This window comes from Aethalodelphis obliquidens, unplaced genomic scaffold, assembly GCF_003676395.1.
Source record: "Aethalodelphis obliquidens isolate GAN/ISIS:26980383/991018 unplaced genomic scaffold, ASM367639v1 scaffold26, whole genome shotgun sequence".
Classification (NCBI taxonomy): Eukaryota; Metazoa; Chordata; class Mammalia; order Artiodactyla; family Delphinidae; genus Aethalodelphis; species Aethalodelphis obliquidens.
Window position 1 is genome coordinate 12722541 of NW_020837970.1, and position 60948 is coordinate 12783488.

Sequence of the window (60948 nt, forward strand, 5' to 3'; positions counted from 1 at the left end):
ACATAAACTCCCGTTGCCCTTCCCCTCTGACTTGAGTTAGCAACATCCATCTTTATTCCATTGCTGCGGACACTTTTGGAAGTTCATAGTGTTTAAATCGGGTTTAAACAATCCATGACCCAAGTGAGGCCTCAGTGGGATACCTTCTCAGAGGATTTTCCATGTTAGATTAACTGGTATTTATGCCAAAAACTCTTATGCCGAAAACTCAGCCTCTGTGCACCAGTGGCAAGTTGAATCTTGGAGACAAAGTTTTGGGTGAAGTAGAGAAGAATAGCTTTATTCCTTTGCCAGACAAAGGGGGACACAGTGGGCTCGTGCCTCAAAAACTGTGTGTCCCAACCTGTGGGGATTTCGTGAGGAGTTTTATAGCAATGGTTCAAGGGCGGGGTTGTTAAGGATCAGAGTGTGTGCAGGGCCTGCACTCCTTTAATGTGACCTCAGGTAGTCTCCTGATGAGCTTCTCTGGTTCCTTCTCCCCCCCCCCCCCCCTCACCACACAGCTTGCGAGATCTCAGTTCCCCAATCAGGGATTGAACCTGGACCATGCTAGTGAAAGCTCAGAATCCTAACCACTAGACCACCAGGGAACTCCCCTTTGGTTCACTTAATCTGGCCTCAGGTGGTCTCCTGATGAGCTTCTCTGGTTCTCGAGGTTATCAAACTGTGACCTTCTCTGGAATTAAGAGTGCTCCATCAGGACTTTCCTGGTGGTCCAGTGGTTAAGACTCCACGCTTCCACTGCAGGGGGCACAGGTTCAATCCCTGGTTGGGGAACTAAGAGCCCGTATGCTGTGCAGCACAGCCAAAGAAAAATGCTTCATCAAGTCGTTAACATCTTCCATTTGTTGAGGGTTTTAGTTCTGTAGAAGAGCTCAAAGATATTGTTATGTGTATCCCTTGAGGTGGAACCAGGACCCTGCTCCAAGTCTGTACTATTGTTTCTTGACTGCTCCTCCCATGTCCCTTGCATCCCCTTTCTTCCCTGATTAGCAGCTGTTTGAATCTGCCCTTTGCAACTTAGGGAAGATCAAGGAGGCTGGAATCTATTCCCTACAAACAAGAAATGGGGGACACAGAAAGGCTTCTGTGCCCAGGAGCCCTACAGGGTCCTGCTTGGTTTCACTATCAAATTCCTTCTTCATCTTATGGGGTTTATGCATTTCCAGCTTCGTAGATCACATGTTTAATCAATTACCTGGAGTGTAGCTAGAGTAATTTGCTTATGTTACCAAGACTTAGCCAAGGGACTTGTAAATTCTCAAGTGTCCCTGACCAGACTTTGTCTTTGGAAAGCAACTTACTGAAAATTCTGATCGCATAGCATGTAAAAGGGTAAAAAGTCCTGGAAGGTTATCTGGGCCAATGTTTCTCAAACCTGGGTTCATGGACCCTTGGGAGTTCCACTGATGAGTTCTTGGAGTCTAGAAGTTATCTATGAATATTTAAAATTTTAGATATCCTTCTATCACATTCCAAAGTTAACATAAATGCCTTCCAGATCACCTGGCTAGCCACCTTATAAGTGAGCCTGGAAACAAGGATTTACTGTTCCACACAAAGTACTTATCTTGGCACCCAGTTATCAACTAAAATAATATCATGTAACTTAAAAAAAATGTAGATATAATTCGCATACCATAAAATCCATCCTTTTAAAGTGTACAATTCAGTGGTTTTTAGTATGTTCACAAGGTTAATGATTCACAACTATTACTACTATATAATTCCAGAACGTTTTCATTACCCCTAAAAAAATCCCTATGCCCACTGGCAGTCATGACCTATTCCTCTTTTAGGGGAGCAGAATTTGCCACCCTGAACTATGTCTCTTTGGCATATTGATTGTTTTAAGCTGGTTCTTTTCTGGTAAACAGCAGACAGGGAAGGGCTCTGAAAACCAAGTAGGAGTTGCCTTTTCATAAGAAACGTTTACATTTGTAAGGGAAATCTCCCCCTTCTACCTGGAAGAAGATGACCAAATCTCTATAAACATCAGTGGGAAGGCAACTTAAATCTGCATCACCATCACCTTTGTTTACTGTGCTTTTCCAGGTAACCTCCCAAAACTGACTCTCCCCACTCTAAACACCTTTTGTCTTTAGCTGACGATGGTATTTAAGGTGAGGCCATTTTGGTGAGTTACTCAATTTTCCTGGGTCTCTCCCGCATATGCATGTAATTAAACTTTGATTTTCTCCTGTTAATCTGTCTCATGTCAATTTAATTCTTAGACCAGCCAGAAGAACCTGGAAGGGTAGAGGAAAATTTCTCCGTCCCTGCTCCCTCTCCTCCCCAACCCCTGACAACCACTAATCTACTTTCTCTCTCTTTGGATTTGCCTATTCTGGACATTTTATATAAATGAAATCATACAATATGTGGCTTTTGAGTCTGGCTTCTTTCATGTAGGATGTTTCCAAGGTTCATCCATGTTGTAGCATGTATCAGCACTTTATTTCTTTTTTAACGGCTGAATATTTTCCCATCGTATCCCATTTTGTTACGGAATGCAAGGTCATGTGCCTGACACACAGTGAGGCCAAACAAACCAAAACTTCGGAGTTTAGAGCAGGGAAAGATTTATTGCAGGGCCAAGCGAGAGAATGCGTGGCTTGTGTTCAAAAAAACCTGAACTCCCACATGGGCAAAATTTGGGATGAGGGCTACAGGGTGTGTGGCTTTCTTCCAGTTGATTGGTGGTGAGTTAACAGGGTGGTGTTTCAGGAATCTTGTGCTCAACCTTAAGTTACCATCCTCTGCTTGGGTTCCTGCAGAAGAACTCAAAGATTTTGTTAGGCATATTCCTTCAGAAGGAACCAGGATCTGGTCCCTGCACTATTGTTTATTGACTGCTCCTCCCCTGTTTCTGCATTCCCTCCCTTTCCTGATTAACAACTGTTTGAATCTGCCCTTTGGAACTCATGCAAGGTCTAGGAGGCTGAAAGAAGCCTATTTCCTACAAACAAAAAACAGGGGATATGGAAAGGCTTTGTACATGGGATGGCCCCACAGGGTCCTGCTCGCTTTCTGTTTGTTTCCACTTTCTGGCCACTGTGAGTAATGCTGCTGCTGAAACTATGTAACTCTGATTGGGACTTGAACCCATGCGCTGGGACTCGAACCCAGCCAAAACCCAGATTGGGACTTGAACCCACAGTCTTTTAACTGAGATCACACACCTGGTCTTAGGGCTTAATGAAGCTCAGGTTCTTGATGTCTCATCGCAGAAAGAATTCAGTGAAAGCCAGTGATAAGTAAGTAGTGGATTTATTTAGAGACAACACATTCACTAGACAGAGTTTGGGCCATATCAGAAGGCCAAACAGTACCAGGGTATGAAGTTGTCAGTTTTTATAGGGGTGGGTAATTTCATAGGCTAATGAGGAGGAGGATTATTCTAAGTATTTGGGGAAAGGGGTGGAGATTTCCAGGAATTGGGCCACCGCCCACGTTTTGATCTTTGATGGTTGGCCTCAGAACTGTCATGGCACTGGTGGGTGTGTCACTTAGCTTATGCTAATGTATTACAATGAGGGTGTAATGAGGCTCAAGGTCCACTGGAAGTCAAATCTTCTGCCATCTTGGATCTAGTTTGTTCTAACCAGTTTTTGTCATGCCCTATGTCTATGTCATTCTTTTAAAGTTCGTGCCCTGCCCCCTTCCCTCCTGTTTCACTATGAGAAACTTTTAATTCTAAATTATAAAAATTTGGGTCTGTACGTCTTCAGATATGTTCTTGGGGTCTGTGATTTCTCAAATTTGAGAAATACTGCTGCAGGATGACTCCATTGCTTAATAAATAAAGAAATTGATCAGGTCACACAGAGTTAATGGAAGCTTCTATGATTCATAGCACAAGCTTGCTGTCTTTCTTATCTATGAGAAGTGGACATCTTGATTTAGGGCCTTCCCAAGTTATCTGTTTTGTTCTTGAATGGCAAGAGCCACCACTAGCAGTATGGTTAACCCTTAACCAATAACTCTGGTGTATGTTGATCCAGCCCAGATGCTTGGCAGCTTTTAATTCTCCAAACTCTTGGCCTGAATACTGGTAATATTTCCTCAGGCTAAAAGCCAGCAAAAAGAATCACCTGGCCAAACATCCCCATTCAGCCTGCTTTTCTTCTAGTGTCCTCCCAGGGGAGCTTTTTGGACAAACAAATCTTGTTGACCCAGTTTGAAGGCCTGGAAAATTATCATGTGAGTCACTGGGACAGCAGAGCTAAGTGCCAGGCCCTTGAGAAACTTTAAGCACAGGCCTCCAGTGTCATTTGTGTCCCAGTAGGGTGGGACCTGGAATCCCAGGGAAGCCTGCCTCTTTTCACCCAGCTGCTCCTCCAGGTGGTTTCCAAGCTCCTTGGCTCTGTGTATGCTGCTGCATAGGCCTATTCCTGTTTTCCTCCACAACGGGCTTTGACTCTAGCTGTTCAGAGTGACAGCTCGGTTGCAGGAAACGAAAACAAACCCAAATACTTAGAGGAAGACATGTAGTATTGTTTGGAGCAAGGCCACAGGCTCTCTCTGGGAAGGAAGTGCTGAAGCAGCTATAAAAGTTTCAAATTAAAGACCAAGAATCCAGAGGCAGTATTTTAAAATAATAGTCACACGAGTGAGGCAGGGTCTTGCAAAAGAGTACCTCCAGATTACTTAAGGGGTGTTTTATAATGTTCTGAAGATGCTACTTCCTAAATTACACAAAGAGCTGGAGAAACATAGCCAGAAAAGCAATGAGGGTAAAACTTGTTACATTTAGATGGGTGGACAATTTATAGCTTAGATGGTATGATGTCAGAAAGTGCCAAAAGCTTTACTGGTCCTCAAATAACTCTCCCATGGGTATATAGAACTGCTGGGGAAGGGTGAGTACCAAAGTGGGGGCTTCTGAAGATCTAGTATAGCCTGAGGACCAAAGAGTAGGGGTTGATAGGAACAGGTGTGGAGAAAGGTCACTCATGGCCTTTATCTGTTTCTTTTCTTTTCTTTTTTTTTTTTTTTAAAGTAACACCTTATTTCAAGACTTATTCTAGAGTCTTAATCATCAGGAGGATATAGTTTTAACACATAAGTCGATCCAGGATTGTATAATTGTATAAATTCATGTTTGGTGGGTGTTTTAAGAGAGTGACTATTAAATTCCTCCCACTATAGGAATGGCACATGAAGTCTCTCTCCTTCACGGTTTTGGAGGATCAACTTCTGTGCCTGGAAGAACTAGAAGAAGACCATTTGATTACCAAGTTTTTGGTATCTTCAGCCCCACTATTGTCTTTCCCCTCACTTCACTTCTGACTTTCTCCCTTTATCCTTTCTGCTTCTGTCTACTTCTGACAGATCTGGCAAAAATACAGAAGATTTGCAGAAACAGGCTGTTCACTTCCCACCCTGGTGCTGTCACTGCAGATTGCTTCAGAGCTGCTGTCTCCTGTGCTTGGACAAAGTGTCGGGCATCCTTCTTTGTCATCACAATCCTGGCGTCTGCCCTGTGTGCTGAGTGCCTTGCAGAGCCAGCAGGCCAGCCCCAGGTATGCCCTCTGTGTGCTTAGGCAGAAGACTGAAGGGGGCCTAGAGAGACTATTCAGAATTAGACAATAAAGATAAAAGAGGGGCGGAATCAGGTAAAGGTAGGCATTTCATGTGTCTAACTGTATCTTTCTGATGCATGACAGTAATGTGCTAACAGCACTGTCCATTAGAACTTTCTGTGATAATGGAAACCTTCTACATCTGTGCTGTCCAATATGGCAACGACACATGGCTATTGAGCACTTGATGTATGGCTAGTGAGGAATTGAAGTTTTTATTGAGTTTAATTTTAATTAATTTAAATAGTCATATATAACTAATGACTATTGACCTAGAGATACTGGTGTTTTAAAAGATAGCAGAGAGGGCTTCCTTGGTGGCGCAGTGGTTGAGAGTCTGCCTGCCGATGCAGGGGACACGGGTTCGTGCCCCGGTCCGGGAAGATCCCATAGGCTGTGCAGCGGCTGGGCCAGTGAGCCATGGCCGCTGAGCCTGTGTGTCCGGAGCCTGTGCTCCGCGACGGGAGAGGCCACAACAGTGAGAGGCCTGCGTACCGAAAAAAAAAAAAAAAAAAAAAGATAGCAGAGAAAAAGTAGGAGGCCAGACATTGGTGTTTGAGTCCTGGGTTCAAAACCCAGCTCTCCTATGTCATTAGCTTTGTAACCCAAGGAAAGACACTTAACCTCTCTGTACCTCTTTTATTTTTTATTTTTTTCAGTTAAGATATAGTTGATTTACAATGTTGTGTTAATTTCTGCTGTGTATATATACATCTTTTTTGTATTCTTTTCCATTATGGTTTATCACAAGATATTGAATATAGTTCCCTGTGCTATACAGTACGACCTTGTTATTTATCCTCTCTGTACCTCTTTTTACACAGCTGTAAGGTGGGGCTAATAATGTCCACTTTATGGTGTTGTGATAGGTAAGATGGATGGGGCCTTGGGTGGGAAGAAAGAGTCATTTACCAGTGTACTCAATCAACAAAACTTGCCACAAGTTATCTGGGAGAGGCAGAGGAGGCCCAGGGGATGTGTACCCTTTTCACAAACCAGGGTGTGGATTAACACCTGTGTTGCCAAATTGTTGCAGTTGCATTAAGATCTCACATTCACAGCTCCTTTTACTTTTTCAGTGTTTTCACTGGAGTCTTATACTTTTATTCTGAGTTCTGTTCCCATCACCTCTCCAGTGAGCCAATAGTGTGATATTTGTGCTGGCATTGACCTATTCACAAAAACAGGTAACAAAATTCTGTTCTCTGGAAGGCAACAACTGTAATCTCTGCCACCTGAGAATCCCATACACGGCTTCCACATGACTGAGAAGAAATGTTTTGTCCTGCTATCTCATCCTTTCTCTGGCTGAGCCTGTAAATACCTGCTACTCAGGCACTCAAGAGCAACTCCAGGTTTTAATCTAACCTTTGCACAAACATTTGCCTATATCTTCATGCCTGTAATTGTTTACTTGTTTTCTTTTAATGCCTATAAATAGGAGCTCTGTCATCTAAGAAAAGATCAGGAAAAACAGAACCATAGAACTAAAACTCAGAAAACCTCTTCCCATCTTGTTGTGCACAACCACGCCCCCTGTTGACCGAGGCATGCCACTTTAAAACTACAAAAAAATTTCTCTGCAGCTTGATTGAGGGAAAATTGATATCCATAAATTGCACTATTTAAACTGCACACTTCGATGAGTTTTAACATGTGTACATGCCTGTGAAACCACCACAGTCAAGATAATGAACAGTTACATCCTAGCTTTTCCATTTTAGGGTCAAACAGGGTGAGTGCTCTCAGCTCAGAACTAACTGGTAAAAGCAAGACCTTCCTCTTCAAAATAGTGGTGCTGGCCCTGAAGGGCCATCTTCATTTCACTCTCTGTTATCGTTGGAGAGGCAGCTCTCCATTTGACCTCTCTGTGGCTTTTCCTCCTTCCCCACAGTTACAACATTCCTCATGCTGTTTAAGGCCCCTTTCTCTGCTGAATCATCCACTTCTTATCAATAGGCTCCTTTTCAATCTTAAAAACAAACAAACAAAAAAATTAAACACCTCTTCCTAACTCCTCCCCATTCCTTCCTTCAGTCACTCATTGCTCTCTCTCCTGCTTTCTTGTTCGTGGCCAGACTTCCAGAAATAGTTGTCCAAATTCACTCTCTCCACTTCCTCACTCCCTCCTCTCTCTCAAAGCCACCCCTCCCCACGACCACACAGACACTGTTCTTGGCCAGGTCACTCACTAACCTCCCTGTTGCTACATCCTGTGAACCCGTCTCAGTCCTTGTCATACTCTGACACCACTGACCACTCTGTCCTTTGTTTGGTTGCTTTTAAAAAGTAACTGATGCTCCTTTTTAAAAAACAATCAAACAATGAATAAAAGCATTAGGAGGCTCCTCCTAGGCTTGCCCTGTCTCACTGCTGCAGCCAGAGCTGCAAGAATCCCTGTTCAGCTGCTCAGTGCACAGAGTAGCCTCAGGAAGTCCCAGAAATTAGCCACTGTAGACTTCTAACTTGGGGAAAGTCCCTTACTTGCTCTATTATAGACACCAGAGAAGCTAAGAAATGTTTATAAACAAGCACACAAACAAATAAACAAAAAGAGAAGGGAGTGCATTTAGTGACTCTTGAACTTTGGTCTTAAGAGTTGCTTTCAATACTGCCTTAGAGGTGACATGGTGGCTGGGTCTGCATGACTAGCCCCCGTTGGTCTCTCCAGGTAAGAAGCCCTTCTGTGCCTGGCTTTCCTAATAGCCACCTGTTGTTTTCCTCTTTCTAAAGCTTATCATTAGGAAAATGTTAGGAATGAAGAATATAGGCATCTGGAATCTTGTGAAGCTGATTTAGCAGCTATTAAGGCCTATAGGTTTGGAGACACATACAAAAAAATGGGGTTTTCATGACCAGTGTTTTTACCCAAGACAAAGTACAAAGCAGGAAATAAAAATCACCCCCCAAATCTCACCACCCAGAGCAATAGCCATAGCAATTTTGGTGAGTATCCTTTACACATCTCTATACTGTATATACACAAAGAAGTGTATATACAGTTTCACATACATGGGATCATAATTTACATGTTATTTTGTTGTTGCTATTTTCAGTCAGAATATGCAATGGGTAGATTTCCAAATCAATAACTATAGACTAACACCGTGATTGTTAATGCTCGCCAACCATTCAGGATATTTATAAACCATGATTTACTCACCCAGTGTCCTATTGTTGGGCCGTTAGGTTGTTTGCATTTTCGGATACCATATATTACACAGTGATAATCATCTTGTGTTCAGCTTTGGGTTTTTGTTCAATTTTCTCCTCAGGCTAATTTCTAGAAGTGGACTAGTTTAATACAGTGGTGTGTACATTTTACATTTTGATACAATTAGGCTAACTTTCTACCAGAAACTTTATACCAATTTATTTTCCCACAGACACTGAATTTAAAACATCTTTGCCCCACTGTCACCAACATAGGGTTTTATCCATTTCTGGTGTTAAATGTGGCTTTTGTAGACTGATTCCGTTTGTTTGATCGATTTGAGTATTTTTCTTTTGATAAGTTAATCTCATTCACATTTATTATTGTAATTATTATATATAGTTTTAGTTCTGTAATCTTATTTTGTTTTCTGTTTTTATGCTTCTTTGGCATATCTTTATTTTTCTACTTTTCAGTAGATTCTCTGTTGTCTTTCTGGTAAGTTTTTTCTTTTTAATTTATTTTATTTATTTATTTATTTTTGGCTACGTTGGGTCTTCGTTGCTGCACACTGGCTTTCTCTAGTTGTGGCGAGCGGGGGTTACTCTTTGTTGCGGTGCTTGGGCTTCTCATTGCGGTGGCTTCTCTTGTGGCAGACCACCGGCTCTAGGAGTGCGGGCTTCAGTAGTTGTGGCACGTGGGCTTAGTTGCTCCGCGGCATGTGGGATCTTCCCGGACCAGGGCTCGAACCCATGTCCCCTGCACTGGCAGGTGGATTGTTAACCACTAAGCCACCAGGGAAGCCCTTTCTGGTAATTTTGAGGGTAATTTTGCTTGCTTTTAATTCTGTAAATGGACGTTTGTGCCTTTCATTACATACCTAGATACACATTTCTCAAACAGTACGGTATTTACTGCTCTCTAAAAATAGCTAACATTTATTGTGTGTTTACTGTGCCTACATAACAACCCTATGAGGTAGGTGATGGTGTGTGTTCTTTCCTTCCTCCAACTTGCCTATATCTCCAGGCCTGGGTCATCTAATCTGTGGGGTTTGTATACTCTTAAAATTCCCTTGGAAAGAAAAATCACCCGCTGGTTGGGCCTGAGCTCAAATAGCTCTTCCTGCCCAATTGGACAGCGATGATTATTTCTGTTTAGAACCATTAAATGTCCCTCCCTCCTCCCACCCTGACAGTCGACAGTATCCCAAAAGCATTAATTTTTAACCAATCCAAGTTGTGCTGGTATAGACTGTACTTTCACGTGGGTAATCTCATTGGGTCCTCACAGCAAGCCTGTAGAAAAGCCTCTAATCTCCCACATTAGCGACAAGAAAACAGGTTTAAAGAAAGCATGTGTGATTTGTCTTTGTGATTGGTACTCTGTGGATGCACTCAGCTAATGTGCCTTGATAGTCACATTAAAAAAATAAAAGAATAAAACAATCAAAACCAAGATAATTCAGAACACCAAATTAAAATTATTTTAGGTCCTTGCCAAAGAATATAATTTTAATTGGATGCTATTTAGCTCTGATCTCTCTGTTGAAAGAAGTTATATTTGTGAAAAATTGCTTGAAGTGTGTAAAAAGTCCATCCGTCTCTCTAAATAAGCATTTTCTAAAAGGGGTTGATTGGATGTTGTGCAGGATGTTACTTAGGTGTTACACAAAAAAATGAATATGGTCAACTAATGATGGAAAACACTGAGTTACAGTTGTTCATGGAAACTGCTTGGAGAGTTGCTTTTAATAGGCTAGTGTGAACAATGAATCTACAAGATGAAGATATCATATGCAAACTGATTTGACCTCTATTAATGTCTAATAGGATACTAGTGTTCTGTGGAACACAATTTGAGAAACGCTGCTGGGTGGGCAATGGTTTCCCATCAAATCACCCACTAATTATTAATGGAAGTAAGTAAGACCAGGTCTGCTAAGCATAAAGCAATTTTTGGAGAGAAATAGAACACATTTCATTTATTTGCTTTCAGAATTAAGAACAAAGATCATAAAACTCGATTTGAGTGAGAAGATGAACCAGTATTTCTTGGATATTTGCTCTGTGTTGGCTCTTTCACATACTTTATCTCCAGTAATTCTGACAACAACTCTGGGGTAGACATCATTTCCCCACTTCACAGTTAAGGAAAGTAAAGTTTAGAGGGGATGATAATTTGCTTAAGATCCACAGTCCTTGGAATTGAGGAACTAGGATTTGAATCCCTGTCTATCTGATCTGAAGCCTGTGCTCTATCCTCTATATTACTTCTCAAATTATTTTAAAATGTTCTTCCATATTGGAAAGCTAAGGGAAAGAAATAGAGGGAAAATAAGATAAGGAAAGAAAATGAGAGAAGAAAGAGACAGAAATAGAGCAAGAAAGGGAAAGGCAGACAGAAGAACCAAGAGAGAAAGCCTGGGTTGGTTTGTTTTAAGATAGCGACATGGAGCTGTACAAAGAAAGAAAGGCATAGAGATAGATATGTATTTTTTAAAAAGTCAAACACAATTCCTAGAGTTTTGCACACAGAGACAGATACACAGAAGCTAACTGATGTTTGCACGAACATATCCCTCATTTTAAAATGCAGACTTTTTTTTAAAAAACATCTTTATTAGAGTATAATTGCTTTACAATGGTGTGTCAATTTCTGCTTTATAACAAAGTGAATCAGTTATACATATACATATGTCCCCATATCTCTTCCCTCTTGCATCTCCCTCCCTCCCACCCTCCCTATCCCACCCCTCTAGGTGGTCACAAAGCACCAAGCTGTTCTCCCTGTGCTATGCGGCTGCTTCCCACTAGCTATCTATTTTACATTTGGTAGTGTATATATGTCCACGCCACTCTCTCACTTTGTCCCAGCTTACCCTTCCCCCTCCCCTTATCCTCAAGTCCATTCTCTAGTAGGTCTGCATCTTTATTCCCGTCTTGCCCCAAGGTTCTTCTGACCATTTTCTTTCTTTTTTTTTTTTTAGATTCCATATATATGTGTTAGCATTTGTTTTTCTCCTTCTGACTTACTTCACTCTGTATGACAGACTCTAGGTCCATCCACCTCATTACAAATAACTCAGTTTCGTTCCTTTTTATGGCTGAGTAATATTCCATTGTATATATGTGCCACATCTTCTCTATCCATTCATCTGTCGCTGGACACTTAGGTTGCTTCCATGTCCTGGCTATTGTAAATAGAGCTGCAATGAACAAAAAATGCAGCCCTTTGAGTTAGTAATCCCAAAGGTAAACATAACTAAAATCATCAGTTAAAATATTTTTATTTCTATGTCAAGTTGGGAAGTACAGATGTTTTTGAAATCATATCTTCATGAATTTTGGTTAGAAAATCTTTACTGTCCTTGGAAAATAGAGAATGCCACAAGTCATAGGAGAAAATGGTCCCAGAAAATCATTCCTAACTTGAGGGCCCTTAGAATATCGCTAATAAAAACTTTCAAAACCAGATGCTATTATTAAGCTTTTTAGTCAGGATATCTGGTCTGATATTTGTGCTGTGTGTTAGACGGAATTAAGATAAGAGCCAAATCTGGCATGAGAGTGGAAAGGAATTCTTCTTCCCTTTCCTAAAATGTTGGGATTGTAGCTAGATAATGTGCTTTATGCAATACCTAGCATGATGTTTAAAATTTAGGCTTTTGAAATGAGACTGTTGATTTCTTTTGTTCCTTTATAACTAAAGATCTTTGGAGATAGGGATGGAGATAGGGAATACCTAGTGGTTTGGCTAAAGACATGCTAAAAACCAATTTGGTAGGAAATAATTTTGTTAAAATGAGGAATTAATGAAAATTATATCTTCTCATTTGTTTATGTCTTTGTAACTTTTTGCACCATGGGGTGATTTTTATAACTGTGTGCATCTGTCAGAATATTTGCTTCTTTTCATTTTAATTCATCCTATGTGATCAGCTAGTTATTTTTATTTTCTTTAAGCTCTTTGCAGGTTTACCAATATGTTTACCAGTTTCTTTGCTCACAATTGCTTCTGGCACCCATTCCTTCCCTCATAGTTCAGTTTCTTTCTTCCTGAGTATATCCTTTAATAGCTTTTTCGGCAAGAGCCTATGAAAAAGTAAACTCCCAGTATTTGTATGTCTGGAAATGTCTTGAGTGAGGATATAGAAGTCTGATATTGTCCCTCAGCACTTTGGAAATGATATTCCAATATTTGGACACCTATTTTTGCTCATGAGAAGTCTGCTGTAAGTCTAATAAATAGTCATGACTTTGAAGATAAGCTTTATCGTCTCTGTGGTAGTTTTAAGATTTTTCTCTTTGACTTCGATGTTCCATAGTTTCACTGCAATGTGTCTAGGTAAGGGTGTGTTATTTTTCCTGCTTGGCTAGTGGGCTTCTTCAATTAAAAAAAAATCCTTAGGGAGACTTTCAAGATGGTGGAAGAGTAAGACGTGGTGATCTCCTTCCTCCCCACAAATACATCAGAAATACATCTACATGTGGAACAACTCCTACAGAACACCTACTGAACACTGGAAGAAGACCTCAGACTTCCCAAAAGGCAAGAAATTCCCCATGTACCTGGGTAGGGCAAAAGAAAAAAGTAAAAACAGAGACAAAAGAATAGGGACAGGACCTGCACCTCTGGGAGGGAGCTGTGAAGGAGGAAAAGTTTCCACACACTAGGAAGCCCCTTCACTGGCAGAGACAGGGGGTGGCAGAGGGGGACCTTTGGAGCTAAGGAGGAGAGTGCAGCAACAGGGGTGCAGAGGGCAAAGCGGAGAGATTCCTGCACAGAGGATTGGTGTTGACCAGCATTCACCAGCCCGAGAAGCTTGTCTGCTCACCCACCGGGGTGGGTGGGGATGGGAGCTGAGGCTCGGGCTTCGGAGGTCATATCCCAGGGAGAGGACTGGGGTTGGCTGCGTGAACACAGCCTGAAGGGGCTAGTGCACCAGAGCTACCCTGGAGGGAGTCCGGGAAAAAGCCTGGAGCTGCGGAAGAGGCAAGAGACCATTGTTTCGGGGTGCACGAGGAGAGAGGATTTAGAACACTGCCTAAACGAGCTCCAGAGACGGGAGTGAACCGCGGCTACCAGCGCGGATACCAGAGACAGGCATGAAATGCTAATGCTGCTGCTGGTCACTATCCACAGGTCACTATCCACACCTCCCCTCCCGGGAGGCTGTGCAGCCCGCCACTGCCAGGGTCCCGTGATCCAGGGACAACTTCCCCAGGAGAACACACAGCGTGCCTCAGGCTGTTGCAACGTCATGTCAGCCTCTGCCGCCGCAGTCTCGCCCCGCACTCCGTACCCCTCCCTCTCCCTGGCCTGAGTGAGCCAGAGTCCCCGAATCAGCTGCTCCTTTAACCCCGTCCTCTCTGGGCAGGGAACGGAGGCCCTCAGGCGACCTACATGCAGAGGCGGGGCCAAATTCAAAGCTGAACCCCAGGAACTGTGCGAACAAAGAAGAGAAAGGGAAATCTCGCCCAGCAGCCTCAGGAGCAGCGGATTAAATCTCCACAATCAACTTGATGTACCCTGCATCTGTGGAATACCTGAATAGACAATGAATCATCCCAAATTGAGGCGGTGGACTTTAGGAGCAACGGTATATATATATATTTTTTCCTTTTTCTCTTTTTGTGAGTGTGTATGTGTATGCTTCTGTGTGTGATTTTGTCTGTATAGCTTTGCTTTTACCATTTTCCCTAGGGTTCTATCTGTCCATTGTTGTTTGTTTGGTTTTTTTTTTAGTATAGTTTTTAATGCTTGTTATCACTGGCGGATTTCTTTTTTGGTTTGGTTGCTCTCTTCTTTCTATCTTTCTTTTTTTTCTTTTTTAATAACTTAAATTAAAAAAAATCAATAATTATTTTTTATTTTAAAAACTTTATTTTATTTTTCTTTCTTTCTTTTTTTTCTCCCTTTTCTTCTGAGCCGTGTGGCTGACAGGGTCTTGGTGCTCCGGCCAGGTGTCAGGCCTGTGCCTCTGAGGTGGGAGAGCCAAGTTCAGAACATTGGTCCACCAGAGACCTCCTGGCTCCACGTAATATCAAACGGTGAAAGCTCTTGCAGAGATCTCCATCTCAACACTAAGACCCAGCTCCACTCAATGACCAGCAAGCTACAGTGCTGGACACCCTATGCCAAACAACTAGCAAGACAGGAACACAACCCCATCCATTAGCAGAGAGGCTGCCTAAAATCATAATAAGGTCACAGACACCCCCAAAAACACCACCGGATGCGGTCCTGCCCACCAGAAAGACAAGATCCAGCCTCATCCACCAGAACACAGGCAAGAGTCCCCTCCACCAAGAAGCCTACACAACCCACTGAGCAAACCTTAGCCACTGGGGACAGACACCAAAAACAATGGGAGCTATGAACCTGCAGCCTGCGAAAAGGAAACCCCAAACACAGTAAGTTAAGCAAAATGAGAAGACAGAGAAACACACAGCAGATGAAAGAGCAAGGTAAAAACCCACCAGACCTAACAAATGAAGAGGAAATAGGCAGCCTATCTGAAAAAGAACTCAGAGTAATGATATAAAGATGATCCAAAATCTTGGAAATAGAATGAAGAAAACACAAGAAACGTTTAACAAGGATGTAGAAGAACTAAAGAGCAAACAAACAGTGATGAACAACACAATAAATGAAATTAAAAATTCTCTAGAAGAGATCAATAGCAGAATAACTGAGGCAGAAGAACGGATAAGTGATCTGGAAGATAGACTAGTGGAAATAACTACTGCAGAGCAGAATAAAGAAAAAAGAATGAAAAGATTGAGGAAAGTCTCAGAGACCTCTGCGACAGCATTAAACGCACCAACATTCGAATTATAAGGGTCCCAGAATAAGAAGAAAAAAGGAAAGGGACTGAGAAAATATTTGAAGAGATTATCGATGAAAACTTCCCTAATATGGGAAAGGAAATAATTAATCAAGTCCAGGAAGTGCAGAGAGTCCCATACAGGATAAATCCAAGGAGAAGCACGCCAAGACACATATTAATCAAACTATCAAAAATTAAATACAAAGAACAAATATTAAAAGCAGCAAGGGAAAAACAACAAATAACATACAAGGGAATCCCCATAAGGTTAAGAGCTGATCTTTCAGCAGAAACTCTGCCAGCCAGAAGGGAGTGGCAGGACATATTTAAAGTGATGAAAGGGAAAAACCTACAACCAAGATTACTCTACCCAGCAAGGATTCATTCAGATTCGACGGAGAAATTAAAACCTTTACAGACAACCAAAAGCTAAGAGAATTCAGCACCACCAAACCATCTTTACAACAAATGCTAAAGGAACTTTGCTAGGCAGGAAGCACAAGAGAAGGAAAAGATGTATAATAACAAACCCAGAACAATTAAGAAAGTGGTAATAGGAACATACATATCAATAATTACTTTAAATGTAAATGGATTAAATGCTCCAACCAAAAGACATAGACTGCCTGAATGGATACAAAAACAAGACCCGTATTTATGCTGTCTACAAGAGACTCACTTCAGACCTAGGGACACACACAGACTGAAAGTGAGGGGATGGAAAAAGATATTCCATGCAAATGGAAATCAAAAGAAAGCTGGAGTAGCAATTCTCATATCAGACAACATAGACTTTAAAACAAAGACTATTACAAGAGACAAAGAAGGACACTACATAATGACCAAGTGATCAATCCAAGAAGAAGATATAACAATTGTAAATATTTATGCACCCAACATAGGAGCACCTCAATACATAAGGTAAATGCTAACAGCCATAAAAGGGGAAATCGACAGTAACATAATCATAGTAGGGGACTTTAACACCGCACTTTCACCAATGAACAGATCATCCAAAATGAAAATAAATAAGGAAACACAAGCTTTAAATGATACATTAAACAAGATGGACTTGATTGATATTTATAGGACATTCCATCCAAAAACAACAGAATACACTTTCTTCTCAAGTGCTCATGGAACATTCTCCAGGATAGATCATATCTTGGGTCACAAATCAAGCCTTGGTAAATTTAAGAAAATTGAAATTGTATCAAGCATCTTTTCTGACCACAACACTATGAGACTAGATATCGATTACAGGAAAAAATCTGTAAAAAATACAAACACATGGAGGCTAAACAATACACTACTTAATAACCAAGAGGTCACTGAAGAAATCAAAGAGGAAATTAAAAAATACCTAGAAATAAATGACAATGAAAACACGACGACCCAATACCTATGGGATGCAGCAAAAGCAGTTCTAAGAGGGAAGTTTATAGCAATACAATCCTACCTCAAGAAACAAGAAGCATCTCAAATAAACAACCTAACCTTACACCTAAAGCAATTAGAGAAAGAAGAACAAAAGAACCCCAAAGTTAGCAGAAGGAAAGAAATCATAAAGATCAGATCAGAAATAAAAGAAATGAAGGAAACAGTAGCAAAGATCAATAACACTAAAAGCTGGTTCTTTGAGAAGATAAACAAAATTGATAAACCATTAGCCAGACTCATCAAGAAAAAAAGGGAGAAGACTTAGATCAACAGAATTAGCAATGAAAAAGGAGAAGTAACAACTAACACTGCAGAAACACAAAAGATCATGAGAGATTACTACAAGCGACTATATGCCAATAAAATGGACAACCATGATGAAATGGACAAGTTCTTAGAAATGCACAACCTTCTGAGACTGAACCAGGAAGAAATAGAAAATATAAACAACAAATCACAAGCACTGAAATTGAGATTGTGATGAAAAATCTTCCAACAAACAAAAGCCCAGGACCAGATGGCTTCACAGGTGAATTCTATCAAACATTTAGAGAAGAGCTAACAGCTATCCTTCTCAAACTCTTCCAAAATATAGCAGAGGGAGGAACACTCCCAAAATCTACTAGGCCACCATCACCCTGATACCAAAACCAGAGAAAGATGTCACAACGAAAGAAAACTACAGGCCAATATCACTGATGAACATAGATGCAAAAATCCTCAACAAAATGCTAGCAAACAGAATCCAACAGCACATTAAAAGGATCATACACCATGATCAAGTGGGGTTTATCCCCGGAATGTAAGCATTCTTCAATATACGCAAATCAATCAATGTGATACAATATATTAACTAACTGAAGGAGAAAAACCATATGGTCATCTCAATAGATGCAGAAAAAGCTTTCGACAAAATTCAACACCTATTTATGATAAAAACCCTGCAGAAAGTAGGCATAGAGGGAACTTACCTCAACATAATAAAGGCCATATATGACAAACCCACACCCAACCTCGTTCTCAGTGGGGAAAAAGTGAAACCATTTTCACTAAGATCAGGAGGAAGACAAGGTTGCCCACTCTCACCACTCTTATTCAACATAGTTTTGGAAGTTTTAGCCACAGCAATCAGAGAAGAAAAGGAAATAAAATGAATCCAAATCAGAAAAGAAGAAGTAAAGCTGTCACTGTTTGCAGATGACATGATACTATACATAGAGAATCCTAAAGACTCTACCAGAAAACCACTAGTGTTAATCAATGAATTTGGTAAAGTAGCAGGATACAAAATTAATGCACAGAAATCTCTTGTATTCCTATACACTAATCATGAAAAATCTGAAAGAGAAATCAAGGAAACACTCCCATTTACCATTGCAACAAAAAGAATAAAATACCTAGGAATAAACCTACCTAAGGAGACAAGAGACCTGTATGCAGAAAACTATAAGACACTGATGAAAGAAATTAGAGATGATACAAACAGATGGAGAGATATACTATGTTCTTGGATTGGAAGAATCAACATTGTGAAAATGACTGTACTACGCAAAGCAACCTACAGGTTCAATGCAATCCCTATCAAACTACCAATGGCATTTTTCACAGAACTAGAACAAAAAATTTCACAATTTGTATGGAAACACAAAAGATCCCAAATAACCAAACAATTTTGAGAAAGAAAAACGGAGCTGGAAGAATCAGGCTCCGTGACTTCAGACTACACTACAAAGCTACAGTAATCAAGATGGTATGGTACTGGCACAAAAACAGAAATATAGATCAATGGAAGAGGATAGAAGGCCCAGAGATAAACCCACGCACTATGGTCATCTTATTTTTGATAAAGGAGGCAAGAATATACAATGGAGAAAAGACAGCCTCTTCAATAAGTGGTGCTGGGAAAACTGGACAGCTACATGTAAAAGAATGAAATTAGAACACTCCCTAACACCATACACAAAAATAAACTCAAAATGGATTAAAGACCTAAATGTAAGGCCAGACACTATAAAACTCTTAATGGAAAACATAGGCAGAACACTCTATGACATAAATCACAGCAAGATCCTTTTTGACCCACCTCCTAGAGAAATGGAAATAAAAACAAAAATAAACAAATGGGACCTAATGAAACTTAAATCTTTTGCACAGCAAAGGAAACCATAAACAAAATGAAAAGATAACCCTCAGAATGGGAGAAAATATTTGCAAATGCAGCAGCTGACAAAGGATTAATCCCAAAATTTACAAGCAGCGCATGCAGCTCAATATCAAAAAAACAAACAACCCAATCCAAAAATGGGCAGAAGACCTAAATAGACATTTCTCCAAAGAAGATGTACAGACTGCCAACAAGCACATGAAAAAATGCTCAACATCACTAATCATTAGAGGTATGCAAATCAAAACTACAATGAGGTATCACCTCACACCTGTCAGAAAGGCCATGATCAAAAAATCTAGAAACAATAAATGCTGGAGAGGGTGTGGAGAAAAGGGAACCCTCTTGCACTGTTGGTGGGAATGTAAATTGTTACAGCCACTATGGAGAACAGTATGGAGGTTCCTTAAAAAACTAAAAATAGAACTCCCATATGACCCAGCAATCCCACTACTGGGCATATACCCTGAGAAAACCATAATTCAAAAAGAGCCATGTACCATAATGTTCATTGCAGCTCTATGTGCAATAGCCATGACATGGAAGCAACCTAAGTGTCCATTGACAGATGAATGGATAAAGAAGATGTGGCGCTTCAAAAAAAAAAAAAAAAGAAGACGTGGCACATATATACAATGGAATATTACTCAGCCATAAAAAGAAACGAAATTGAGTTATTTGTGGTGAGGTGGATGGACCTAGAGACTGTCATACTGAGTGTAGTAAGTCAGAAAGAGAAAAACAAATACTGTATGCTCACACATATATATGGAATCTAAAAAAAATCGTTCTGAAGAACCTAGGGGCAGGACAGGAATAAAGATGCAGACATAGAGAATGGACTTGAGGACATGGGGAGGGGGAAGGGTAAGCTGGGATGAAGTGAGAGAGTGGCATGGACTTATATATACTACCAATTGTAAAATAAATAGCTAGTGGGAAGCAGCCGCATAGCACAGGGAGATCAGCTCGGTGCTTTGTGACCACCTAGAGGGGTGGGATAGGGAGGGTGGGAGGGAGACGCAAGAGGGAGGAGATATGGGGATATATGTATATGTATACCTGATTCACTTTGTTATAAAACAGAAACTAACACCATTGTGAAGCAATTATAGTCCAATAAAGATGTTAAAAAAAAAAATCCTGAAAACGTCACCCGTATTTCTCCAAATACTATACACCCTCCAATTTTCTTTATTTGTTACTCCGATTGAATTTATGTGAGATCTTCTCATTTTATCCTCCATGTCTCTGATTTACTTTTAAGTGTTTTTAAAAAAAATCTCTTTGTGCTACATTTTGCATGATTTCTTTATATCTAGCTTCCAATTTATTAATTTATTTTCAGCTATGTCTAATAGTCTGTGTAATCTGTCCATTAAGTGTTTTTCACAATGATTATTTTTTTTTTCAATTTTTTTTTTGGCCGTACCACATGACCTGCAGGTTCTTAGTTCCCCGACCAGGGATCAAACCTGCGCCCCCTGCTGTGGAAGCGCAGAGTCTTAACTGCTGGACCACCAGGGGCGTCCCAATGATTACATATTTTGTCTCTGAAATTTCTAATTGGTTCTTTTATCATATTGTTATTTTTGTATAGTGTCCTGTTTTTACATGAGGTATCTATTCCTTAAAATGTTTAAAGATGGCACAACATTGTAAATCAACTATACTTCATTAACAAAAAATAACTTCTGTAAACAAACTTTTTTAAAGATACATTTAAAAATCTCTTTAGATTGCTCAATTTTCTTGAGTTTGGGGGTACACTTTTTCTTGTTTGCTGTTTCTGCCTCTCCCTCTTTTAATCTTCCTCTTAGTGATTTATGTGATTTGTAATTTTTTGACTTTGAGTTTATCTGCAGCAGGGTTTCCCGTGGGGTTCTGTGTGCCATGGATTTGAAGGTGTTTCTAACAGGTCAGCTTCACAGTTTGCTGCTGCCAAGACCCTGCAGGTTTCACTAATTATAGAAGAGTTTTTACGTTGAATTTTTAGTTCAAGATTTCTGCATCAGATGCCAAATTGTATGTGTGTGTGTGTGTGTGTGTGTATGTGTGTTGCCTGCCTAAGGGTATATGAATAAATTAGCCCTTTTTTTAGTTTAGTATTCTGTAGGCACAGAATTAGCAGAATGGAGTAAAAGGTTATAAAATCCATCTCATTTTTCTTAAAGCTATTTTCAGTTCTATATTTCAATTTTGTTTCAAGGCAGTAAAAATTGAGCTTTTGCTTTCATTTGTTTATGTTGTTGTAAAGAGTAAAGTTTGTTGTTTTAAATTAAATCATAGTTCAATACTTGGGTGGTTTTTTCATGCCTTCTCTATTAGCTATTGCTGTTTTCTCCTCTGGGATGGAAGGCAGTGAGGCTTGAAGAACAGACTTCTTGTCTATAATTTACAGAATTGATTGGAATGCACCGTGAATTATCCTTGTGAAACTTTAATGATTCACTGCTAGTTGGGGAATTGGAAACTATTGATTCATGTTCTGCCCCGGGAGATGTTTCTTCTTTCTGTTAATTGTGTATTATAGAGTTGGGTTTGGGTTTTCACTCTGCCAACAGTCAGACTGTTGCCCACTTTTAAATCTACGATGCACGCAGGTAATGTTTTGATACAGAGCCACATATATTTCCACATCTTTCCCTCAAATGTTACCCAGTTAGACCAAACAGAGAAATAAGAGATTTCTCTGTTATCAGAGAATATGTTTGAGACCTGCATTGTCCAATAAGGAAATTACTAGCCATATGTAACCCCTGAACACTTGAAATGTGGTCATTTCAAGTTGAGATGCATTGTAAGTGCAAAATACACAGTATGAGAAAGTGAAATATGTCATTAATAATTGTTATATTGATTACATGTTGAAATGACAGTATTTTGGATGAGTATTGGGTTAAATGAATTATGTCATTCATTTTACCTGTTCTTTTACTTTTTAAAATATGTGGCTGGGAATTCCCTGGTGGTCCAGTGGTTAGGACTCCATGCTTCCACTGCAGGGGGGCATGGGTTCGATCCCTGGTCAGGGAACTAAGCCGCACAGTGTGGCAAAAAAAAAAAAAAGAAGAAAAAAATTTGGTTAAGTCGAAAATTTAATTACTTAGGTGACTTAGGTGGCTAGCATTGTATTTCTATCGGACAGCACTGCTAGCTGCTGTAGAGTCTTACAAATAGGGAAACCCATAACCCATAAATAATCTAATAAGAACTTATTTCAGTTTATTTTCACCCTGTACTTCCATTCACCTTGAAAAAAATTTTTTTTGTTTTGCAATATCATGATGTTGGGTATGAGTTAATGCTCTACTACCACAATGCAGGTTAACGTAAAGGGGGTTGCATCTCACCTGGGTGAGGTTATAAGGTCAGTATATAAGGTAAAAATTGGATATAGTCAAACTTACCCTTGAAAATCCCTTAGGAAGGCCTCAAGCTGTCCCTGACACACTATCTTTTATTAAGTCCCATCTAGATAATTTTTTTGTCTAGTATGAGGGCAGATCACTGTTTTTTTTACTGAAACCAGATAAGTAGTTGGTTTGTGTTTGGTGCCATTTATAGTGAAATACGAATCTTAAATCCACACTCACCCTCAGCATGGAGAGATGCCTGCCTAGGAGAAGTCGGAGGGAACTGGGGTCCATGTGGGAGCAGCAGGTTTACAATTCTTGCTTGCATGCGATAAATACCTGCTTTATTTCTCTCTCTCATCTCCCATCAATCTTTCTTAGCTTCTTTCTCTTTATGTTTGCCGAGTTTTGATAGATGAATTTGCATACTTTAGTACATAAAGATCTCTCCAGTTCTAATATTCTGTGGATCTATGACTCTAAACGTTCATAGAAAGCTATGATGAGGTTGCACAACACTGTAAATATATTTAATGCCACTGAACAGTACAATTAAGATGGTAAATTTTATGTTATATGTATTTTGCAACAATCTCAAAAAAGTCATAATGAAATATTTGGTGGGGTAAAAATGTGGGACTTTTGGAGTCAGATAGAACTGGTGAATAGAAATGTCACAGGTTGGGTTCTTCAACAGCAAACTCTGAGACTGACTTTAGCATACAGGATATTTATTTTTTAAAATTCTCTTGGAATCAATACCTATGGAAGGGAGAGGAAGGAAGCAGCAGTGGGTACAGGGAAAAGCAGGGCTGTTCTGCAGGCTCTACACCAGCCTCAATCAGCCCTTTGGGGAGCTCTGGAGCAAAAATGGCCCTACAGAGTTGTCCCAGCACTAAGGTGAAATGGCCAGGCCTTTCTACCCCAACTTCAGTAAAGTGAGCTGTCCCTGGAAGGGTGTAACCAGGGATGAGGTGGCTCTCTATGGCAAGGGCAATTCCTGAAAGGTGGTCTACAAACAAGGGCAACAAGTCCTTCCTTGAAGGGAGATCTGTACAATACACTCAAGATGTCACCACAGAATTATTTATTTATTTATTTTTTGCTACCCAGCATCTATTTCACCCCTTCAAAAGTGCACCCTGAATTCCTTTAGAAGAATTACTTCTTCTACAGCATGGGCTTCTTCATGGGATGGTAAATTTTATGTCCTGCCCTCCTTCTGAAGTTAAAAATCAATTGAGGTCTCTTTTCATGAACTTTGAATCTTGTACAAAATGACAGAGGATGAAAAAAAGGTTGACGTTCACACTTTCCAGACTAGAGGATGGGGTCATCCCTGCTGCCCTGGTTCCAGCCTGTCTCCTTCAGCTTCCCATTCATTCTTTCAATTCCCATTCATTCATTCAATATCCCTCTAATTAATGCCCCCCTTTTGGGTTGAACTTAGCCAATTTCTTTTGATTGCAACCAAATAATCCCAACTGATGTGCTAGGGTTCAGATCCTGACTTCACCACATACCAGTGTTTGATCTTGAGGATGTCTCTTGAGTCTTGGTTTTCTCATCTGCAGTTTGAGTACAATAAAATCTACCCTGCAAGGTAGAGCCAGGGTAAGGGATAGTGTCTTAACTCAAAATTGTAACTAGTAGTCTAAAAGGGTTATAAAACTAATAAAGACAGTCTCAATCCCCCTCCCCCCAAGTTTACACTGTGAATTACTCTGGGTTTATAGTGAAATCCTTAAAAGTTGCTAATATTGGAAAAGATAACTAATAACTGCTTTGGGATTTAGTTGTATTAAATAAACTCTGTTTTGATGGGTATTTTTCATGTGTAGAGATACTGTAATTTGGCCCATGTTGTAGGTGATTTGTTGTGTAGATGACAACATGTGGAATTTAAATTGGGTTGTATTGTACTTTACCACAAAGAGAAGGATGGGGAAAAAATGAAAAGATTCATTAATAAAGTTCTTCAGATGCAGTAGCTTTTAGACACTGCTCCCTTTTACCTCAAATCAATCGTTACTGCCAACATCAGAATACTTAAATTTCTTTTAGTTGAATTATTTATGCCTTTGTCTTCCTTAGACTACAAGTGAAAAAAGTTGAATGAAAAATTGAATGGTTACTACTGAAATATTTACCGATGTAAGGATATGATGTCTGGGATTTGTTCAAAAAAATGTGGATGAGGGCAAATAGGTGGCGAAGTAGATGGAACAGGGTTGGCCTCAGGTTAATGTTTTGGGGGGCTTGGTTATGGTGCTTGGGTTCACTATGTTATTCTGCCTACTTTATATATGTTTAAAATTTGCTACACTAAAAAAATTTTTAAAAATTGAATGATTACAACTATTAGTTAAAGTACGTATGCATAAAGAAAAGACTGGGAGAGAACACAAAAAAATGAAGAGTTATGTTAGCTGTTATGTTAGGGTAGTTAATTATGGGAGAATTATTTTTTAAATTTTCATTTAATATTTTTCCAATTTTATCTTTCAATAAGTAAATATCCAACGGAAAGAATAAACACACATACAAAAAACCTCTTTGAAGGTAAAAATGGTGGTGTGCTGGAAATGGCTTGTGTGAGATTGAGAAGGCTGGGACTTCCCTCACGATCCAGTGGTTAAGATTTCACCTTTCAATGCAGGCAGTGCAGATTCAATCCCTGGTCGGGGAGCTAAAATCCCACATGCCTCACAGCCAAAAAGATAAAACATGAAACAGAAGCAATATTGTAACAAGTTCAATAAAGACTTTAAAAATGGTCCACATCAAAAAAAAAAAAAAAGATTGAGAGGGCTGGTTGCTAAATTTTTAAGAATTTTGCATTCTGGTTAACATCAAAACCAACCATTGAAATCAACCATGGTGGGAAATCAACCATGGTGGGAATATTTATACCTTGGAAATCAGCAAACACTAGAAATCAGTACTCCCAAGAACCAGCTGTTAAAAATTTACTAGCACACAACTGGTAAGGACTATGTTGTATACTTTCCTGCCCAGACTTATCTAAAGATCCTGAAATTAATGGGTAGGTACTTATTAATTTATTCTACACATATTTAATGAGGTCCTATTATGGGCAAAAAGCTGTGCTAGGCACTTTGGAGACTACAAATTAATCTATAATTACAATGCAATTCCAAACAGGATCACAATAGATTTTTTGGAATTTCTCAAATTGTTTCTAAAGTTCATCTGGAAAACATAATTTTGAGATAAGCTGAGACAATTTTGAAAGAAAGAAAAGAAATATAAGAAGCAGCTGGCACATGGGCAGAAAAAAAATCAATAGAACAAAATAGAAAGCCCCAAAGCAGATTAGTGAACTATGGAGTTTTAGTGTGGGGATTTAAAATATAAAGATGGCATTTCAAAGCAGTGGGGAAAGATGGATTATTCAATAAATGATGTTGCGACAACTGCATATTTATATAAGGAAAAATGCTAAAAAGTAAAACTTCTATCTGGAAAAGTTTCCATTAAAAAAAAAGTTAAAATACAAGTAATAAACTGGAGGAAATATATGCAGCACATTTGATTGACAAGGATTTAATATCCTTAATTCTGTAAAGAGCTTTTATGAATCATTAGGCAAACGATAAATACCCTAGTAGACAAATGTACAAAGGATTTGAACTAGCAATTCACAATAAAGGAAATTGAAATGGCCAGTAAACATTAAAAAAATTCTTAACTTCACTTGCAAAAGAGAACTCTTAATTGCACTAAAAGTTAGATATTATTTTTATGTATTATATTAGGAAAGATGAAAATGATGGGCAATAGTCCATATGTTACAGAATATAGATAGGAACTCTCATGAAATATTAGGAATAGAAATTGGTATGAGCATTGGGAAGGCATTTCTTCTAGAAATGTATTCAAAGGAAATAAATCTGCAGAAGGATGTTCACTACAACATGTTTATAGTATCAAAACACTAGGAAGATCCTAAATGTTTACCAGTTGGTTAAATAAACTATGGTTCATTCACACAATGGACCTAAAAAAGAATTTAAACTAGATCTATATTTATTAATGTTGAAAGAAGTCAGCGAAAATATCGGGTTGCTTAACCGTATTATAGGATTTCACGTATATAAAAATAAAATGCACATCTTTATTTGTATATTAGAGGGTCTGAAAGAATCTATACCAAACTGTTAATTCTATTTGAGGAAAAAAAGGGAGGGTATCAGTTACTGTGTTTTCACTTGCAAATAATAGAAAATATAGACACAAATATGCTTAAATAATAAATGGAATATATTGACGAAGTAACCAAAATGCTCAGAGGTGAAGTGGGCTTTGGTGAAGGGTTGATGCAGAAGTTCAACAGTATCATTCAGCTGCCAGCTTTTCTCTGTCTTGCGCTTTGCCTTCAAAGGTAAAAGCTTCCTGAGGACATTATGCTAAGTGAAATAAGCCAGACAGAAAAGGACAAATACTGTATGATTCCACTTATAAAAGGTACCTACAACTGTCAAACTCTTTTGAAGACAGAAAGTAGAATGGTGGTTGGCAGGGACTGGGGGGAGGAGGGGAAAGGGGAGTTTTGGTTTAATGAGTATAGTTTTTGGTTTTTTTTGCGAGATGAAAAGAGTCCTGGAGATTTGTTGCACAATAATGTGAATGTACACTTTAAAATGGTTAATATGTTACATTTTATGTATATTTTACCACAATTTTAAAAAATTATTTAAAAAAAATAAAAGCCTCATCGCAAACCTGGCTCCCCCTGGTGGTGGAAGGGTTGATGGCACATTCAGGCCTGTGGCTTCTTAGTTCAGGCCCTGCCGGTGCTACCCGGTAGCTCTCTACTTTGTCAGACAGCAGCCCTGGGCTTCCCTCTGATTGGACCATGATAGTGTGGTCATGTGTCTGTTACTGAATCATGCACTATGCTAGCATCACATTCTAAGGACCTCTTTGTAAGTAATTTTGGTTGTCACAGTGATCGAGCCTTTAGAGTATGGGCCAGAGATAGATTTCTCATAATGTACAGGATAGCCCGATACATTACAGCTTGTCCCCACATCTTGCATGACTTTTAATGTCGCATTTGACATTAATGTAGATTTTAAAAACCTGTTTATAATAACCTGAACCTAGACGCTAACTCCATTCTATACATAAACATGAACTGTTTTTGCATGGTCTTAATATAAACTGAACCTCAAGATGTGAGAATTGGACTTCCCTGGTGGCACAGTGGTTGAGAATCCGCCTGCCAATGCAGGGAACACAGGTTCAAGCCCTGGTCCGGGAAGATCCCACATGCCGCGGAGCAACTAAGCCCATGCACCACAACTACTGAGCCTGCGCTCTGCAGCCTGCCAGCCACAACTACTGAAGGCAGCGTGCCTACAGCCCGTGCTCTGCCACAAGAGAAGCCACCGCAATGAGAAGTAGGCGCACCGCAACGAAAAGAGTAGACCCCGCTCGCGGCAACTGGAGAAAGCCCAGGCACAGCGAGGAAAACCCAATGCAGCCAAAAATAAATTAATTAATTTTAAAAAATGCGAGAATTATGGGTAAATTGAGAGAAAATAGTACTTTGTTTCACTTGGAACTTTACCAAGAGTTGTTCACTACTTCAGAAAATCATGTTTTCAACAACCAACACTGCTTCTGAATATTGCAATTCACACTGCATAATGCAATTCACATTGCATATTTTATCTCTGAAACCAGGATGAATCCTACAGTCAATGACATCTTAGATGAAATATGGTACTGAATATTAGTCTGCATTTGTAGCTGTTGCATTCACTTCTCACCTGGATTCTTATGACAACCTCCCAAGCTGGTCTCCCAATCTATTCGCAACAGAGTAGCCAGATTTTTCCTTTTAAAATGTGGGTCAGATCATGTCACTCCTCGCCTCAAAACCTTCTAATGTTGCACCTTTTTACTCAGAGTACAAGCCTTACAATGTCCTTTGAGGCCCTGTGAGATCTGGCTCTGTTTCCTCTCTGACCCATCTCCTAGTTCTGCTTTTCCTCATACTCCTCACTCCAGACCATCTCACTGGCCACTTACAGCCCACATACTCACCATGCAGGCTTCCGCCTTAGGTCATTTACATGGCTATTCCCTCTGCCCAGATACTTCCCCCTAGATAAGCTGCATGATTCATTCCCTTAACTCCTTCAAATTGAATGTTACCATCTGGTGAGGCCTGCATCTGATGAGGCCTGCCTTGACCAATAGTTTAAATTGCAACTCACTACCTACTTCCTTACTGCTCTGAATGCTGGTTTTTCCTTATCCTGTTCTACTTTTTACCCCAATAATACTTATCACTTTCCGATGTAATATATAATTTACTTATGTATTCTGTTGTATTATGCTGATTATTTGTTGTCTGTATCCCATTACCCTTTTAGAATGTAAATTCCACGAAAAGCGATTTCTATCTGTATGCCCAGTAAACTTAGGACAGTGCCTGACACATAGTACTCAAAAAACTGCTGAATGAATGGTGTTTCTGCCATTAGGTGCAAGCGTCTAACTTCATTGTCTCTTCTATTATAGTTGTACCCAAGCATTTCCATATTGAAATACATATCATTTCATAGTGAGTTATTTTCCTATTTCTGCTTTATATTATAGTCATGGCATTATGTCATAATACAAGGTATATCATAATATATGATCTATTGATTTTACAAGTCAGGATGGTACGGCAGTGTTATGAAGTGTTTGCTACAATATCAGAATTTGGATGTTAGGGTTGGGAACTGCTGGTTTAGACCATTCCAGAAGCTACTCCTGGAGCTGCGGGTAGAGATAATCCCACCCAAACTGTGTGGCTGCTTCCTGGATGGGAGGGGCGGAGTGGATATTGGAGAGGCAACCGCAGTGTTGATGATCAGGAGGAAACAAATTTCATTTTCCAATTTTACTATACTCTCATATTGTTCATGTTATTTGAATATTTTACAGTGAGTATTCATTCTTTTTGTAACAGGCAAAACCAATAAGGATATTTTTACTTAAAAAACTACTGTAAAATATAGAAAAAGAGCAGAAGAATAAAAATCACCTTCTTCCCAGGGATAAACACTGCTAACGTTTTATTTTATACTCTTTTGTTTTCAGGCATGGGTGTACGTCTATAGCTTTTCTATGATGGCTCTGAATAATAGGAGTCACGTGGCTGGAGGTGTCCTTTGTCAAGATTATTCTGGCAGCCACCTGCATGTTGGATGGAGGGTAAGGCTAGGTTGTAACCTAACAATGGGATGGAGGGCTCAGACTGGGCCAGTGGCTAAGAATAGAAATGGACACACCTCCGAGATATTGAAAGGGAAACATGCTGGTGACTAGTGATTAGTGTGTTTGTGAGAGCAGCAATGATTGTGTGTGCGTGTGTGTGTGTGTGTGTGTGTGTGTGTGGCATCTGTGTATTCCAACCTTGCATTCAAGAATATTGGAGATGAGGGAGAACCTTTTGTCTGCTTTTGTGTTTTCTCTCCTGCTATTTATTTTTACAATACAATAAACTGCATGTTTAAAGTGTGAAATCTGATGAATTTTGATATATGTGTACACCTGTGAAACCATCACCACAATCAAGATGACAAACATATTCGGCATCCCCTCAAATGTCCTCTTACCTTTTAATTTCTCTCTCCCTTCTCTACTCTTTGGTTGGTTTGCAATTTATAGAATTTTATATAAATGGAATCATATATTATGTACTCTCCTTTTCTCTGGCTCCTTTCGCTCAGCACGATCATTTTGAGATTCATCCACTTCGTTGTGTGTATCAGTAGTTTGTTCCTTTTCTATTGCTGAGTAATATTCCATTATGTGGATATACCAAAATTTGCTTATCCATTCAGCTGTTGATGGAAATTTGGGCTCTTTCCAGTTTTTGCTATTACAAATAAGTCTGCTATAAACATTCATGTACAGCTTTTTATATGTGTACATGTTTTCACATCTTTTAGATAAAAACCTAGGAGTGGATTGACTAGGCCGTATAGTAATTATTCCTCTGTTCTAGGGTCACCTTTATCTTCTTTTTTGCTCACCCTGACCCAATTTAGTGTTGTAGTATTTTTATTTTTAAATTACTAAAAGGTCTAGTTTTTTTTTTCCCCCAAATAAATGATTGAGAAACAAAAATGAGACTCTGGTGGTCAGCTAGGTTTTTCTTTTCTTTTGAGTGAGCATAGCTCTTATTCACATGGGAGATTGCCTGGGCTTGGTGGAGTCCCACAATGCCAAAGCCAGTTCACTCTTCTGGGAGGCAGTAGTAGACACAAGCACAGGGTAGGAGTGTGGGGATGGAAGGGGGCTGGTAACTGGTACTCATCCAAAGAACTTACTCTGTAATGGTGGAATTTCATAGGCCATAGGGGCTGTCATTTCTGGGCTAGGTGTAGATGAGGATGAACAAGCTAACTTTGGTCTAGAAAGCCAGCTAGCTCACAGGAATTCTGGGAGGCTGTCAGGAAAAAGGCAAACAGCCCCAGAATGACAGGAATCCTGGGAACACTGAGGAACTCATAGTAGCCCACCCCAGTCTTCCGCAACTATCTGCGCTTTTATCCTGACCTTCTGTTTCCTGTTTCTGTCCATTTTTTAAAAACTGAGATCTGGCTCCTTTTAATTTTGTGTGTGTGTTAAAATATACATAACATAGAACTTACCATTTTAACAATTTAAAGTGGTTCAGTGGCATTAAATACATTTATGATGTTGTACAGCCCTCACCACTATCCATTTCCAGGACTTTTTCATCATCCCAAATGGAAACTCTGTACCTAGTAAACAATAGCTTCCTATTCCCTTTCTACTCTACTCTCTGTAAGAATTTACACATTTTAAGTATCTCATGTAAGTGGAATCATACAGTATTTGTCCTTTTGTTCCTGCCTTATTTCACTTAGCGTAATGTTTTCAAGATTCATTCCTGTTGTAGCATGTATCAGAATTTCATTCCTTATTAAGGCTGAATAATATTCAATTGTTAGTATATAACACATTCTGTTTATTCATTCATCTGTGATAGAACTTGTGTTGTTTCTACCTTCCGCCTTGTGTTGTGAATAGTGCTGCTATGAAGGTTGGTGTACATTTATCTAAGTCTCTGCTTTTCTTCTTTAGAGTAGAATTGCTGTATCATATAGTAATTGTAAGTGTAACTTTTAAAAGAACCACTAAACTGTTTAACATAACAACTATACCATTTTACATTCTCACCAGCAATGTACAGGTTTCAAACTGCTTCACATCCTCTCCAACACTTCTTATTTTCTGTTTTGTTTTGTTTTTTGTTATTTTAGTAAAAGCCGTCCTAATGAGTGTGAAGTGGTATCTCATGTGGTTTTGATTTGCATTTCCCTAATGACTAATGATGTTCAGCATCTTCTCATGTGCTATTGGCCATTTGTAAATGTTCTTTGGAAAAATGTCTATCCAAGTCCTTTGCCCATTTTTGAATTTGGTTGTTTCTTTGTTATTGTTGAGTTGTAAGAGTTCTTTATAAATTCTGGATATTAATCATTTATCGTATATGTGATTTGTAAGTATTTTCTCCATTCTGTGGATTATCTTCTCACTCTTTTTTTTATTGGAGTAATAATTTTTATTGGAGTGTAGTTGATTTACAATGTTGTGTTAGTTTCTGCTGTACAGCAAAGTGAATCAGTTGTACATATACATATATCTACTCTTTTTTAGATTCTATTCTCGTATAGGTCATTACAGAGTATTGAGTAGAGTTCCCTGTGCTATACAGTAGGTTCTTATTAGTTATCTATTATATATACAGTAGTGGGTATATGTCAATCCCAATTTCCCAATTTATACCTCCCCCCTTTCCCCCTTGGTAACCACAAGTTTGTTTTCTATCTTTTCACTCTCTTGATGTCCTTCCTTTTAATTTTTGAAAGATGACTGTGCCATGTGACTTATGATCTATGAGTACCAAACCTAAAACGCAAGAACATGTGGAGAGTAAACTGTTAAAATAAAAGTTAGATGTTATTCTGATTCAGATTTCATGATATGGAAAAAAAATCTATGACTGAGCTACATAGCATTTGGTTAGAAATAATAAGCTGTTTGTAATATACATGTATTTTTGTACATTTATATATGAATATATAACTTAAATATATTTATATATAATTTTTTTTTTTTTTTTTTTGCGGTACGCGGGCCTCTCACTGTTGCAGCCTCTCCCACTGCGGAGCACAGGCTCCGGACGCGCAGGCTAAGCGGCCATGGCTCACGGGCCCAGCCCCTCCGTGGCATGTGGGATCCTCCCGGACCGGGGCACGAACCCATGTCCCCTGCATCGGCAGGCGGACTCTCAACCACTGCGCCACCAGGGAAGCCCTATAAATATTTTTTAACCATTTCTTTCTTTAAGACTAGTTGGTGCTCTAGTGACTATAACCAGATAATCAAAATTGAGAATTTCCTGATCTTGTGCACAATTTATTACCTTATAGTATACGCATAGAAAAGATAAAAAGCACAGAAGACAAATATCACCACTTCATTAGGTCTGTTTACTTCTCTCTCTCAAAAAAATTCTTTTTATTGTGAAATAAACCTAATGTCACTACAAAAAAGTGCATGAAACTGATATGTAGAGTTTAACAAATAGTTATAAAGTGAATGACACTATAAAAATCCTTTTGGGTCAAGAAATAGAAAACTGAGGTCTGTTTACTTAACAAATAAGAACCACATATGGAAGTATTTTGTGTCAGGCTGGAGGGTCCCTGGGCTCTGTTTATGGGATACTGAAGAGAGGTATGTCTCTCCTGGACATCCTTCCTGAGGTCTGGGGAATAAGTTCAACCTTTGGAAAATGAGCTAGAATGGAGAGGTGATGTTCACTGCATCCTGCCCTTATCCCATCATAGGTCTTGGCCTGGCCTCCAGATAATCCTTACAATTAACTCATGGTTCTCAACCTTGGCACTATTGATATTCTGGCTCAGATAATTCTTTGTTGTGTGGGAGCTGTCCTGTGTATTGTAGGATGTTTCTGCCCACGAGATGCCAGTGGTGCCTCCCAGTGGCACACTAAAAAGGTCTCCAGATATTATCTAATTTCCTGGGGTCAAAACTGACCCCTGTTGAGACCCAGTGCATTAATGAACATTTGCTATGTGCCAGGCATGGTACGAGCTATACATATATTATTTCAGTCACATTTGTCCACATTTTGTTGCTAAGGAACCAAGCTTTAGCAGGATTAGGTAAATTATTAAAAGTGATACACCACCCCGTGAATGGCTGAGCTGGAGTTTAAACATAGACCTATCAGTCCCCACTTTGTTTTCAACAACCATTTAGAGTTGCCTCCCAGGCTGTAGAAGATGAGATATATTCCAGATCTTGCTTCTTCCACATATTCTAGGCCTAAGACATTTCTAAATCTGTATTTCCAGGCTTCTTACTGGGTACTTCCTCTTGGTTTTTCTACCAACTGTTAAAATTAGACATGCCTGAAACTAATGTCAACATTTTTGCTCTTTTTCTGTGTTTTATCCTTCCCCTTTTCTATTGATCATTCCTCCAAATAGCTATTAAACCTCAGATCTCTCTCTTTTTGTGTCTTCATAGGCAGAATCTCATATTTTTGTACCTCCTGTCCAAATTCTATCTTTCATTTCTGAAAAAGGTATTTTTTTATTTTTAAAATTAATTTATTTTATTTATTTATTTTTGGTCGTGTTGAGTCTTCGTTGCTGCGCACGGGCTTTCTCTAGTTGCGGAGAGCAGGGGCTACTCTTTGCTGCAGTGCGTGGGCTTCTCATTGCGGTGGCTTCTCTTGTTGCGGAGCTTGGGCTCTAGGCACGCAGGCTTCAGTAGTTGTGGCACGCAGTCTCAGTAGCTGTGGCATGTGGGCTTAGTTGCTGCGCAACATGTGGGATCTTCCCAGACCAGGGCTTGAACCTGTGTGCCCTGCATTGTCAGGCAGATTCTTAACCACTGCGCCACCGGGGAAGTCCCTGAAAAAGGTATTTTTAATGATGAGTAGTGAAATCCTAATCAAAACCCCAATATGAATCTTTTTGGAACTTAAGAAGTTTACTCTGAGTTTCATCTGAAAAAGAAAGTCTCTAAAAATAGTCAAAGTTTAGAAAGAAAAAACAGTGAGAGGAAGTTGCCATATTTATTTTTGTTTATCAAATACGTATGGTTCCTTCTATGCATCAGGCACTATTCTAAGCCCTATACAAATATTTACTCGTTTAATACCACATGGAGACATCAAAATAGACTACAAAGCCATACTAAAGCAGTATGATATTGGCATAGGAATAGAAAACTTGACCAGTGGGACTGTATCGGGGTCAGGTCCTCTGGAAGCTGATACCAGATGAATTAGAAGCGTAAGAGATTCACTAGGGGAAAATACATGTGAAGGACAAAAGGGAGAAGTAGGGCCTTCAGACCACAATTTAGGTCCAATACCTATGCAAGGAGAGATGGAAGGAAGGAGGATTGGATAGGAAGAGCCTCGGACTATAATGCAATTCTGAGAAAAATCTCAGCCAGGCCAATGGAGAGCTCCAGAGAAAGATTGCTCATTAGAAGAGCCCCATTTTGGACAGAACTGGTCCAGCTGTAGGATCCCCACTGTGCTCAATTCTTGTTTGAGAAAAGTCCAGAGGGAGTGTGGCTTCAGGGTGAATGTTGTAGTGGGTCTTGGAGGTGTGGCAACTGAAGACTGTCAGCCAACTACACTTCTCACAACAGACTCTTTCTTTCTTTTTTTTTTTTTTTGTTTGGTATGCGGGCCTCTCACTGTTGTGGTCTACTCCTGTTGCAGAGCACAGGCTCCGGACGCGCAGGCTCAGTGGCCATGGCTCACGGGCCCAGCCGCTCCGCGGCATGTGGGATCTTCCCAGACCGGGGCACAAACCCGTGTCCCCTGCATCAGCAGGCAGACTCTCAACCACTGCGCCACCAGGGAAGCCCCAGACTCTTTCTTGAAGGGACATCTGAGCAGTGTTCCTCTCTGGCTGTCAGAGGTATTGTGTGAAGATTGAAGAATAGACATTTATTTGTATGAAATTTATTTATAAGAAGTTAAACATTTCAAACAGTGGGGAAAAAAGATAGACTTTTAAAATAAATGATTTTGAAACAATTGGCTATCCATTTGGAAAGAATTAATTTAGATCCCTACTAGTAATTAATTTAGATCTACTAATTTAGATCCTCAATATACATAAAATTCAGATGGAGAAAAAATTTATAAATAATATTTGAAGAAAAAAATTTTTTGAAAAACCTTGCTGTTTTTCAAAGGGAGAGGAAGCCTTCGTACGTAAAGTGCAATACTCAGAAACCATAAGAGAAATGACTGAGAGAGATTTGATTAAATAAAAATTTAAAACTTCTGTATGGGAAAAAAGCATCATTAATAAAATTAAAAATCAGGTGATAGATTTGGAGAAAGTATTTGTGCCATATATATATAACAGGCAAAGGATTAAAAGGTAGACTATATAAAGAGATCCTTCACATCAATAAGAAAAGATAAACAACCCAAAAAGAAAATGGCCAAGGATATTGACAGGCAATTCACAGAAGAAATATAAATGGCTATTAAACATAGGAGAAAATGTTTACAACTCACTGGTTATCGGAGAAGTGGAAATTATTGGGCAAACCAGATGGGCAAAAATTTAAAATATTGCTAGTGTATATATATATATATATATATATATATATATATATATATATGTTTTGGCTGTGTTGGGTCTTTGTTGCTGCGTGGGCTCTTCAGTAGTTGCAGTATGCTGGCTCAGTAGTTGTGGCTTGTGGGCTCTAGAGCGCAGGCCCAGTAGTTGCAGGGCATGGACTTAGTTGCTCTGTGGCATGTGGGATCTTCCCGTGTGCCCTGCATTGGGTATCCTAACCACTCCTCCACCAGGGAAATCCAAGATATTGCTAGTATATTTTTATACTAGTATATAAAATATTGTAGGGTAGCTGGGAAAATGAATATTTGCTTTTCTAGCCTCTAAGGAGGAGGTGGGCAAGGAAGAAACACTTTAGGAATAGGTTTTAATTTAGTGAATCCTCAGTATCTGCCATATCCATGGGTTAGGGAATGGGAATGGTTGTACAAACTATGGTATATCCTTGCTAAGGAAATCTATGCACCAAATGAGTTAAATCTATATGGACTAGTGTGGAAAGATTTTTTAAGATGAGGAATTTATCACACAACCTGATTTTATATATATTAAAAGAAAATGTAGCAGTTACCTCTGGGTTTGAAGGAGGAATTGAAGTGGAGGAGGACTTTAAGGATTTAATCTACATTTCTGTATAGGTTAAGTCATTTACTTTAGGTTCCTATATTTCTTGAGAGATTAAAAAAAGATACATCAAGCAATTACTAGCCCTCTTCCCCAAAACAAGCAAGTAAAGTCCTAATTCTCTTCTATGTCCATGGAATCCATTCACCAATTTTTCCACAACAGCCTTTGATTTTTCTTTCTTCTCTATTCCTATAGCTACACTTCATTTCTATTTCTACACCAGTTTGTGTCTGGTTAACCTCAATAGCCTTCTAACTGATACTCACACCTCCAGTCTTTCTTCACCCCAGTCCTGCAGTCCACAGACAGCTTACTTTTCCTAAGACTAAGTTTACTTCAATCACCCCTCTGCCCACAAATCTTTTATGGCTCTCCCAAAGTGTTCAGAGGGATGCTAACAGGTGTTCCATGGGAAAAGAGTTCTGTGGTTTGGTGTGTCAACTTAAAGAAAAATGCACAACGTGAGAGTTGTGAGGTTAAGTTTTATTCAAGGTCTTATTGAGGACTATAGCCAGGGAGACAGACTCTCACTAGCTTTGAGAAACTGCAGTTAAGAGATAGGAGAGGGTTTCCCTGGTGGCGCAGTAGTTGAGAGTCTGCCTGCTGATGCAAGAGATATGGGTTCAGGGGTTCATGCCCTGGTCCGCGAAGATCCCACATGCCGCGGAGAGGCTGGGCCCATGAGCCATGGCCGCTGAGCCTGCGTGTCCGGAGCCTGTGCTCTGCAATGGAAGAGGTCACAACAGTGAAAGGCCCGCGTACCACACAAAAAAGAGGTAGGGGAGGAGCCAGTATACATATGAATTTTTTGGCTAGGAAATACATATAGCAAAGCACAGATCTTGGCTAAGGATTACTGCTAATCACAAAGAACAGATCTCAAGTTAGTGATTTTAGTGTTTTTCTATGCATGTGAAGATGCAAGAATCTGAGGTCATTAAAATTCTTCCTCAGATAAGCATCTTAATTATCTAGGGGCTGTTTAGCCAAAGCACAGAATGCCTCATCCAGTTTTTTTCATCCTGAATTCTCCTCAGGGTGCACTGTTGCACTGTGGGTGACTGCAATGGGTTGTGACTTAACCCTTGTATAACTGGACGATGAATGATACTCTGTTCTTTTTTAGTTCACAGGTGAATCTGGGAAATGCTGTGTTCAATACAGTTAAAACTTTTTTCTTCAGAGTGGAATATTTAGACATTAAAACACCAGTGCTAGGGTAACTTCAAAGGCGGGGAGACAGTGTATAGTGCTTCTCAATTTATTTGAGCATGCAATCCTTCTTTTGAGGAATTCTATTTATTGACCTTCTCAGGATACACGTTGAGAAACAATGACTTAAGGGAAAAAGTTCATAATTATTCCTCTGGCATTAATGGCCTTGCTTAACATGCTCTTATCATCTAATTTCCTCCACTTCCCAAAATGAGTTTCCTTATTTGCTTCTTCCTTCAGGAGTCAATGCTGGCTCCTCCTCTTCTGGGGAGTTCTTCCTAGTCATCTCAGTCCCTCTGAACTCTGGCATTTGTTGCCAGAACTCTCATTAGTTACTCCTTCAGAACTGTTATTGATATTCCACCTTTCTTGGGTCTACCTTGTCTACCCGCCTGAATAGTGCTGGGACTGTGTCTTATAAATACTCTGTAGTAAACATAATATTTAGCTGCTTGACTAATATTGTGCATCTCCCCCAGTGTGGATAATGACCACTCCTGCACAAGGCAGTATCTAGGCCTTAGGTAAACCTTCTCTTGGTTTATACTGTCATGGAAAGCACTGAAAATGGCACTGTATTAGTTTTCTATTGCTGCTGTAGCAAATTACCACAAACTTGGGTGACTTAAAACAACAGAAATTTATTATTTTATAGCTCTATAGGTCAGAAGTCTGACATGGGTCTCACTGGGCTAAAATCAGGGTGTCAGCAGGGCTGTGTTCTTTCTGGGAGCCTTAGGGAAGACTCCATTTCCTTGCTTTTTCCATCTTCTTCTTTTTTTTTTTTTGTGTGCCTTTTCCACCTTCTACAAGCCTTTGCATTCCTAGGCTTCTGGCCCCCTTTCTCCATGTTCAAAGCCACAAGGGCTGGTTGAGGCCTTCTCACACAACATCACTCTGACCTCCTCTGTCTCCCTTTAACACTTTTAAGGACACTTGAGAGGACATTAGGCCCACCTGGAAAATCCAGGATAATCATCCTATTTTAAAGTCAGTTGATTTGAACCTTAATTCCACCTGCAACCTAATTCCCCTTTGCCATGTAACCTAGCATATTCACAGTGCCCAAGGATTGGGAAGTGGACATCTTTGGGGAGCCATTACTCTGCTTACTACGGGCACTCTTGCCCAAAAGTGTAAATTGCATATAGGTGGTAGTGGGGTTTGACAATAAATGGGAAAAGCTTTTTGGCATTACAAAAACTGTCTTCAAATACAGGGAGGCCCTGCTGCATGATCTTTGGCAAATCACTTGAGTCTCCCCATCCACATCTCTGCTAAAATGGAAATTGCCATCCTTTGCTCTGCATGTTAAATGAAATAATTATGTAACCAGGTTTAGCTTAGAGGATGACAAATAGGGTTCAAGAAGTTCTTGATGAATCTTGATGAGGAGGGTGGGCGAGGTTCTCTGAATGACGTCTGGAGAAGGTTTGAGAGATTTCGGGAGAAAAGGAGTGAGAAGTGCCTGCCCTTGAATGAAGTTGGAGGTTGAAAATTCTAGCAAAAGGAATCAACTTTCATGGAAGCTTTTGAAGAGGGCCCAGGTTAAAAAAAAAAAAAAGGCGAAGAGCAGAGGCTACTTAGGAGATACCTAGGTGACAGAGTACAGAATCCAAAAGGGAAAGGTATGTGGTTTTCCCGGGCAAAGATAATATTTTGTGACATTCTCTCCCTACTTAGTTCAAGGACACATATACCGTAGGTGTACAGTCACCTAGTGAATAAGTAAATGAATTATAAAAGCGTGGCCAGGATAAAAAAAACATAAAAACCCAACGGTGTAGGTTCCACCGAGATTTGAACTCGGATCGCTGGATTCAGAGTCCAGAGTGCTAACCATTACACCATGGAACCGCCACGCTCGCGATGTCGCCTTCGGTTCTCTAATTCTTAAAGAACCCTGCCCCCATCCACAAACCAACCGCCAGAGGCAGTGCCGAAGCGCTCCCCAGCGCCCCGCTTCGCGGCATGGCGGCGCGTGGAATGAGGGAGAGACCATTAAGTGCGGAGAGCAGCCGCTAGGAAGGTCAGCCGGGAGTCCAGGGCTCAGTATCCGCTCAGAGCCTTCCGAGGTGCGGGGGAGTGGGGGACGAGAATTTGAAAACCTAAGCGAAACCCGAGAGCGTCGCCCTTCTTAGGCTCAGGGGCGGGGCACCGCCTCTCCGGAAGTACTTCCCCTTAGGGGCGGGGGCCTGCCGGAAGTGGCGTAGCGGCAGGGAGGGGTTCTTTACCGGGTCCGGCCGCTGAAGCTCGGCGTTCGGTTTATCCCTGCAGCGACGCCCCCTGGTCCCACCGGTACCACTGCTGCTCCCGCCCCTTCGCTTCTCGGCCGCGCAATGGGCACCCGCGACGACGAGTACGACTACCTCTTCAAAGGTGAGGCCAAGGGCTCTCGAACTCTCCGCCGAGTCCCGGTTCGGGGGCCCAGGACACTCCCGGGGGACCCGCCCGCGGGCTGCCCCTGCCCTGAGATCGGCCTTCCTCAGCCCTTCCTCTGTGTGCGGTTCGTCCTGCGGTCTCCCAGCTCAGCTCCTTTCCCTCCCGTCACAGAGGGGATCCTCACCACACAGCGATCTCTTAGCGACCTCCCCAGAGGCCTGAGGACGCCTCAGAGACCCTACCCTGCGCCCTTCTCGCGGCCGGCTGCTGTCTCCCAAATCGCCTTCCTTCCTCCCCGGGTTCCAGGGCCCCTCCAAAGGGGCGCCCCTCCCACCGTCCATCTTTTCGGGTTGAGCGCCCCCTCCCCCTCAGTATACACCCTCCCTGAGCCCCTCTGACAGGCCCTTCCCTCCGCTCTTCACCTTGCCCTCGACGCACGCTCCCAGTACCGGTCTTTTTCTTATCCGCCGCCCTTTCCTCTCGGGAGGGCCCCTTCCCCTCCCCTCGGACAGACGCCTCTCCTAGCATTCTTCTTCCATTACCGGGGCCAGGCCCTGGTTAAAAGCCGCACGGGCCGGCGGCCCCACCCCCACCCGCCCCACAGTTCTCTCGGTCAGTAACCTTCTCGCACTGCCCCCAGCATTGGTAGCTCTTTCTCTGCCTTCCCTCCCCAGATAGTTGAAGAGCTCTCCCACGTCTCGTGTGCGACCCCGACGCTGGGGGGGGTGGGTAGGGCAGGAGGGATCGTCCCAGCACCCACGCGCGCACTTGTCGCAGTGACCCGGCAGACCGATGTGACTTGCCACCTAGCCTTTTTTCTTCTACCCTCCCTTCCCAGCGGCAGACAGCCTGGGATAGCTCTTGACTCTGCTCGAGAGAAGGGGTTGCGGATGGGTGGTGGCTGTTATCCTTGCCAGACCTGAAGGCCCAGTTCCTGAGCAGGATAGGTTGTGCGCTGCACAAATACTAGATTTCTTTATCGCTGTGGACTGGTTGCTTCCTGCTGCAACACTGGGAGGATCCAACCTTTTGGTGTTTTTAGAACAGGAAGGGAAGAGTCCTAGTTGGCCGCATACCTTTTCCCAGAGGTGGAGGGGGGAGCGGCATGGGGAAGTTGCGTGCTCTTTGGTCAAATTAAGTATTTTTCATAAGGTAGGGAAACATGTAGTGCACTTGGACAAAACATATTGGAGGGTGGGGAGTGAAAAAAAATTATTGGTTAGTCCAGAAAGAATCCAAATAGTTTTTTTTTTAATCAACAAAAATAACGGATACAGTTTTCATTGAGAGAATAGTACACTAAATGCTTTTTTTGTTGGATGAATGCGCTCTCTCTGATGGTCTTTCTCTGCTCCTGAATTAGGAGGGCAGCCATCAGTAGTATGCTGAACAAAGATCATTACCAAGGAGGAAGAAGCCATTGCTATTAAAGCTTTACAGTGGAGGGTGGAGTTTAAAAAGAATGTTAAGCTTGGTGACTGTTTCTGACTTTGCCACTGGGTGCTAAGAATGGTTGACTAAACAAGCAGGAAACATTGCTTTACCAATACTTTGCAAATCTTGGCACACTAGCAGATGATATGCCCTTATCACCACTTATTCTTCTGGGTCAGAAATTTTTATATAGGGTGAGTACCTTCAGTATCCACTCCCACTACCCTGATAGTGGAAAGGCATTTATGGAGAAGAGGGTACTTAATGCATTTTACAAATAGAAAAAAGAAACATGGATTAGTTTGCACACTCTTGACTGAAGGCATCTGAGGTCTGGTGCAGTTACTTAAGTGAGACCCTGGAGACTGGGGTTTAGTCATTAAAGAGAGATTTGTTTTTTTAAACAAGGTGCAGGGGCAGTGGGCAGCTAGGTACTTCTGAAGTAAGTAATTTAGGATGAGATAGACTATCAGAGTATTTCTCCTGTTTGTTTTAGAACTTGAATGTTGGTTGTAGAAGCCAGTTATTTTCTCACGAAGAATACTCAGTATCCTGGATTGGCTTAAGAAATTTTAACTTAGCCTTGGGTTTAGACCATCCTACTAACAATGATTGAGAGAGCACAGGGCTTTGGAATCACACAGGCCTGGGTTCAAATAGTGACTCAGGTTTTACATTTGCTTTGTGACCTTTGGAAAGATGACTTTTTTGAGCCTCAGTTCCCTCATCTATTAAAAAAAAACACCTCTCAGGGCTGTTGTGAGAATTAAATGAGACTGATTGTAAAATTTTAGCTTCTGTGAGGACTCAATAAATGGTAATAATGTGAAAGAAGTTACTATGGTTCTCACTGGGTTTTTTTTTTAAAACCTGAATCTGTAACTGTAAGAGCATTTAAGTATTAGTAAAGAAACTTAAAACTAGGACTTCCTAAAGTGTTTTATATTTCCATAGGTTATGGTTTCATGTGTTGTACATTTTGCTGTTTGATAAGGTGTTTTAAAAATTCTGCTGAGAAAGATTTCCACTTTTTTTTAAAGCTCTTACAGGATATGAGTCACTTTTTAACTTCTGTGATGATTATATAGCCAATTTCTTATTTATACAATTATAATTTAAAGTGAAGCAACAATAATTTCATTTTAAATGGTTTCATTCTTACATAGATTTGTTCCCTGAGATGAGCTGCAGCTGTCCAGCTGGAAGAATGCTTACCTAGCAAACTTAAGAGTTGAGGGAATTGTAAATTAGTTTGTAACTCTAACCAGCTGAAAATGAAGGAATATTTTGGTTGGTGTAGGATGGAGTGGTCCAAGTGGGAATGTAATGTGGGGAGAGCAGGAGCATTATTCTAAACTATGTATTTGTTCTTGAACATTAATCTTTAGTTAAGTTCAACAGTGAGACTTTTGGTGGAGGTGGGGAATTAATTTTATTTTTTAAAACTTGACTTTTTATTTTAAAAACTTTAATTCCACAAATATTTACACACAATGTGGTTAAGGCCCTTTGGGACACATAAATGAACTATGAATCAATCATAGTTCCTGTTTACAAATATTGTGGTAGACACCAATTCAGTCAGAGTCACATTTTCTGAAAATACCTGGATACATAGTCTACACCATTTTCTTTTCAGTCTCATTGAAGGTCAGTAGTAATTAACCATCAGCTGATTGCCATAGGAACTTTGCTGTCTTGCATCTTGATAGGTTTTCTTTCACAACTTTTGGTTGAGCAATTTGGGTTCTGCTGAATCTAGAAAAACTTGTCTACTTCAGCCTTATTGAATTTTAAAGACTCTTGGTGAGGTTGGACTATGAATAGTTGAAAGAGTAGAAGATCTCCAAGTTTATTTATAAAAGCCAGTATGAAAATTATCAGTTACTCCTTCAGGTGATAACTTTTAGGTCTGAGATACTATGGTTGATTTGTTGAATTAAATTTTAGCCCAGTACGTTAGTTTGCAAGAGAGTGTGTAAAACTAAATGTGGTTGAAGAGTTGGAAATTTTTGTTAAATAATGGTCAGTTAATATGTATATTCTGTTTTTATGGCATTTAGCAGCCTAGTATTTGATATATAATGAACCAAATTTAGCATCAGATATTAGAGATGATACATAAAATTCAGCAGATGAGGTTAACCAAGTAGTAATGAATATTATCAAGTTATTTTAGAAATGTGATACATGTTTCATATACAGATGCTGTTATTTAATTTATGCTTACACACACATATATATATGTTATGTAGATGGCTATAGTTATAAAATGTTTAAAGTGGAAGTACTTTTAACCTAAGATACTAGTTAGGAAGTATAGGAAAAACTTCAAATTCCTTTCTTGAACTATAGGATGTGATCATATAGTTTGTCTCATTAAAAAAATCAATTAAGTATTGTCATCTTAATGAGAGAAACTGTTTTGATTAGAAATTAAGTCTGAGTCCATGAACTTTCGGGTTTTTGGTTTGTTTTTTTTTTTAATTATAACCAGTAAATTCTCTTCTGTTGTTTAGGTAATTTAATCCATTCTAGTTTGTTTATTTTTTAGTGAGCCTAAATATAACCTTTCTTGGTGTGGTTTCTCTTTTGGCAACTGAATAGAAGCAGCTTTCCTTAGTGTGTCATTTCTCAGCATCATCTTGGCAGCGCTATTCTTAAAAAACCAATACTTTCTGTTGTCATTTAAAATACAGTCCTTTAAGAAGTTGCTAGTCATAATTCTGTCAGCCTTTTCCATGTCTAGTTGAGATAACTATTTTATACTATATAAAGTATTCATGAATCTTGAATTATTTTCAGATAAGGGTACTAATTTTATGTTAAAATTAATTGATTATATCAAGGGGAAAACATGCCCTCACTAAGTATTTTTATGATGGCGTAAAGATTTGAGGATGGGGAGATAATGAACATAATCATTAAAGTGGAGGTTGAAAGGCAAGAGACCAAAATTTGAAAGTACTAGAGTTTTTGTGGGATGGGGAAAGTGTTCTTTGAGTTATTTATTTATTTATTTTCCAAAGGCATTATCATTCTAGATGTCTTGCTCTTTGGCTTTAAACTAAATGACTGGCTTCTAAATCGATATATCTGATGTATCTGAGTGCCTATGCAGTAGAAATGTTCAGCTTTTTGGTTTTTCCCTTCTTTGCTATTCCCACTTCAAGTGAGGCTTTTATACCTCAGTGCTAGCATGGGGCCAGAAAAGATTCAAAGGAGTTTTCCTCAGCAGAACATCCAGCCTCTTATGCTAAGAGGCAGCAGTGAGTACACCTGCTAATAGGGTGGACTTGATTACTGAAGCTGGGATTTCATTTCACATCTAGAATGGGGGACCTTGAGAACTAACAAATCAACCAACTATCCTATAAAATTGGAAGTGCATTGTTTTTGTACGTTACTTTCATGACCTTAGCATCTTCTTCCCTGGTATCCAAATTAAAGCATTTACTGTATTATCTGTGTTTGCTGCAGTACCTCTGACACCTCTAATTGACTATATAACTAGAAATAACTATGCATTTTGCTGCATGGGGTCACTGCTGCCGGGATGATTTCTTGCTGAATGAGCTGATAGAGGAGGCCAGAAAGATATGCATTTGCTAATAATTGTACTCTCTCCAAGACTGTCCAGAGGCCAGCTTATATCCACTCTTGTGGCAAGGAAGGAATGCGTAATGGACTCTGCCCTCTGACCTGAGTGCAGTGAGCTCTCACAGTTTTCACTGCCCTTGCCACTGTCTACCAGATACCAGTCTCTTTAGTAAGGCATGGTCTTATTCCTGGTGTTATTCTTGCATGTTTGATTATCTGGTCCTGGTATCTAAGTCAATTAGCTAATAAGAACTAAGAAGCAGCATTAGTAGTCAACAGTAGGAATAAGTGTAATATTTTCTGAAATCTTGATAAAATTTTTTACCAAGGAAAAAAATGTTATCAAGCTCAGATTCTGTAAACCTGTGAACTCATTTGTTCTTTAAATTCAGATAGAAATGCTTTAAAACAAGTTGACTGCCTATTTCCCCATTGTTTTTGAAGTGTAATATCACCTTAGGTGAAAAAGAATCCACTGTATTTAGCTAGTAAATAAACTGCCTCCTTTAGTAATCATAGGAAATAAATTCATCTAATCAAACCTTTTTTTTTTTTAAGTCGTTAAGTCGTAAGTAAAAGTGTAGGCCCTCCTTGCTTTGACTTTGACTCAGAGTAAGTCAGAGTTATTAGTCAGCTTTCTAGGGCCCCTGTTAAACTTAGTGGGGTGTTTCTTTTTGGAGGGGTCTCTAGTCTCCTGCCAGTCTGGTAAATGGAACTATGAAAGGACCATTGTAGTTTCTGTGATCTGGGTGGCAACGTTTATAAACATGATGCCGTCTGTGTTACGTGTGTTTCATTTTGCCTAGGTATGAGTCCTGAGGTCTTCCAGGCTTTGATGAGACTAAGTAGAACATACTTAGGGCACTAACATCCTTTGTTGCTTTCATGTCTAATACATTTTCATATCATAAATTGTTCATTTGGTTTAGGATTTATCTTTCAAGTTATTACCTTCTAAGGTAGTAAGGTTGGTATAGCGTTGATTGTTAAATTAATGCATTAGCCTGTCATCAGTGCCTAGTAGACCTATGATTAAAATTTGCATGTGTGAGACAGGATACTTTATCTGTGCTAAGCAGATGATGTGTGGAAGATGATGTGTGGAAGTCACTATGCAGGTAGAAACACGTTAAAAAGTATAAATTGGTTTTATCGATTGATAACATGGGCACTCAGCTCCACCCCCACCCTCATCCCTTTTTAAAAATCAGATGCCCTGTCTTTTTTTGCTTTAAAACATGATGGCATTGTGAATGTGTGTGCCTCATTCATCTGACATTAAGTTCTTTGTCTTTTTAGTTGTCCTTATCGGAGATTCTGGTGTTGGAAAGAGTAATCTCCTGTCTCGATTTACTCGAAATGAGTTTAATCTTGAAAGCAAGAGCACCATTGGAGTAGAGTTTGCAACAAGAAGCATCCAGGTTGATGGGAAAACAATAAAAGCACAGATATGGGACACGGCAGGGCAAGAGCGATACCGAGCTATAACATCAGCGTAAGTCTCATAGTTTTTTAAGTTCTGTGAAATAGGCTACCTAAGTGAATTAACTGACTTTTGGTATTGGAAAAAGGTACTGTTTTGTTTTCTTTAAAGAATTCCGGTACTAGGATTCTAAAATTTATAAGTGTGTTTAAAACTATATATATGTGTATGTGTGTATATATATATATATATATATATATATATATACACACCATATATTTAGTCTTTTCTGGTGTTCTCTTCCATCTTGTGGTTGTTTTCTAATAGTTAAATACATGTTTCTGTTTTCAGATACTATCGTGGAGCTGTAGGTGCCTTATTGGTTTATGACATTGCTAAACATCTCACATATGAAAATGTAGAGCGATGGCTGAAAGAACTGAGAGATCATGCTGATAGTAACATTGTTATCATGCTTGTGGGCAATAAGAGTGATTTGCGCCATCTCAGGGCGGTTCCTACAGATGAAGCAAGAGCTTTTGCAGGTTAGTTGTATGAATTCTGTGATATTACAGTGATTCTGTATTTCTTGCAGTTTTGATAACTCTCCCATGAGGGTAATCGGTTACAGTAGTTTTGGAAAGGTAAACATGAATGCTTAACAAGTATTGTTGTTTTGAAAGTGTGTGATGACTGTACAACTCTTTTGCTTAACTTTGAGTTATTAAAACTGTAGTATTTTGAGTTTTTGCTGCCAAAAGTTGACTATGAATACTGTCTTCTTTTCTCTCCCTGGAACGGGTAGATGAAATCTATGTTTATTCTGTGCTTCCTGCGTTTTTCCATTATGTCTGTGTTTTACTAAGGCTTGTTCTATGTGTGTCCGAAAAGTAGTGGCCCAGGGAGTGGTCAAGGACCAACAGGGGTGTAGCTGCTTAGGAGTTGTAACTTTTTTGGCTTAATAGAGGATCTGCCTATCTACTGACTCCGTATTGGTAGGGGCAGCCTACTAGAAGGCAACATTGTACATTCTTGACAAGTGAAAATTGTGACCTTCCACTATTGATTATGCTGTGAATAAAATTTTCGATCACAGTTTTTCAGTTTTCTGGGAGAGAAGCTTTATTTCAGATAATACAGTCACTGAATTCTGAGTGAATCACATATACCCACCCACGTTCATACCATAGCTATGTGGTTGATGGGGAGAAGCCCAGTAAGGGATGAAATTAGCTGAGTATTTGATAAGTTTACTACATTATGCCTAGTGTTGTTCATTGCTAGTGGTAGTATTTAGATGCAACGAGTATTTATTTTAATTAAGAAGTCAGTGAAAATTTCTCGCTGTCATTTTTAATCTACTAAAGTGGAAGTAACATGTGCTCTTATTCCTCAAGAAGTTGGGGAGGTCTTGGGCTTTAAAAAAGTTCTGTTACTTTCCTTTTGAAAGCTTTAATACATCCCTTGTATTAAAATTTGACAAGACTGAAGTTTTTGTGTCTCCTCACAGAAAAGAATGGTTTGTCATTCATTGAGACATCTGCTCTAGACTCTACAAATGTAGAAGCTGCTTTTCAGACAATCTTGACAGGTAAGACTTGCATTTTTAGATTATACCAGTGGGAATTTGAAGTATTAGGAAGGAAATTTAAACAAATTAATCAGGAAACTAAACTATAAAATCACACTGAGAATGACTATCATTTGAGAGCTACTATCGCAAGACCTGTTTAGAGTACAAAATTAGTTAACAACCCTTGCTTGCTGAGCTTTAATCATCCTAATTCATCTGGTTTATAGTGGGAAAAATACTTTGAAAATAATTTGTTCACTTCTGTTATTACTTTGGTCCATGAATTCCATATTTCATGGTCATAAGCACAAAGCAATGCTTAATGGTACTTTTTAGAAAATAAATATTGAAATCCCATTTATGGAAAGATATGAATGTCTTCTTGAAATTCAGTAAAGAAAAGGCATTCTTGGTTCTGATTTGTTATAGAAGCACCCAGGGAAAAATATATTCTTAAAAACTTAAATGAGAAAACAAAAAGTAAAATTCTGCCATGATCTATTATTGGATAAGAAGCAACGTGTCACCTGTGGAGAAAATCAGCCAGTGATTACATACTGAAAAGTTTAAATAAGTAGTGGGAAAGAAACAAAATTCATGCTGTTTTGGAATGTGGATGTGTAGACCAGGTCAACCTCAGGAATAAGAGGACATTTTATTTATGTTGACTCATATTTACCCTGACTTTAATAGAATGAACAATTCATCTGAAAGTTTAATCTTAATCCTCTAATAGGCACTTCTTAATCCTCTAATAGGCACTTCAGTGAGTTGTTTTTAAGTACTTTAAAAATGTATATTACTTTAAAAAAATTATTTATTTATTTGGCTACGCTGGGTCTTAGTTGTGGCATGAGGGATCTAGTTCCCTGACCAGGGATCGAACCCAGACCCCCTGCATTGGGAGCGTGGAGTCTTAACCACTGGACCACCAGGGAGGTCGCTGTTTATTACTTTTAAGAACTCATAGTTTAGAGTATAGTCTTAATATATAGTGATCTTATGTGGTCTAAAAAATATATATGGAGAAATGGTTAAGTAAATGAGCTTCCAATTATAATGTAAGAAGATTTTTATTCTTCGTATGCAGCACTTGTATTGGAGACCAACAGATTTTAGCTTTTAAATGTTATCTTACTGTAAAAATGTAGGGAATAAAACTTAGGGTTTAGGAACATGGGTTTAGAAGCCTGACTTGGTTTCTAGTCCTGGCTGTTCCACTTATTAATTAGCTCCTATAATCTTCGGCAAGTTACTTAACCTTTCTAGCCCTTAATTTCTTCGTATGTAAAGTTGAAATATGTTTTGGGAGTTCTGTTATTTTCTTTCAAGTAAGGGCTTGTATTTATAAATACCTTGTGATATGATTTGACTTGACTGTTAATGTTGTGACTTAAAGGTTTTTGTCCCTATAACCTAACTCACAGAAAAGAATTGTCTGTCATTGAGACATCTACTCTAGACTCCAAAAATGAGTACATGAGTTTGTACATGTAAAATACTTAGCTGTCCCTGGTACATTGCAAATATTTGATATCAGTAGCTAAATAGCAGTGAAGGTATGAAAAAAAACTCATTAAAAATAAACTATATTGATGATTTACATACCTGGTTTATTAGAATTCTTTTCTGTTATCAGAAAAATAGTAAATAAAGGACCGGTGCTAGAGTTGGATAAACAGTCTTTGGAACACAGTCGCTTTGTTTTAGAATCTTTGTGTCAACTTTCATTGCAGATTGTTTCAAGCAAGCAAGATCTGATTGAATATGCACTATGTCTGCAAATCCTTTTTTTCCTTTTTAAGCACTTGTGTGGTTTCTCTTGGATCAATGTGTTGAATACTCAGTTGAGACCCAGGAGCTGTAGGTTTTACTTTTTATCACTTTGCTCTCATTCCCTGTGTATCTAAAGCCAGTGAACCTCTCTAGTCCTAAGATTCAGTGTCTTAACATGAGTGAATTAAATCATCTTCAAAGTCTGTGAGTCTCTTAAGGCCTCTGAAAAACCTCATTTGAAAAAACTTTAGTTAGTCCTTGTTGGGTTATTTTTTATGTCCTATCAAATCTCTGCTATAATTCTAGCCCATTCTGATTTCAGTTTATAGCCCGTTTATTCTCATATTGAGTGAAAATGAGGCCAAGTGTTTTCTTCCATCTGCAGTTAACTATTTTGTGTATCATTTTGTGACGTTGAACGTATGATCTGTTCAAACATGAACTAATCAATAAGCAGTGATATATACTTAAAATTGATCTGTTTTGTCCTGAATGATGAACATCTGGCTGTTTCTCTTAAAATTCACTCTTGATTAAGCTTTTGTTACTGCTTAATTAATATTGCTTGAAAGCAAACAAGGCTTGAGCTTCACTTACTACTACCACTTTTTCTCTCTATATAGCCACTATTTCTTCAGCTTCCTGTAATGTCTCAGTGTTGATCTGTGGGATCAGAGATCACTGGATATGGCAGCAGACATCTGTGTTTTGCAAGTGTTAGGATGTTTGTTCTAAACTTTTCTATATAATAGTGGGAGTATTAATGCATAGGAGAAACAGGAAATAGAACAGTATTCTCATTAGGCTTAATTCTGCCTTACGTGTTAACAGTATTAAGGGAGCATTTATGTTGTATTTTGATGTTGCTGGAAGAAAAAAATAGCTTTTTACTTTTTAAGATGCAAAATTATGTATTAGAAAATGTATCTCCATTGTTACTTCAAAGTTAACTGTGTTGCTTTTTTTAGAATCGACCCATGCCATTCTTGACATCCATGACTTTGACTGTAACTTCATGACATAATTTTGCTGATGGTATTTTTAGGAGGTGGTTGGTTAGTGCATGAGTGAGCCTGATACGTTGCTTAGCCTCTAAATTTCAGTGCAGCTTTGTTTTCTTTCATCCTCAAGTTCATTGAGGGATGTTATTAATCCATATTTTCCATACTGTATTATTTTTTTCTTTTAACTTTGAATTTTGACAAATTCAGACTTAACGGTTGCAATAATAGTACAGAGTATTTGCAAATACCTTTAACCCATATTCCCCAGATGTTGATATTTTACCACACTTGCTTGCTTCTTTTTCTTCCTCTCTAAATATATAAATAATACTGTTTTTTTCCTGTACCATTTGAGAGTGACAGACATGTTGCCCATTATCCCTAAGTGCTTTTCAGCGTGTATTTCCTAAAATCAAGGATATAGTCTTTTCATAGCCATAGTACATTGATCAAAATTAGAGAGTTAGGTAATAGTACCACATCAATGTTAAGCTACAGATCTTATTCATATTTTGCCAACTGTTCCAATTATGTCCTTATTAGCAAAAGACAGTCTGTAATCAGATCATACTTGCATTCAGTTGTCATAATTCTTTTTAGTTTTCTCTAATCTGGAATAGTTCCTCATTTTGTCTTTTGTTTATTGACATTTCTTGAAGGGTATGGGTCAGTTATTTTGTAGTGTCCCTCAATTTGGGTTTGTCTTATGTTTCCTTGTGATTCAGTTCTGGTTATGTATTTTCAGCAGGAATACCACAAAAGTGTTCTCAGTGCATCATATCAGAAGGCTCATGATATTGGTTTGTCTTATTAATTACTGGTGATGTTGGTTATGATGATGTCCTCCAGGTTTCTCCATGTAATTAATAAGTCGAAGCCATCTTTGTAGTATGGAGACTAAATTCTTAATTCTATGGTTGAAAGAATTTTTTTTTGGCCGTGCTGTGTGGCTTGTGGGATATTATTTCCCCGACCAGGGATTGAACCTGTGCCCCCTGCAGTGGAAGCATGGAGTCCTAACCACTGGACCGCCAGGGAATTCCTGGTTGAAAGAATTTTAGTTCACTTAGCATATTGTCTCTAAAAAGTGAGGCTAGGGTTTTTCAGGCATTAATTTTATTGGAGTAGTGAGGATCTTTTAATCAGACATAGTAGCTTTGATTCTTTGCATATGGCAACCTTGTGTCAGTCAAATCAGAGCATTTTTTGACCTTCAAGAAACTTACATCCTGAGCAGTTGGTTTGAAGAAGGTCTAACAAATTCTGATGTAGGCTGTAGTAGGATAACTCAGGTCTCTGCTATTTTCACAATTTTTGGAGGGACTGAGGAATTTTAGTTTTTTTTGTTCCCCAATTTAGAGCTATTGCATTTAACTTCCTTAGAATTTACTTTGAAACTTGATCCATATTTCCATTAGAGTAGAAATAGGCATATGTCTTTTATTTAACTTTACTCGGTTATATTTAAAGCTATTTTATATTAATATTTTACTTTATATTTAGATCTCATACAGGAGATCCTGATATAAGAACGATAAAGCAGAATTCCTTTTCTTTCTAACCTTACCTGTCCTTTGGACTTCTTGAAAAGGGTCTGCACAGGAATTGGTATATCACATACATTTGGTTCTAAAGGAGAACATGCCCTTGAAAGAGGAAAATATTTGCATCTGGTTTAGCAAGTTATTTGTCCTGTTCCCCTCCCCCCACTTAAATAACCTTCTCTAATCAGATACCGGCTAGAAGGTACCTGCTTTATATTTTCTTATCAAAGTTTTTTTTAAGTGACACACCCAGCCACACAGATGTTAAATTACTTGTGTAGCTTCTTAGTGCCCATTCTAACTGAAAGAAAAAATTTCTCCTAGTTTTCTGATCAGCACTTTCCTTTTTCTTTGTTGCCTTGGGTGGCATTTTTATTAGCAGACATCTTTTTGGTGACTGTAGCAATGTAGTAATAATCTACTTCTACAAAACAGTATGCAGTACTTGCAGGCAGTTTTATAACACTGCTCAAATTTCTTTCCTTGTAATGAGATCTCTTTAATTATTTACCTTTCTGTGTTCTCTGAGAACTCTGCTTTTTACTTTCTTCCAGTATTTGCTTTTTATTTAAGAACCTGCAAAATAATTTTTGTTTTGGTTCCCCTAACGTAATATTTAAAACGACTTGTAAAGAAGTTAAATTTGTAGAGGGTCACATTTAATCATTTGCACTTGAGAAAGAAGAGCCTTCCAGTTGGGGATTAGGGAGAAAACATAAAGAATAAAGAATGAATGGTATAGTTTTTCAGTAAGTTGATGATTATCTTTACTTCTTAGTCACTAGCCTGATTGAATGACTGTCTTTCTCTTTACCCTAGACACTCTGGTCCCATCCCTTTTTAAAATTTCTTTTTAAATTAATTAATTTATTCTTGGCTACGTTGGGTCTTTGTTGCTGCACGCGGGCTTTCTTAGTCTACTTTTCGTGGCGGTGCACAGGCCTCTCATTGCGGTGGCTTCCCTTGTTGTGGAGTATGGGCTCTAGGCACGCAGGCTTCAGTAGTTGAAACACGCAGCCTCAGTAGTTGTGGCTCGCGGGCTCTAGAACGCAGGCTCAGTAGTTGTGGTGCACGGGCTTAGTTGCTCCGCGGCATGGGGATCTTCCCAGACCAGGGCTCGAACCCGTGTCCCCTGCATTGGCAGGCAGATTCTTTATTTTTTTTATTTTTAATTTTTTAAAATTTTTTAATTTTTTGCGGTACGCGGGCCTCTCACTGTTGTGGCCTCTCCCGTTGCGGAGCACAGGCTCCGGACACGCAGGCTCAGTGGCCATGGCTCACAGGCCCAGCCGCTCCACGGCATGTGGAATCTTCCCGGACCGGGGCGCGAACCCGTGTCGCCTGCATCGGCAGGCGGACTCTCAAGCACTGCGCCACCAGGGAAGCCCGGCAGGCAGATTCTTAACCACTGCGCCACCAGGGAAGCCCCGGTCCCATCCCTTTTTAATGAAAAGAATCCAAATGAAGACTCCACGTCCTGCATATCCTTTTTTTTTTTTAAACTCTAGTCTGCCTTTCTTTATTGGAATCTAATCTTTTCCCTTGGTGCTTCTTCACCTTTGAACCACTGTCACCCTTCTGAAACATAAATTTTAGCCACCTGCTTCCCCCAAAAAAGCATAAGAGAAGGCACACGAGCTGTCAGTGTTTTTGTTAGTTTACATATTCAGTTGATTACAGTTTGCTGTTATTCAACTTTAGGGAAATTAGTTTTTAACTTGGAAAAAATGTATTAATTTAGTTAGTACATTTCCTTTTCTTTAATTTTTTGTTATGGAAAATTTTCAGCATACCAAAAGTAAGATATTATCATGAGCCAATGTAGCCATCAACAACCGTCAGTTCAGAGCCAGTCTTTCCTCCACCTACTCCCTCCCCCATTATTTTGAAACAAATCCCAGATATTACATCATTTCATTTGTAAACATTTCATGATGTATATTTAAAAGGTAGGACTTAAACCCGTAACAACAAAACCATTTAAAAACTGGCAGTAATTCTTTATTGTCCTCTATTATCCAAACAATATTAAAATTTCCTGTCTCAAATTTTAACAGTTCAACCTAGAATCCAAATGATGTTCGTACATTTGAAAATATGATTCCACTTTCTTTTTTCCCCATAACTTTATATTTTAAAAATTTCCAAATATTACAGAAGTAATACAGTGAACACCCATATATCCTTCATCTAAAATCCTCAGTTATTAACATTTTGCCACATTTGGTTTATTTCTATATGTGTAAATATACTTTTCTTCCCCTTTGCTCAATCTTTGGAAAGCAAACTGTAGGCATTATGGCACTTTACTACTAAACACTTGAGCATTTTATCTCCTCAGAAAAAGGCATTCTCCTACATAATCACAATACCGTATATCATATCCAAGAACTTTGTTTACGTAGTATTATCTAATGTGCAAGTTCATATTCAGATTTCTCCAGGTGTACTAATAATGTCTTTTATAGATTTGGGTTTTACAGTTTAAACCTAGGATCCAGTCAAGGAAAACACATTGCATTGATGGAATTGTTATATATCTGGGTACTGAATAGAGTAGCCACTTGCTACGGGTTGTTATTGAGCACTTGAAATATGGCTATTGGACTGAGGAATTGGATTTTGAATTGTATTTATTTAATTTAAATAGGTGGTTAACATATATTTAATATAAATAGGTGGGATGTAGCCCACATCTAAAGCATTTATTCTCATCTTTTAAATGTATTTCGTAGCAGTAACTTTTTTTGAAGAGTCTTGGCCAGTTGTCTTATAGAATGTCCCTCAGTCTGGATTTATCTAATTGTTTCCTCATGATAAATTCATTTTCAACATTTTTGGTAGGAATACATAGGTGTCATTCATAGGAATATATTGTACTTCATAGTCCATCATAATAGGCATATCATGTCAGTTTGTCCCATTTTTAGAGTTCCCTTATCTTTTGAGGGCTTTTTTTTTTTTGGAGGGAGCACTTTGAGAACAAAGGTAAGATACATTCTTTGTTTGTAAGGAGTTTATATAGTCAGAGGGAGCTACGTTTAGGCAGTGCACTGTAAGACCAAATACAATATATTAAATAAGGATACTTGCTGTAGAGGAATTTAATAACATTTATTCGTGTACTTAGTTATCAAACCCCTACTATATGCTGGAGATACAGCAGTGAATAAAGTAGATACAGTTTTGGTCCTTACAGTTTGTTGACTGAAAAAAATGCACAACCTAAAAATTGAGAATTATGTCTTATTTGGCGGACTTGCTGAGGACTTAAGCCCAGGAGGCAGCCTCTCAGATAGCTCTGAGAGACTGTTACGAAGAGTTAAGGGAGGAGCCAGGATATATAGGAGTTTCTTGAACAAAAACTAGGTAGTCTGGAACATCAAAAGATTACTGTTAATTAAAGAAAACCAGACATCTCAAGTTAATGAATTTAGGGCTTTTCTTTGTATGGGAAGCTGCAAGAGTCTGGGCTCATTGAAATGACTCCTTTGATATGCACCTTAACTATCTAGGGCCAGTATTCTACTTTTCTCCATCCTGAATTCCCTCGGGGTGCACCGTGGGAGAGGGGGGTGGGTGCAGTGGCTGATGGCTTGATGGCCCATCATCCTTTGTTTACTGATACGGCAGGCAACGTTCCTCATCCACTAGTTTGTTTAGTGGAAGAGGTAGATGCTAAACAATTAGTTTTGATAAGTGTCATAGAAAATCTTAAGTTGCTTGATTTGAATAATTATTTCATTATAGTTTAACTTTAGTTCAGGAGGCACTGATAAACATTATCTTTCCGTTCTTTTCCAAGAGTCCTTTGGGATTTTGACTTGTTTATGAAGTTGTATGCTTCCCTATGTAGCCAACAGAAATACCTACTGTGTCTGATAATGCAGATTTAAATATTTTTCTGTGGTACAGTGTCAATGTATGTAGGTTTTTTTGGTAAGGGTAGAAATTTAGATCTAAGCCCATAAACTGTGTAATCTCTTTAGACCAAGATTTATTTAACTGATTGGTAAACCTTTCCCTCTGAAATGGAAAACCTTTATTTCTCTTCTTACCCTAAGGGAAATTGTTGTGAAATAATGGGTTGACTCAAATCAGTGGCTGTTTGAAAATAAAACTTTGAGTATATGCAGTCTCTGTTCAGTTTATTTGCATTTTTTCTCTTATGAATATAACTTCTGCCTCTGTGTATCTTTTTTATCAACGATTTATGGGTCTGTTCACACCGGGTGTTGCTGTTTCTTTTTTTTTTACTCAGAGATATACCGCATTGTTTCCCAGAAGCAAATGTCAGACAGACGTGAAAATGACATGTCTCCAAGCAACAATGTGGTTCCTATTCATGTTCCACCAACCACTGAAAACAAGCCAAAGGTGCAGTGCTGTCAGAACATATAAGGCGTTTCTCTTCTCCTCTAGAAGGCTGTGTATAGTCCAATTCCCAGGTCTGAGATTTAAATATATTTGTAATTTTTGTGGTCATTTTTGTGTTTTATTACTTCCTCATACTTATGAATTTTTCCATGTCTTAAGTTTAAGTCTTTTGATTTTAGCTTTATAAAATCACCCACTTGTCCCGAATGACTGCAGCTTTTTTTTCATGCTATGGCTTCACTAGCCTTAGTTTAATAAACTGAATGTTTGGATTCCTCAATTATTGTTTACTTTTCATCATGGAAGCTGTCACTGTAGGACATAATATAACTTGATCCCTTGAAGCTCAGATCTGTTGGTCTTGATTAAATCAAATTAAGAAGACTGTAGAAATAAGCTATCATTTTGCCACAGAGCAGCTTATAATTAATACACTCTTCTCTCAGTGCAGTGTATATTTCCATAAATCTAAGAATTGCCCTATAAACATAGCAGAATTTTGAGAGCTTGAAAATTTTCCATTATTCTGGAAGTCAATTTCTAACATGCCTTAATAGGGTTATGTAGTTTAGTAAATTTTGTTTTTTAATTTTTGTAAACATCAAAATTGATTAGAGAGGGGGGCACTTTTTTCTGGATAAGAATTATCTTAATAAACACAAAAGACAGTGATGATTTCAGTAGCAGTATGGTTATGGGGCCATATGTTAAACAGCGCTGCCTGGCAGGCTGGGAACTGGAGAGACTGGTGGAATTCCATATGAGGTGCCTCTGTTACAGTAATCAGGCAGCCCAAGTCATTTAACTTCTCCAATTTCCCAGCAGTAGATTGTGTGGCATTTTATTGCTCAGGCAATAACTGGTTTAATGCTCTTAGTATCCAATGGTGAAGTGTTAATTTTGTCTTAAAACCTTCCAGTAAATGAAATGCAACCTAGTTTTATCACCATATCCACCAGCAGGCATGGAAAATTATTTTAACAATGCTGATTTTTGAGTTTTGCAGTATATTATGGAATATAGTCCAGATAAATATCTGGTTTCAGTATGTCTAAAGAATACAGTGAGAGGTTAATTTCTGCTCAAGTGGTACCACTTAAAGGCATGTATTCTTTTAGTACGCAAGATGAAATAGTACCTTGAGTTAAATAGAATGCATTTAGGCATTGTACAAACCTGAAAGTTTTCTTCCACTACATTATTGAAATCAATGGAGCAACTCATTTCTCATTCAGAAATGTGCACACTAATATTTAGTTTTGTTTTCTTGTGGATAGTATTGAGCACTTAACTGAAGTGTTCTACAAGTTGTGTCAACTAAAGTGATACAATTCAGGATGGTGGAATATCCCCAAAATATACATGTGTGTGGGCTTGCATAGATTACTATGTTTCATAGTTAATCTTCTGTCTTTTGCGGTGCTCATGACGTGTGGGGCGCACGGAAGGCATTGCTGTGATTAGTCAATTTAGTTTTTCTCTGTAGCCGTTTTATTATTTTGGTGTATTGGTTATGAAGATACTACTATCTATTTGTAAATTGCTACTTTGTATTTTATGCATGCTTTGTAACTTGATTTTTTTTTTTTTTTAGTTATTGATTTGGAATATATTCACATTCTAATAAACTGTTATAGGGGGACTATTCTTTATGTTGTCAGATTATATTTTTCCTTTGAGTGCTTTGGATGTAGCCATGGAATATTTGCTTCTGATGAGTAAGAGCATAGGTCCTTGGATTACAGAGTAAACAATTGAATGGAGGCATCATTGTGTGAATTCAGCTTTGATTTTAGACATACAGTTCAATTATGCTGTTCTTGGAAAAAGTATTGAATATTACCAAAAACATTAGGAAAGTAATCTCTGTACTTTGGTACGTAACAGTGTCACCAGACCCAAGAAGAGGCTCCATCACTATTTTACTCAAAATTGGTAGTAAATTTTTTACAAAATTATTTAAGAGAAGGAGAAACTAGGTAGTGAATTGAAAATGAATAAAGTAACTTTGAATTTTTACCAGATGTAGACTTAATGTTGCCTTGGGCATGGTTGGATCTTGGGAGAATTCCAAGAAACCTTAAGTAGTAGTAGAAAATGAATCTGATTGCATTTCAACAAGTGTCTTCATTCTGAATAGTATCTCAGGAGACAGACTGTCTCAAGTAAGAAACATTAAGTTTTTAAATATTATGACAATTTAGGGCTCAAGGTAGTTTAGAAGTATTTTGCTTCTTGACCTTGCTTTTCAGTTATTTTAACTTTGAATTTTTAAAAAACCTATTGTATTGTCCTGAAAAGTCACTTAGCCATCTTGATTTTAACTTGTATGTCATTGTTCTAAAATGCTGTTTATGATTTCTCTCTAATAGTAGTTGTTACTCTGTAAGGGGAAGTTTCTTTAGCCATTGCACTGAGTATGCTAAATTGTAATTCTAAGGAGGGGTGCTAGTTGGTGTCTTCTGCCAGAGGGTTCTGCAGGAAAGTTAGACTTCTTGAGTTTGGATTGCCCATCAGAGCTAGTCATATTTATTTCATCCTTGGGGAAATAAACATCTTAATTTTTGTCGTCAGTGACTTATATTTACAAAATGCAAACCCTCTCAGTGGTTTGAGCTATTGTGATAATCTCTTCCATCTACCTTAAAAAGAAAAAAAAAGCTCTACTATTTAGATAATTTTGGCCAACACCAGAAGGAGAATAACTCAAAGGCTGGGTGGATAATTAAGAACTTACTCCAACCTGTTAGGTTTCAATTTCTGGAGATTTTTTTTTTTAAACAGAGGAGAAAAATGGAGGCTGGTTATTTGATGTCTCACAAACATCATAAGCCTGAGAAAAAAATTCAAAACAAAATATGAATTTTGCATAAGGACTGTGCATAAGGATATCTATTCCCTGTGTGAAAAAAATGAACAAAGACAATGAAAGGACCTTCTTTCCCCACAACATTTAGTGGGTTAGCATAACAGTCAAACAAGTGCTAAAGAGCTGCTTTTTGTTCTCCTGGTTGGAGCAGTCCTGGTGCTGCATCCCTTCCTGGGATTTGACAGGTCACCTTTTTCACTCATCTATACAATATGCCGAATAAACTGGAGTTGTCATTCTAATCTCTTAAAGAAACTGTGGGAGGCTGATGGTAACAATAAAGTAATACAGAATGCTAATATCATTACAATTTATGTAAGGGAGACCATTAGGATTAGACTGAGAGATAATGGTATCTATTTTCCTAAAAGCTGAATTGGAGGATAGAGAAAGAATATTTGAAAGGAAGTTGATACTAGGCATATATTAGAAAGTATGCTAAATTCTGAGTTTAAAGATTGAAAGTGGCAGCTATAATAGAGCACTGGACTGGGTGAGAAAGACTTGGAATCTAGTCACAGGTCTTCTAGTCATTTTATCTCTGAACCTCACTTCCAGTTAATGAGGGGACTGGATTAGACCATTTCTGGGGTTTATCCCAGCCTTAATTCAGTAATTCTATGAATGAATACTTTCTTCAGGTACTAGAGCCAAATTATTATGCATTCTAACTAAAATTTAAATTTAATAGATAAGTAAAAATCATATGTATACTTTGCAAGATGTTTTTGGTCTTATAATATTAAAATGCTGTCTTTATTTCCATGTTAACACCATTAAATAAGATGAAAGCTTTCAGAACATTTGCAAAATGACTGTCAATTTCAACAATATGCATCAAAGTACCATATGTACTAAGGGGGGAGGAGCACTTGAGGGGCTGCTAT

At 38.9% G+C, this 60948-nt stretch overlaps 1 protein-coding gene and 1 non-coding gene across 2 annotated transcripts; one reads left to right on the forward strand and one right to left on the reverse strand.

Moving 5' to 3' along the window:
- Positions 1-39864: 39864 nt before the first annotated feature.
- TRNAQ-CUG (transfer RNA glutamine (anticodon CUG)) lies at positions 39865-39936 on the reverse strand. Its single transcript has one exon. It is a non-coding gene; the product is annotated as a tRNA-Gln (tRNA).
- Positions 39937-40296: 360 nt separating this feature from the next.
- On the forward strand, positions 40297-58839 carry RAB11A (RAB11A, member RAS oncogene family). Its single transcript, XM_027123375.1, has 5 exons — positions 40297-40458; positions 46795-46990; positions 47270-47463; positions 48429-48509; positions 57077-58839. The coding sequence occupies exons 1-5, from the start codon at positions 40419-40421 to the stop codon at positions 57214-57216; spliced, it is 651 nt and encodes a 216-aa protein (XP_026979176.1). The 5' UTR covers positions 40297-40418; the 3' UTR covers positions 57217-58839.
- Positions 58840-60948: the final 2109 nt, after the last annotated feature.

Coding starts and splice junctions, on each gene's coding strand:
- RAB11A (XM_027123375.1), top strand. CDS start 40,419: ATGGGCACCCGCGACGACGAGTACGACTACCTCTTCAAAG. Junction 40,459..46,794: donor GTACGACTACCTCTTCAAAG/GTGAGGCCAAGG, acceptor TTGTCTTTTTAG/TTGTCCTTATCGGAGATTCT. Junction 46,991..47,269: donor TACCGAGCTATAACATCAGC/GTAAGTCTCATA, acceptor TTCTGTTTTCAG/ATACTATCGTGGAGCTGTAG.